The sequence below is a fragment of the Magnolia sinica genome, chromosome 2 (assembly GCF_029962835.1).
Source record: "Magnolia sinica isolate HGM2019 chromosome 2, MsV1, whole genome shotgun sequence".
Taxonomy (NCBI): Eukaryota; Viridiplantae; Streptophyta; class Magnoliopsida; order Magnoliales; family Magnoliaceae; genus Magnolia; species Magnolia sinica.
The window spans coordinates 12545938-12606885 of record NC_080574.1 but is presented as its reverse complement, the minus strand read 5'-3'; the positions used below and the strand labels follow the sequence as shown (position 1 = coordinate 12606885).

General features: G+C 37.5%; 1 protein-coding gene and 1 non-coding gene across 3 annotated transcripts; one reads left to right on the top strand and one right to left on the bottom strand.

Annotated features, from left to right (window-relative positions):
- Positions 1–18435: 18435 nt before the first annotated feature.
- Positions 18436–21063, top strand: LOC131235205 (uncharacterized). 2 transcript variants are annotated; one of them, XM_058232352.1, is made up of 4 exons: positions 18444–19123; positions 19494–19691; positions 20080–20253; positions 20649–21063. In XM_058232352.1, the coding sequence occupies exons 1-4, from the start codon at positions 18533–18535 to the stop codon at positions 20748–20750; spliced, it is 1065 nt and encodes a 354-aa protein (XP_058088335.1). In that variant the 5' UTR covers positions 18444–18532; the 3' UTR covers positions 20751–21063. The 2 variants fall into 2 exon arrangements, with proteins under 2 accessions (XP_058088340.1, XP_058088335.1); XM_058232357.1 differs by lacking the exon at positions 19494–19691 and having other exon boundaries at positions 18436–19123.
- A 10265-nt stretch (positions 21064–31328) lies between these two features.
- LOC131238436 (small nucleolar RNA R71) lies at positions 31329–31435 on the bottom strand. The gene has a single exon (XR_009167845.1). It is a non-coding gene; the product is annotated as a small nucleolar RNA R71 (small nucleolar RNA).
- Positions 31436–60948: the final 29513 nt, after the last annotated feature.

The following is a 60948-nucleotide window of genomic DNA, read 5'->3' as shown; positions in this document are numbered from 1 at the left end:
AAAAGGTGGGTAGAGAAATTCCTACCGTTGAAACCTCCCAAGGGTGGACAGTGATGTTTATATGCCATCCATACCGTTCATAAAGTCATTCCTACTGGAATTAACTGAAAACATAAATATTAACCTGATTTAAAACTTCCATGGCCCCACGAATATTTCAACTATGGAGGTTCAATCCTCACGTTTTCGGACCACTTGAGTATTGAATCCGGATATTTTTGACCTCATATCCTAGAATTATCTCCAAAGACGGATGGACGGGGTGGATTTCTTACAAACATCACGGTGGGCCCCACCTAGGTTCCTAGAGCAGGAACTTGTTGGGAAAGGCTTCCGTGGGAGATCCGCGTCCGGTGAAATGTGAAGGGAAAAATGGACAGACCTGAAGGAAAAAAGTCTAATAGATCCAAATCAAGGCACGAGTATCGCTCTGTTAATGATTTTATTATCCTTATTTTTGGCACGTGGCATATTCGAACTGCACATTATCAAATGGATGGCCCGGATCTTTGATTTACAAGCGATGTGACTTAGGCAGGAAACTACACGTAATTGAACGCCCACCGTTGAAAAGTTTATTGGGTCCCTCGTAATGTATTTTTGTCATCCAGTCCATTGATAAGGTAAGGGATAACACAAATATCTAGCCTCATTCAAAACTTTCGTAGCCTCAAAAGAGTTTTAATAATGGGCGTTCAATCACCACTGTTTCGTGGGGTGAGGTACAAATAAGATGCAGATATGCCTCAAATTGGCCTGAAAAATAGAGAGATAGCGTGGATAAAACGCATACGTTATGACAGAGCCTGAAAAGCTTTTCATCACTGACCATTAAGGAAGTTGTTATGCAACTTGGGCTGTACACGAACTGAGTTAGCTCCGTTAGCCTGCCTGACTCGACTCGAAAAGGCACGATTTGACTCGGTTTGAAACTAAGTTTGAGCCGAGTCGAATTGATTTTTTTAACACAAAAAAATTTCGAACCAAGTTCAAGCTTGCCCGAGCTCAACTCGACCCAACTCGAATCAAACTCGGATCAAACGAGTTTAGTGACTCAGTTATTTTGATATTGATGTTGCTCACCAAGTGTTTGGTGAAATGACTCAACGAAGTGTCGGCTAGTGGCAAGGAAGGTATGTATATGAAACAAATATCATTTTTTTCTTGATTTTGATGATGCCTACAAGGTGTTTAATGATATACCTATAAAACCGCTGCTCCTGTTTTAATACAGTGAAAATTTGAATGTACAGTCCATGTGTTTGTGAAAATGCTGCAGCGAACTCGACTTGATCTTGGCTCGAACTGGCCCGAGCTGTTGACCGAACCAAGCCGAGTTGGCCAGTCAGGCTCGAGGTCCAAGCCGAGTCGAGTTCGAGCTTGGGTTAGCTAGTGGTCGAGCCGAGTCGAACTGTGCCAAGCTCGACTCGGTTCAACTCATGTTCACCTCTATATGCAACCCTATCTGATAAGATGCATCGTATTAGGCATCTGAACCCAAAAATCATGATGTTGCGAAACTTAGGTAGGAGTGGATTAGGTGCAGCCGACCTACACCAACATGGTTGAGCCCTTACTGTCTGGCCCAACCTTGATGTGTATGTGGTATATGCATGTTGTGCACCCATTTTTTCATATCAGTTTAAGGCATGAGACCAAATTTAAATTAGTTTCGGATCTTAGGTATATAACACCACAGGAAATAATGGTGATTGACCATTTAAAACATCCTGAAGGTCACAAAAGTTTTGGATCAAGATGATATTTCTTTTTCCCTTCATCTAGGTTTGTCTGACCTTATCAACATGTTGAATGGCAAATATACATAATGGCAAGCCCCCAAAAGTTTTTAATGGTGGTTTCCTATATGTGGTTCATTGAGATTTGCATACGCTTCACTTTTTTGCCCATGCCCTAAAATAAGCTAGAAAAATGAATGGATGGTGTGAATATACTACATATACATCAAGGTGGGTCCCACGGTCAAATCCTCAACATTTTGGTGAGGCTGGGCACACCTGAACAACTCCCAACTTAGGTAGGCACAGTCTAGGAAATGGTTGAATGAAAATGCCCACCATAGGGAATAGTTCAATGAGCATGCCCACTGTTAATTTCGTGGAGTGCACCCTTCTGATTTGCTCCATCTATTTTGCAAGACATTTTAGGGCATAAGCCCAAAAATGAGGCAATCCGAAGCTCAAGTGGACCACACCACATAAAGCAGTACTAGGGACAATGACACCTATTGTTGAAACCTTATTAGGGCCCACAATGATGTTTATTTTCTATTTGACATATTTATAAGGTGACACAAGCCTGGATGAAGGGAAAACATAAATACAAGCTTGATCCAAAACTTCCATGGCACCTAACAAGTTTTCAATCATTATAAGCGTTCAATCCCCACTACTTTCTATGGTGTGGTCCATTTGAGCTTTGGATTTGCCTCATTTTTTAGCCCACCCTAAAATAATCTCATAAAATAGATGGACGGTGTAGATATGACACATACATCATGGTGGGGTCCATGGAACTTTGTCATGTCATAGCACCACGCGAAGTGGGTGGTTTATGCCATGAGAGTGGATTAGGTGCAGCCCAAGCTCACCTAGACGATGCAACCCTTACCGTGTGGCCCACCTTGATGTATGTATTTTATATATACATGTCCTTCATCCATTTTTCCATGTTGTTTTAGGGGAAAAGCCCAAAAATGAAGTCTAAGGTGGACCATACCATGAGAAACAGTGGTGATTGGCCATTAATTAGCTATAAAAGTTTTGGATCAAACTGATATTTGTTTCTTTCCTATATCAAGGTTTGTGTGACATTATCAACAGGTTGGATGACAAATAAACATTATAGAAACATTATCTTAGGCCTAGGAAGATTTTAATGGTGGGACATTCAATCAACATTGTTTCCTATGACATGGTCCACGTCAGTTTTAGATATGCTTCATTCTTGGGCTCATGCCATAAAATAATCCTTTTAAAAAAGTAGCAGGACATATATGTAGAATACATCCATCAAGGTAAGCCCCCAGCCAAGGGATGCGCCATCTTGAGTGAGGGGGTTGTGCTACTCCGTGCATTACAAGTATGTCTAAGGCTTTCGCCCATTTGCATACCACCAAATAAGTTACTTTTTCTACTTTCAAGAGTAGATAAGTAACTTATCTGAGATAAGTAAATTTGGTATAAAATCAATTATAAATAACTTTTTTTACTTTCTTAATTACACGAGCTTAACTAGTAGAAATCAAGATAAGCTATAGAATGCATAGGTAGCTTATCTTAATTAACTTACTATCCAAACTCCCCCTAAAATGATGACAATGATGATAAGGTGGACTACCTTTATTGTTAAATCAGCTAGCATTGGATGGTTTCAGCGATAAGCATTTCTTTCCTCAATTTCTTGTATCAGGCTCGTTTTTATTTTATTTTTATTGCTTGTCTTAAAATATATAGCTTTCGAAACAGATAGATGGAATGAATTTCTCATAAATATCATGTTGGGCCCCACCTAAGTTCCCACCAGCGCAGCTAATTCCTGCGAACAGCTTAAACCGCGTCCGTGTTGGAGAAAGTGACAACGCTCCTGTACATACCCGTCTATGATCTCATGCACCTAAAGTCATTTGGGCATGTTGGAGAAAGTGACACTGTCCCTGTAAATACCTAATGACCAGGTTCTGCGTCAAACACGGCTAATCATCACCATCGAATGCATGTTTGTGTACGGTTAGATTGTGACGGAAGCGTCGGATTAGGTGGTGACCCCAACACGTGGGACGCATATTTCCTGCCAGAGCCTTTTGCAGGAAGTTCCTGTGGGGCCCACCACGATGGACCACACCACAGGGAATTGTTGAATTGAACGTCTAAAGTCGAAAATATCTTGGGGCCTCGGAAGTTTCGGATAAAGTTTATATATGTGTTTGCCATTCATCCATGTCTGTATGGTCTTATGAACAGGTTGGAATATGGCAAATAAACATCTCTGTGGGGCCTAAAAAAGTTTCAACGGCGGAAATCATTAGCCCCACTGTTTCCTTTGATATGATCCACTATATCTTTGTGTTGGACTTGGATACAGTGTCAAACACAGGGACTCTTAGATACCTGACATGCTAGCATATCTGTACAGTTATATGATAGTGTTGGTAAATACTACATAGGACAATTTTGCTTGATAGATAAAAATAAATCAATATAGAAAAACTATATAGACCGTATAAATAAGAGAAATGCTTAAATGATTTCAAAGCACTTTAAGTTATAGTACTCCTAGTTGCATTGGAAGACATAGCCAGTTCAATCAATTGGACTAGATTGTTCATTAGGTCCAATGCACATTTCATGGGCTAGCATGCAAATGTCATACAAATTTGACACTAATGACCATTTGATGAATGTCCCTTATATCAGCAATTTGATTCATCTTTTTGTTAAAGAGCATCATGAATTGCTTGTAATTCTAAAGAATCACTTTTATTAGGCAATTGCAATTTGCAACCATCCATCCATGGCTTGGAAAGAAGATAGCTATAGAAAATAAGACTATATCAAGGATAGATTGGATCATCTAATCAATGTGATTTTGCATGCGGCCCATGAAATGTGTTCTGAACTTAATGGATAATTCAGATTGATCAGTTGGAGTGTCCAAGTTAACCAATGCAACCAGGACTAGCAATAGAGCATCTCTATAAGTCATGCTTTAAAAAAAAAAAAAAAAAATACATGAAAGAAGAAAAACTAAGGTCTTTTTTGCTGATATTCATGTCGGCACGGCATGTGTCCAAGCCGAATCTGGTGCCACAATTCTTCAAAATGCATTCTACCGGTATAGATCACAGGCCATGCAATAATTACACTCCATTTTGTTATTAAAAAAATTCGCCATGCCCAGATAGATGAGTGTTTTGAACACATCAATCCAGTTATTATGGAAAGTTGAAACGCTTTAAACACAAACTAGTCCTCCCATTCAACATATCATATCTTGAAAAAGAATAAATGAAACCATTACAAAGATTGTAACATCAGTTACATTTCTTGAAGGTAAAGACATGAACAATCCACAGCTTTATTTTTTTTTGATTTTTTTTGAAGCAGTCACAGCCTCATTCAATTCTCCTTGAATATGAGAAAAAAGGAATTCCAATAAATTACCTAATATTTGAATTTCCTAAGGATAATTTTTCAAGCCTCTGTAGGGAAGGACTGACCATTGCCACAAGCTAATCTGAACACAACCAGCATGTGTACAATTTCAACCCAAAAATGGATTGATCCGAATCTTACACAATCCGATCCGACTTGGATCGATTCAGGCCAGTACATGATCGGGTCAGACTGAGTCAGATGAATAGGACTCGGTCCTGCTTCGGTCCGAGTTTGGATTGGGTCATGTAAAATCCAGATCGAGAGAAGTTGGACCAAATCCAAGCTAACTCGGTCCGATGCCCAGCTATAGTTTTATGTTGCGGGGTACATCGGAGCTTTGGATTTAACTCATTTTTTTTTGGATATTTTTCAGAGATGAACTCTCCGAATGGATGGAAGGTGTGGATACAAAACATACATCATGGTGGGCCCATGAACTGGCTGACGTCACTACAGTTAGTAGCCTGGCTATTCAACTGTCCGTACCTAATCCGGGCCCTGTATAATCCCGTGGCGGTAACCAAGGACACGACGTCGCATCTTGGTTAGGTACGTGGACGGCGTCACTTTCCATCACAGAGTGCCACGTACATAGCACTACGTGGACATAACGTGCAAAGATTCACCACATAGTTCTATGCACGTGAATACAGTCACCTCATTGGACGCAGATAGCCTAAGTCGCCTCTTGTCGGATCTTTGTCGGCTTCACGTTCCAATCTAGCGGATCATTTGAAAAAAGCGAGCCACGAAACGAAGCATCTCGAAATCTCTGTGAACCACATGACAGTTGTCGGCTTCACCTTCTAACTCAGCGGATCATTTTAAAAAGCGAGCCAGGAAACGAAGCATCTCCGAATCAGTGGACCACATGACAGGAAAGTACTCGTAACTGAACGCCCACAGTTGAAAATTTTCTAGGTCCCCCCAGTGATGTCTATTTTCCATCCAGTCCATTGATGTGGTTACGGAAAACACAAATATGTAACCTCATTCAAAACTTTCGTAACCTCCAAAAAGTTTCTAACGAAGGGCGTTCAATCATCCCTGTGATCCTGTGGCGTGTTCCATGTAAGATGTAGAGATGCCATACTTTTGTAATCGTGCCCTAAAAGTAGATGGATAGCGTGGGACGCTGATATTTGTTTTTTTTCCCTTAATCCATTTCTATTTGATCTTGTTAACAGGTTGGATGAAAAATAAACATTACTGCGTCCCTCAGAGTGGCTTCAACAGTGGAAACCAATACTTCCACTGTTACATGTGCTATGGTCCAGTTGAGGTGTGGATATACTTCAATTTTGATCTCAAGGCCTAAAATGATCTCTAAAAATGTATGGACGGCTTGGATAAACCACATGAATTCAAGGTGGGCCCAACAGAGTTTACTCAGTACGATAAGAGCGTTCTGAGTAACTCAGTACACAATCTGATTTCGCCCTAAAAGTAGATGGATAGCGTGGGACACGGATGTCCTGCAAATGACTTTAACAGGGAGTTTCAGCAACGTTGGGAACCTAGGTGGGGCTCACCGTGATGTTTGTAAGAGATCCTCTCTGTCCATCTGTTTTGTGAGTTCATTGTAGGACTTGAGCCCAAAATTGATAAGGATCTGCGCTAAAGGAAAAGGTGGGTAACGAAATTCTTACCATTGAAACCTCCCAGGGGTTGACAGTGATGTGTACATGCCCTCCATGCTGTTCATAACATCATTACAGCTAAGATGAACTGAAAACACAAATATTATCCTAATTCAAAACTTCTATGCCCCCCATGAGTATTTTAGCTATGGAAGTTCAATCCTCAAATTTTCGGCCCATTTGAACATTGGATCCGGCTCTTTTTTGTCTCTAAGTCTTAAAATGAGCTCAAAAAACAGATAGACAGTGTGTATTTCTCACAACATCACAGTAGGCCCCACTTAGGTTTCCAGCGCAGGAACTTCCCACAAAAGTCGAATTCCGCGTCCGATATCATGGATAAAACACATGCATATTGACAGAGCCTACAAAGCCCATTAAAGAAAGTTGCTATGCAACATATTCGATAAGATGCATCGTGCTAGGCCTCCCAACTCGAAAATCATGATGTTGGAAAGCTTTGGACCAAATCCAAAAAGGCAGGAGTGGATTAGGTGCGGCCGGCCTACACCAACATGGTGGGGCCCTTACTGTCTGGCCCACCTTGATGTGTATGTGATATATTTATGTTGTGCACCCATTTTTCCATATCAGTTTAAGGCATGAGACCAAAATTGAAGTAGATTAGGGTCTCAGGTGTATAACACTAAAGGAAAAAGTGATGATTGACCATTTAAAACATCTTGAGGGCCATGAAAGTTTTGGATTGAGCTGATATTTCTTTTTCCCTTCATCTAGGTTTGTGCGACCTTATCAACCAGTTGGATGACAAATAAACATAATGTCAAGCCCTTTAGGGCCTGTTTGGCCAGGTGGATTAAGAGGGATTATGAGGGTAAAATCCTAAGATATGCCAAACGAGCCAAACAGACCCGATGAACTTGTCCCGGCATATAGCAAACCCATGGATCTTAAACCAATCCACTGACATCACCATCATTATCTTAAAATTGAACCCATCCCTCCTAATCCCGTTCAATCATGTCTGGGGTGTGTTTGGTTGGACGGATTGAAAGGGATTGAAATGTAAGATCCTGGGATATGCAGGGTGTGCCAGACAGACTCGGTGAACTTGTCCCGGGATATAGCAATCCCATGGATCTTAAACCAATCCACTGATACCACCATCATTACCTTAAAATCCATCCCATCCCTCCTAATCCCATGGGATCCATGCTGCCAAACAGGCCCTAAAAGCTTTTAATGGTGGTTTCCCATGTGCAGTGCATTGAGATTTGCATCTGCTTCATTTTTATTTTTATTTTTATTCTTATTTTTATTTTTATTTTTTGTTTTGCCCATGCCCTAAAATAAGCTAGAAAAATGAACGGATGGTGTGAGTGTACTACATATACATCAAGGTGGGTCTCACGGTCATATCCTCAACATGTTGGTGAGACTGGACACACCCAATCAGCTCTGAACTTAGGTAGGCCCAGCCGAGGAAATGGTTGAATGAAAATGCACACTATAGGGAACAATTCAATGAGCATGCCCACGGTTAGTTTTGTGGAGTGTGACCTTCTAATTTGTTTCATCTATTTTGCAAGACATTTTAGGCCATAAGATAAAAAAATGAAGGGGATTCAAAGCTCAAGTGGACCATACCACATAAAGACAATGACACCCAATTTTGAAACCTTCTTAGGGCCCATCATGAGGTTTATTTTCTATCCAACCTATTTATAAGGTGACACACATGTAGATGACGGGAAAACATAAATATAAACTTGATCCAAAACTTTTGTGGCACTTAAAAAGTTTTCAATGGTAAGCATTCAATCCCCACCACTATCTATGGTGTGGTCCATTTGAACTTTAGATTTGCCTCATTTTTAATTAGCCCAGGCTAAAATGATCTCGCAAAATAGATGGACGATGTAGATATAACACATACATCACGGTGGGCTCTATAGAACTTTGTCACGTCAACGCACCACACAATTTGGGTGGTTTATGCCATGAGAGCGGGCTCACCTAGACGATGCGACCCTTACTATGAGGCCCACCTTGATGTCTGTATTTTATATATCAACGTCGTCCATCCATTTTTCCATTTCATTTTAGGGCAAAAGCCCCAAAATGAAGTATTAGGTGGACCATACCATGGGAAATGATGGTGATTGGCCATTAATTGACTAAAAATGTTTTGGATCAAATTGATATTTGTTTCTTTCTTATATCCAGGTTTGTGTGACCTTATCAACAGGTTGGATGACAAATAAATATTATAGAAACATTATGTTGAGCTTAGGAAGATTTTAATGGTAGGGCATTCAATCACCGTTGTTTCCTCTTACATGGTCCACATGAGTTTTAGATATGCTTCATTCCTGGGCACATGTCATAACATAATAATAAGGAAAAGAAAAAAAAAAAACAAAAACAGTTGGACATACATGTAGAATACATACATCAAGGCAAGCCCCGGGCCAAAGGATGCGCCGTCTTGGGTGAGGGGGTTATGCTACACCATGCATTACAAGTATGTCTAAGGCTTGCAGCCCGTTGGAATAGCACCAAATAAGTTACTTTTTAGTTAATGAGTAGATAACTTATTTGAGATAAGTAAGTTTCATTTAAGATCAATTATAAGTAACTTTTTTACTTAAGGTTACCTAATTGGGCTAGCTTAATAAGTAGTAATCAAGATAAGCTATTGAATACATAGGTAGCTTAATTATCTTAGTTAACTTAGGATCCAAACTCTCCCTTAAATGATGACATGATGGTAGGTTGGACTACCTTAGTGTTAAAGCAGCTAGCATTTTGGGTTTAAGATAAAACAAGGACAACTGTACGTGGTGGACCGAGTGGATCTTATGGATGCCAGTTTCCTGCGCAGTTCCTACCTTGGGAACCCACGGTGGGGCCCACCATGATGTTTGTGAGAAATTCACCCTGTCCATCTATTTTGTGCGCTAGTTTCAGTACACTCAACCAAAAATGAATCAGATCCAAAGCTCAAGTGAGCCATGCGAGAGGAAACAGTGGCAATTGAACAACCACTGTTGAAACATTCTTATAGCCACAAAACAGCCATATGAGGATATAATTTTTTATATTCTCCATTCATCCCAATGAGAATGACCTCATAAACGATTTCAATAACATAAACATCAAGGTGAAGATTTTAATTGGAAGCATTTCTTTCCCTGATTTACCCTTTGGTATGGTCCACTTGGCTCTTGGATCCAACTAGTTTTTTATCACAGGTCCTAAAAGAGCTTGCCAAACAGATGAATGGAATGAATTTCTCATAAATATCATGGTGGCCCGCCTAGGTTCGCACCACCGCAGCAACTTAGGGCCTCTTTGTTAACACGGAATTTTTATACTTGATGCCAAATTTGGAAAATATTCTATGCTTAGTGGTGTTTGTTAACGCATAAGAAGGAAAGCGCTTCACGATTTTAAGTTGAAAATTTTCCATGATGGGAGTCCTTTGTGTTGAAATTTATCCACAATGGGAGTCTAGCTTAATGGGGAATGAAGAATGCGCTCCTTGATTATTATTTTTTAATCCAAAATTATCCCTTGTGTTGTACGCATCCCAACTTTTAACATGGGTACTTCTCTGAGCCCACCATGATGTGTGTGTTTCATCAATTCCATTCATCTATTTTTAAAGATTATTTTAGTGCTTGATACCAAAAATGAGAGGAATATAATTCTTAGGTGGACCACGCCACAGGAAAACAATAGTGATTGGATATCCACCATTAAAATTCTCTTAAGGGCCAATGTACTGTTTATTTGACATCTAATATGTTAATTAGATCATATAGATTGAAATGAATGGAAAAAACAAAGATCAGCTTGATCCAAAACTTTTATGGCCCCCAAAAAGTTTTAACAGTTAACGTTCATTCAACACTGTTTTCCTGTAACGTGGTCCACTTGAGATTGGGATATACCTCATTTTTGGTCTCATACCATAAAATGATCTAGAAACATAGATGAACAGCATGGATGAAACACATACATCATGGTGGGGCCCACATAGCACTGACCACCAGCCATTGGCCGGTGGCAGGGGAGTGGCCAATTTATTTCGGCGGACATGGATTGGATACCGACAGGTTGAGTAGCTAGACTCGCTACTGCAGTGATGTCACCAAGTTATGTGGACCCCATCATGATGTATGTTTTGTATCCATGCCGTCCATCCATTTGAAAATATAATTTTAGATAAATATCAAAAGAATGAGTCAAATCCAAAGCTCCCGTGAACCTCACCATAGAAAACAGTGGGGAGAGTGACGCCCACCATTAAAAACTTAAATAGGCCACAAATTTTTTTTTATTAAGCTGATGTTTGTTTTTTGCCTTCTTTCATGTTTGGGTTAACTTGTGAACTGGTTGGATTTCAAATAAAAATCACGGTGAGCCTTAGGAAGGTTTCGACGGTAGGCATCAATCTCCCCACTGTTTATTGTGGTGGGGTCAACTACATATTTGGATCCGCATCATTATTTATCTCATGCCCTAAAATTAAATCTCCAAATAGCTTGACGGTGTAGATAAAGCACATACATCATAGTGAGGCCCACATACATCATAGTGGGCCCACTTCTATTCAACGTGTCAGTAGCTAATCCGCATCCCCCCATTTTGGGGGGGTCATTTTAGTACGTGTGACTAAAGTTGAAGTTTACAAAATACTTAAGTGTGCCGTACAAGAGGAAATAGTGGGCATTTAGTGAGCGCCATTGAAGCATTTTTGTGGCCATAAAAGTTTTGTATCAAGCTATATTTTAGGTGTTTTCAATTCATCCAATTGGGAATGATCTTATAAACAGTTTGGATATCATATAAACATCAAGGTGGGCCTTATTTAAAGGTTTTGTTGCTACTGGTACTCAATCCTACATGACACATAATGACAATCTTCCCGCTAAGAAGAATTGAGGGCATTATGAATAATGATATTTTAGTTGTTGCATTTGATGTCTTAAATCTAGACAGATATAGAGTCTGTCGATGCCATTGACTGACTGTTCGATGTTACCTTCGATGATATTGAACAATGTTTGATCCATCGAGTATTATTCGATTTCCTCTTTTGGCTGCTGGACATATTGGTGTTGTTTTTCGATGACATCGAGGAGTGTTCGATGACATCGAAGATATGTTCGATGCCATCGAAGCTGGGTCGAGCAATCGAAGATTTCCGCAAAATCCATGTTTAGTCGTTGGACACTTTTGTCATTCTTCAATGACATCGAAAATTTATGCAGATTCATTTACGAAAATGCAGATTTTGCGATTTTTATTTCCTATTCCGCTTATACTTGTTTCTAAAGCTATAAATAGAGTTATATACGGAACTAGAGGTATTTCAGGTATTCTAAGAGGTTCTAAGTGTTTCTATAAGAGTTATAGGGTTTCAAGGGGTGGAAAAATATGAGGTTTGAGGATTGTTTAAGCCGGATAAGTCCTTTATCTTTGTAATTTGTGCTTTCATAGTGAAGTTTTCTGTCACTTTATGTCATAGTTTTTTTCTGTAAGAGTTTTCCACGTTAAAATTTTATGTTCTCTTATGTATGCTTGGCGTTATTGGATTGCTATCTTAGATCCATATCCGTGTGATTCCGCGGACCAAATCCCTACATTAGTTTTCTATTAAATATTTTAGTTTATTTAAATTAAATATAATGATTTTATCTTCATTTAATAAAAAATAATTTCTTTATAATATAAAACATTTTCAAATAGGAGAGGAGAGAGGGGCAAATGTGTCAAATTAACAAAATTTTGACATTTAAGATATTTGTTAACAAACATATTGTTTCAAATTCAAAACTTAATTTTTAGACTTTGGCCATAATTATCAAAGAAGTTTTGTTTTTATTACTTCGGATTTCAGATTCAGGTTCAGATTTCAGGTTCGGTTTTTAGACTTCAGATTTAATAAATGGGGCCTTAATGTGAACGGCTTAGTCCACGTCCTGAATCTTTGCCCGTGAAGTTATTTCCGCGTTGGAGAAAGTGACACCGTCCCTGTACATACCTCGCCTATAATCTTGTGCACCTGAAGTCATTTCGGCACGTTGGAGAAAGTGACACAGTCCCTCCTAATGAGCAGGTTCCGCGTCAAACGCGGCTAATCACAACCATCGAATACATGTTTGTATACGGCTAGAGTGTGACGGAAGCGTCAGATTGGGTGGTGACCCCAACACGTGGGACGCCCATTTCCAGCTGGAGCCTTTAGAAGGATGTTGCTGGGGGCCATCAAGATGTTTGTGTGAAATACACCCAGTCCATTCATTTTAAAACATGCGGTAAAAAAATGATCTGGAAATTTTTAATGGTGGGTGTTCAATCACCACTATTTCTTATGGGGTGATCCACTTGAGCTTTTGCTCTACTCAATTTTTAGGTTCATGCCCTAAAATGATCCGGAAAAGGGGGACAACATGGATAAAAGTTCATACATCATGGTGGGCCCCACAGCACTGGTCATCACCCAATTCGCTTTCGATCGTACAGTGATGCCCATTAACACGAGCCATTGACCGTTAGCTACTTTTGAAGGCCATAGATCAAACAAGCTGATCTGATCCAGGTTATTTATATTGAGGCCATCAACGTCCGCACATGCAAACTGACAGTCCAGCCGAGATCATTTGGCCGTAGTGTATCCTTGTGGGGCCATCATGGATGAAGTGATTCTTCATCTTTAAGCATTATTAAATCAAAATGTTCTCTTTGCTGTCAAAATTTTTCTTTAAAATAACTGTCCCACAATCAAATTACCATATTAAAATGTTTTCTTCTCGCAAAACGTGCTCTTTGTCCATAAATTTTCTTTAAAAAGTACTTTCCCACGGGCAAAAGAAAAAAGCTAGATAAAATGAAGTTTTCTTTACGCGGATTAATTAATTATGACGGTCCATTTAAAAGTTTTAACCACACCTTCCGGCCAAAATTTACATATATTTAGCAAAACTCTGTGGGCCCTACCATAATGTATGTATTTTATCCATACAGTTCATTCACTTTGCCGGATCATTTCAAGTAATGACCTAAAAAATGAGATAGATCCAAAGCTGAAGTGGACCACATCAGAATAAGGAGTGGAGATAATGACACCTATTGGTGCAACCTCATTAGGGCCTACCATGATATTTATTTGTCATCTAACTTATTCATAAGGTCAAACCTATTCATAAGGTCACACATACATGGACGAAAGCACAAATATCAAATATCAGCCTAAAAATTTCAAACCCAGGAAGTTTTCATCCATAAACGTAAACGTTCAATCCTTGCTATGTTTTTGGTGCAGTCCGCTTGAGCCTTAAGCATCCTCATTTTTGTACTCAATCTTCAAAATTATTGGCAAAAATGAATGAACGGCCAGGATAAAACATATATATCATGGTGTTCTACAGTACACCACGCAATCCGAATCCAAGAGTTACCGTCCAAAAGTGAAACCTTGGGGCTTGTTTCGTCCGTTTTATTAAAAAACAAAAAAGTTTATAAAATACTACCTATTTTATAGAATTAGATTGTAGTACTTTCTATTTAAAATACTTTCACTGAACTACCCAATCAAATTAGTAAATTTCATCCAGCTACCTTCTACAGTAGTTAGATTAACTGCTTACTTTTGTAAAAATGATAAAATGCTCTTCCAACCAGGATGCATTTTAAACAAACAATGTTCACAAATCAAGGTTTAGACACCTCTAATTCATCTTTTTGGGAACTTTTTGTTGTTGAGAACTTTGGCTTAAGTACGGTGATTTTCACAATTTAGGGGTTATTTGGCACCATGGATTTGGGGGGATTTGAGGGATTTTAAATCTTTTTATTGTTTGGCAAAAGTAATTGGGAGTTTCAAAACCATGGTAACAGCTTGGATTACACCTAAAATTCTTTCAATAATTGCATGTGTAACATGTGTTACAGTACTATTATTCTATTGGGCACATGGCCCATTAATAATATCAAAAAATAAGTAGATTATCAATTGCATCACTATTAATTACTTTGATATAATGATTAGCACCGTCCAAATATTATTGTAAATCAATAGTTAAAAATTATTAGTTACTCAAACGGACATGATCTTGTGCATGTGGCCCATCCGGGATTTGGAATTTCATCATTTATGGGCAAAGCATATATTTTAGGGGCTTATTGCAGCTATTATGTCAAACATTACATATGTCACTAATTAAATATATTAAAGTTGATTTAGTAATAAAATTCAAACCCATGTGGAATATATCATGCATAATAACTTTTGGATTAAAGTTTATTCCCAATCCAGGGGTTTCAAATCCAAGCTCCCAAACAGGCCCATCTATCCTGATTTGAGTGGATATATGACACATGCACAATTTAACAGTGTTTGTGTATCAACTGTCATACTTGAACAGAGTATTAAACAGCTTTCCAAAAATATCACCGTACTCACGTGTGCCAATCCTCTCTCTCCGAGTTACATGTGTGTGGGTACAGGTGGATGCAACCTCCGTTGAGTAGGCATTTGCCTTGGGACCAGAAATGATGATGATCTATGACTGAAGTACCACCACACGGTTGGAAATAATTGGAATGAGCGCATCGGATGCGGATTTCCTGAGAAAGTCTTCCGTTCAAAACTTAGGTGGGCCCACCGTTATGTTCGTGAGAAATTGACCCTGTTCAACCCTTTTTTGAGCTAATTTTATGACATTATGTAAAAATAAACCGGATCCAATACTCAAGTGGGCTGGAAACATGAGGATTGAACATACACCGTTGAAATATTCGTAGGGCCATATAAGTTTTGAATCAGGCTAATATTTGTGTTTTTAGTTCATCCTAGTATGAATGACGTTATGGACGGTATGGATGGCACGTAAACATCACAGTCGATCCTAGGGAGATTTCAATGGTAGGAATTCCTTTACCCACCTTTTTCCTTTAGTGCAGCCCACTTACGTGTTGGATCCTGCAAAATGTTGGTCTAAAGTTTTAAAGTGAGCTAACAAAACAGATGGACGGGGTGGATTTTTCATAAACATCTTGGTGGCACTACCTAAGTTTCGAGCACACGAACTTAGGCTTTGGCAGGAAATCCGCGTCCGGTTATGAATGAGTGGATCTCATCTTTATCTTTATGTGCCCCAACGTTAAACACGCCTCGTTTGGTGGTTGGTTGATAGCAGGTATACCGATGAGGCCAGTATGGGCGCGGATTAGATACTTACAAGGTTAGTAGCCAAATCGCCCTAAAGTGACGTCACCAAGCTATGTGGACCCCACAATGATGCGTGTGTTGTATCCATACCGCCCAACCATTTGTAGAGACGGTCTTATGGCTTGAGAATAAGAATGAGATAGATCTAAAGTTCAAGTGGACCCATCACAGAAATCATGGGATCAGTCACACCCACCGTTGAAACATTTATATGGCTCACCATGATGTATTTTTTAGATCCAAACTATTCATAAGTTAACATAGACATAGATGAAGTGAAAACTAAAATATAAGCTTGATCGGAAACTTCTGTAGCCCCTAAGAAGTTTTGAACAGTAGATGTCATTGTCCCCATTGTTTTCTATAGTGGGTTACACTTGAACTTTAGATCTATCTCATTCTTTTTCTCATACTACAAAACCACCTCTACAAATGGTTCGGCGGTATGAATACAACACACGCATCATGGTGAGGTCCACTGAGCTTGGTGACGTCACTTCAATAGCAACTTGGTATCTAATCCGCGCCCGGCCAATATGAACGTAGACATCAAATAGGCCCTATACAAATTTTATTTTTATTTTTATTTTTACTTTTTTTTAGCTTGTTAGTTAGGCCCCATACAAAATTAGTAATGCAGGTTCTATGTCAACTGTTTTGCACGAAGTTGCCTACCTGAGTTTGGGATCGTTGTGATTTCTGAGTTGGAAGGTGAATAAGAGATTGCATACCTAATGAACGGGTTGGATCTCATACAAATTCTACCAACATGGCAGTAGTTATACTCTCTATGTTAACCGAGTTACTTACGACTCTCGTCACTCGCTCAAATACTTTTCGGAGCCAGATCCACTTTACACGTTCTCATGTTTAGTCTGAAATACAAATTAATTTAAAAGTAATCCAAACTCTCAACATATATTTGAAAGGGATTTGAAACCTCCAATTACTTCATGGTGTCGAGCAATCAGGGATATGAAATCCTCCAAATTTATGGTACCAAATGACTCCTTATAAAAGGAAAGAAAAAACAAGGAAAACAAAGACGAAGAATTACATTATTTGGGCGATCTTGACCATTTAACTTGTCTATATATATAAATGGAGAGTAAGACCCTAAAAAAAAAAAATAATAATAATAAAATCAAATGGCTCATGTGATTAACCTTTTTGCAAGTGGCTAGACAGCCCAATCAAACAATGTTTTCTAAATGGCCATTTAATTATCATCGCTCAACAAACATTTGGAGCATGTGAGTGGGAACGAGAAGGATGTCATCTCCCAGTTAATCTAATTACCGTTGGAAAAATATAACAAAAGTGGATTAATGAAACCTACTTAATTTAATAAGATAATTTAAAGGAAGGTAAAAAAACATTTTAAAAGGGTACGATTGTTTACATTCCCTATAGATTAAGTACTATTTTATAAGATTCTAAAAAGGAACGAAGTTATGTATTAAAAATGAATTTTAAATCTACCATCATTTTAAACTGGTGGTGACTCATCCTCATCGCACGAGGCATTAATGTACAACAATCCAGTAGATCCATTCAAAATTTGAGACACATTGTGGATTTAGCGTATCTCTGAAATTATATCGATCAAGCAATCCCAACCATCCAATTGAATGGCTACGAAATAGATGATTAAGGGTTAAAAAAACAAGAATGATCCAAGGGCGACTTAGACCGTTCTTGCTCTGGTCATCTTCGATGAACTTGAGATTGTGGAATATTATATGTTAGTGAAACAAGGTGCCTCTTTGAGGTAGATTTTATCTTTACTAATTCAATTAGTGCTGTAGGTTTTTCACACGCTATCTTTAAGAAACAATGTCCAGCGTGTATATATATATATATATATATATATATATATATATGTGTGTGTGTGTGTGTGTGTGTGTGTGTGTGTGAAAAAAAAAAATCAACCCTAAATTCACCAAACCCATTTTCTTTCATTACTTAAAAAAGAATTTAAAAAGAGAAAAAATAAATAAAAATCCATTCACATAAGATACTCCAATCATGTGAAATAAATTTATTGCTGTGCCTGAAAATTCAGAGACAGTTAAAACAAGCCCATTAACACTCAGGAAAAGCAAATCAAGTCCACTAGCAAAATAAATACTACATAAGATGCTCCAACCATGAACAGTGAGCCCAACCCAACGGGCGGTCAGGGTTGACTGATTGAATTGTGCACGTAGACCCTGTGCAACTTGGAGCACTAGATCCTATACTGCCACAGGGGCACTGATTTATTTATAGTAGATATAATATATATACTCTATAAGAAGAAACAAATGTGACACGACGTGAGATAGCCAGGTGCAGGGACACGTTGACGACTTGCCCCGTATACCTTTGATGAGGGTTACAAAAGCTTGGGATAGAGTAGAGAAAAGAACAAGCGTCTGAAAGGAGTGGAGGATCTGTTTGTGCTTTGGAGGGAGAAGTAGTGATTTGTGAGCGCCTTTTGGGTAAGTGAAGGTGTCTTTGTAGTTGAAGGAATGGAGGATTTGGAGTGTTTCCTGATGGAGGGGCCAGACATTTGGCCAGGTTGTCCTGAGTTAGAGAACTCTTTCAGCTCTTCTTTGGATGCTTGGTGGAATGGCCACATCTCTGACTTAGACGGCAATGATTTAAATCTCACCTCTCTCTTGGAGGAAGGTGACTCAGTCCACCACCAGCATTCCTCGTCTATCGGTTCTACACACCAAAATGAAGAACAGCAGCAGCAGCAGCAACGAGAACAAGAAGCAGAACAACAACAGCAGCAGCAACAACAAGAACAAGAAGCAGAACAACAACAAGAAGTTAATAGGTTCCTTGAATCAGATGGCTTTGATTCGGAACTCTTCTCCCTCTTAGAAGACGGATCAACCCTCCGACCATCATCGTCAGTTGGCTCTATAAACCAGATTGAACAACTACAACAACAGTCAAATGATGACGAGGGAGCGGAAGAGGAAGAATCGGATAGTGAAGATAAGAAGGCCAATGCACCCAACAGTAAGAACTTGGTATCAGAGCGAAATAGGAGAAAACGGTTAAACCAGCAACTCTTCAGCCTGAGATCTCTCGTACCAAACATCACAAAGGTAATCATTTACATTCATGTTTATAAATCATCTTATGCGTGCATTCCATTTCAAGTACATCTCAACACATCATCTGTATTGGCACTGATGCCATGAGAAAATATCTAATTGCACCAAGAGATGTAGTAGCCATAAAAGTATCATATGACGTTGAGAAATTGTAGAGGAATTTACAATGTTTATTTTTATTTTTTTCAAAACAACCAAATTAAGATCAACAAAGACATCCTTACATTAGATATGAACACACCACAAACATTACCAAAATGACTGTAATATAAAAAATAAAAATAAAAAAATGTATGTTTTTCATACAAATAATAAATGATACTATATATGATTCTAACTGCTATTGATTTTGTTGTTAAAGATGGACAAGAGATCTATTCTCGTCGATGCTCTAGCTTACCTACAAAGCATTCTGCAACAAATTGAGAGGGAGAAGGAGAATAACAACATCACAGAGGACTCTTCCTGCGACGATGACTCCCTTGTTGTGCAGGAAGAAATCCCACCAATGCAACCTCAAGAATTATTTCCGTGCGATTCTCCTCCAGCTATATCACAGGTTTTGGTTTAAGGTTCTTAGGTTTTTCTTCTTCTTTTTCCATCTCTAACTCGATCAGGTGTGCATTGATAGGATGGTATTAACCATATTACCCAAGAGACCCAGTGAACACGTCGATCAATGCAAACCGACGAACCGATGGGCCACCTTCCTGATGGGCTAATAGTAAAGAACTGCAGATATTGCATGTTTCTAACCCTTCGATCTATAGGCTTACTGGTTTGGGCTGGTTTGGGGCTATTTCTCATCCAAGAAGTGGTCCACTAATCCATGGGTTGAAGGGTTGATAATCACTTAATAATTGGTACCCGACCCAAATTGCATCTTGTGATTATTCTCTTGTTAGTAGTGAAGGTCTGTTAAGTATATGGATATTTGGTTTTTCTAGATTGAAGTGGAGATGTTTGATGAAGAGAGGTTTGTGCTAAAGATCGGCTGCAATAGAGCAATGGGTGCACTGAGTCAAGTGCAGCGGGTGATAGAATCTCTAGGCTTAGAGATCACTTGCAATTCTGTCAACCAGATCGACCGTGATCACATGATCACCACCGCTTTCCTTCGTGTAAGTTGTCTATGACATACACAAACCTCACATGTGTAAACGAGGAATCTTTGTTTGGGATTGTGGAGCCGCTCATTGACCGAAGTGATCATCAGGTGAATCATACATGTGTGTGTGTGTGTGTGTGTGTGTGTGTGTGTGTGTGTGTGTATAACTATTTAAGAGAAATTGACAAATTGTCCAATTTCTACATACATGCATGTATCCCACCTGACACTTATTTCAGCCTGATAGTAAGATCTGGCACCTATCCAAATTGCCTGATGAGCAGCTCTGATCACATACAGACATTCATGACCATTTCCACATGTGAGGTGGGTCCCCTCAGCATTTCTCCATTTATATCTTTCAGTCAGTGAGAATGTTTTTTCTGTATATATGTTGGAACATCACAGGTAAAGAAGAAAGGTGTTGTCACGGAAGAAAAGCTCAAGAATCGTGCGAAAACAATGGCATTGAAATTGGGTCTTCTTCTCCCAAATCCCTCAATTCATTAGATATAAACCATGGCAATGGAATTGCTTCTCCTCCTCCTTCCTGTTGTGAGTAGATTGTAGATTGTAAACAATGGCGATCGAGCAATTCTAGCCGTCCAATCAGGCTTCCATCAGAAGGGCGATTGAATGAAAGGCAGTTTTCATCAAATGAATGATTGAAAACAAAAGGGTCATCAGCTAAAGCTCAACAAGAGAAATATGATGGACTAGATAATCATAGGGGCACTTGTTTCTGCGGACTGGATTAGTGTCCACATATGCCATGCGTATCATGGATGAGCTTCCATAGTTACAAAACTGCAGCGGTTGCACATTTTTTCCTAGCCCTGGTACTGCAATAATCATATTTATATTTATTTGAGAACCATTTCACATTTTCAAACTTTTCTTATTGCCCGTGAATGACATGACCTTAAAAAGAGAAAATGAAATAAATGCCTATAATGAGTGGTCGGTGCTTTCATTTTGCTGAGAGAATCTATTTTGTCCTGCTAACACAAACTGTACACGGGTCCAACCTAGTGGAGCTTTTTTTTTTTCGGAAAAAGATATATAATTTCATTTGCAACCAACAGATATACAACTTACCTGATGATTCAGGAGGGCAACCACGAAAAAAAACCTGGACCTCTCCTATCATATGCTCTACGTATCAACGGTAAGAAAACTCAAAAAAACCCGGACCTCTCCTATCATAAACCTAGTGGAGCTTGGTAAAGCTCAACTCAGCTCGTCCACTAGTTGACTCCATCTCAAACTCGGCTCGGCTCGGTCTTTGAGCCTGATTGGCTATCTTAGTTCGGCTTGCTCAACATCTCGGGATAGTTCGAGCTAAGATCGAGCCAGTGTGGCATTTTCTCATACACATGAAGTGCACCTTTAAATTCTCATGTTATGAAAAACAACAGTAGCAGTTTATAGGTATTTCATCAAACACTTGACAGAAAACATCAAAATTAAGATACAAGAGTATTTGTTTCATATCCATACCTTCCTCACCACTAGCCAACACTTCGTTGAGTCATTTCATCAAACACTTGGTAAGCAACATTAATGCTGAAATAACCGAGTCAGCGAACTGGTTCGATCTGAGTTGGATTCAAGTTGGGGTTGATCCGAGTCAAGTCGAGCTTGGGCAAGCTCAAACTCGGCTCAATATATTTCAAGCTCAAAAAAATCAACTCGACTCGACTCGAACTCAGTTTTGAACTAAGTCGAATCGAGCTTTTTCGAGTTGAGTCAAGCAAGCTAACTCGATTCATGTACAGCTCTAAGTTCGATCAAACCTTCCAGTAATAATTTTGGTCGACCGAAGTTGGATTCTGGTCAACTCAAAATCCTTATGATGTTTCCAGTCGACCAAATGCTAGGTGGGGTTGATCGAATGAAATACGCAAGTTATACATAAGTGTGTGTTTTGTTTTTTATTTCATGCAAAAATCTATATAAATCTTTGTAATACGGAATTAATGTTAATCCGTTTATCGTAGATATAGCTTACATGATTTTTAGGGTTTTAAATAGGAAAATCTAAAGCTTTCTTCTCTATAAGTTGTTCCATTTCTTGTAAATTTTTTATTATTGTGAATTGTTTGTTGCTTGGTACTATGGTTTTTTTCCCACAAGGGTTTTTTCACTTAATATCTTTGTGTTTCTCTGTGATTTCTCGATTTTCATTTCTCTATTCGCATGTTTGATTCATTATATATAAGGTTGCTTCTATTATTAATAGATGGCGGATGCACATAACAAGTGGTATCAGAGCATAGGCTTTAAGTTTGGGTTTTATATTGGATATGAGACAGATTCAAAGGGATCAAATGTAAAGTTCGAGACAGAAGTTTACATATAAAAATAACTTTAAATTATGAAGGTTAAAGATGAAAGTCATTTTATTAAGGAAATAAGATTTTTTTATTATTATTAAAAAGGAAACAGATGTACGGCCTACAACTTCAAGCAGGACCCACATATTAGAATGTAGGCAGTGTCGAGTTCGGGTTTGCTACAGGTTAATGGGTGTGTGGTGCGTGAATGTCCCTCGAACTGTGCTCTGCTTACTCGTTGGCTGTTGGTTGATCATTGACTGGTGAACATGCTCTGCTTGCTGGGGAAGAATACGTCCAGTTGTTGGCCCCTAATCGATCGCTACAACAAAAGGGCCCCTACTCCTGATCAATTGTGTCCCCTCTCCTAGAGAAGTAAACGTTGCTCGTTGGATTGCATTGAAGGGATTCAAATTGTGAGATCTCAGATGATATAGTCTAATCGTGCCTCCTGATTTCACCTTATAAAGATTCCCTCCCCTGTGCAAATCTCCTGATACCTTCTTGCGTTGGCCATCTATTGTTGATGCTTGCATTGAGGTTCTAGATTGCCTCCACTAGAGTATCACAGTAGGTGCACTTTAATGCAATCTACACTCCTACTTTTTAGATTTTAGCGTCCATCGAGACCGCCTTTAGAATTCAGAAAGGGGTGTCACAAGCATGCCTTGCCAAACCAAGATGTCTTGAAACTATGAAGGAAGAGAATTAAGACAACCATATCTGAGAGTGATTAACACAATTCAATTATGCTTGGCTGACGAGGCCCTTTATAATGTTATTAATGAGGCGAATATAATGGGCTTGTGGGCGAGGTTAGAGAGCATGTACATGACGAAGTCGCTCTCCAATCACCTATATATGAAGAGACAATTGTACACTCTTAAGATGATGGAAGGGTCATATCTCTCTGATTGCATCAATGCCTTCAACAAACTCATTTGCAAGCTACCAAGTGTGAAGGCATAGATTGATTAAGAAGATAAGCCTAATTTTGTTGACGTCCCTTCCAGATTCCTATGAGAATTTGATGGATACCTTTTGCAATAGTAGGGATTACTTAGACCTTGATATCGTTACCTTTGTCGTTCAATCGAAGCAATAAAAATGAAATAACGGTGGGGAAGGTACTTATATATCCAAGATCCAAGTCGAAGGGCAACCATAAGTTAAAGTGTTAAAATTGTGGGAGGACGGGATATCTAAAGGACTACATAAATCCTAAAGCCTAGGAAGATGAGAATTCAGATAATTTACAAAATAAGGTCAATTCAGTGGAATTTAGTGAGGAGATGAGTGGCTACAACGTATTGTCTATGTCCAAGGTCAGACACTTGTATAAAGAGTGAATTTTGGATATATGGGCATCGTATCACATGTGTCCTCATTGAAGTTGGTTCACTACGTAGAATGCGTATGATGGTGGCCTGGTTATTATCGGCAAAATCATACCTGTAAGATGACTAGAATTGATTTAGTGTGCATTAGAATGTTTAATAGAGTAGAGCATAATCTGACATATGTGAGGTACATTCCAGACCTGAAGAAAAATTCGATATCTCTAGGAGCTCTTGAGGCACTCGGGTACAAATTTGTTGGGTATGAAGGTGTCCTTAAAGTTTCTAAAGGGGCGCTCACTATTATGAAGGCACAACGAAGCGAAAACCTTTACGAGTTGATTGGGATAATTATATTAAGTGGAGTTACAGCGTCTGTAGAAGCATCCATATCTGCATGTGTGTGGCATGCCCGCCTAGGCCACATGAGTGAGCGTGGCATGAAGGTACTACTCAATCGTGATTTAATTCCTACTTTTAAAAAGTTTAATTTAGATATATGTGAGCATTGCATATATGGTAAATAATTAAATTTACCAATTAAAACTAGAAAACATGTAAGTAACGGACAACTTAACTATGTGCATTCTAATGTATGAGGGTTGCTGCCTATTGTTTCTAGAGGAGTCGTCATTCTTCATAACATTTATTGACGACTTCTCTAAAAAGGTGCAGGTTTATTTCATGAAGAATAAATCCGACGTGTTTGACACTTTCAAGTCATAGAAAGTTATGATTGAAAAATAGTCAAGACGACAATTGAAAGTTTTGAGGACCAATAATGGCAGATAGTTTACTTCAAAAGAATTTAATTTGTTTTATAAAAACAAGGGGATCATGAGGCTTAATATAGTAAGGCATACACCAAAGTAGAATAGTGTGGCGGAGCATCTAAATCAAACTCTTTAGGAAAGAGAGTATTTTAAGTAATGATGGGTTGGGCAATAAGCTATAAGTTGAGGCTATTAACATGGCTTGTTATTTAGTAAATCGATCTCCGTTTATACCGATTGATTAAAAATTTTAGAGGAAGTATGGAGTGGTTATGAAATTGACTACTCAGGGGATGCGGATATTTAGTTGTAATGCTTACTCTCATGTACTATCAGTTGAGAAAGATAAACTAGACCAAAGGGCGAAAAAGTATACTTTTGTCGGCTATAGTAATAGCATGAAATGATACAGCTATATGATCGGATTTCTCGAAAAATTATATTTAGTCATGATATCAAATTCAATGAGGATTCCTTATATTGGGAGGATAAGCATATAAGAAACTGAAAAATTGGTTGTTAATGTGAAAATAGATAAATTTGAAATACCTGAAAAAGTTATGCCACAAAAAGAGGTATAGGAAGAGGTGGTGGCACCACCTGTCAGGAGAAATTCACTAAAAAATCATAGGCTACCGTTGAGATACAGAAATGACTCTGATGTTGCATTTGCCCTCATTACAGATGAGGGGGATCTGTTTACCTTTCAGGAAACATTAGATGACTCAGACGTCGAGAATTGCATGACAGTGATGCATGATCAGATGAATTCTATAGACAATAATAAAACGTGGGAGCTGGTGGAGCTTCATGTTGGGAGAAAATGATTGGGTACAAGTGGATCTTTTGTAAAAAAAACCGGATAGGTATAAAGAGAGACTAGTTATGATGAGCTATGCTAAAAAATAAGGCATTGAATTCGGTGAGATATTTGTGCCAGTTGTGAAGTAGATATCTATTAGATTTGTATTAGTGTTGGTTACCTAATACAATCTAGAATTAGAATTGTTAGATGTGAAAAAAGCTTTTCTACATGAGAAACTAGAAGAGCATATTTACATGAAGGAACCTTAAGAGTTTGAGGTACAAGGAGCAGAGAATAAGGTTTGCAGGTTAAAAATGTCATTGTACAGCCTAAAATAGTCTCCTAGGCAGTGGTATAAAAAGTTTTATTCTTTCATGATGAGCCAATAATTTATCAGAAGTGAGTTCATTCATTGTGTTTACTTCAGATCAACATATTGTATATTGATGATATGCTTATCGTCAGCATAGCATGTTTGAGATGAATATATTGAAGGCTCAATTATCCTAAACATTTGGGCCATCCATTATGTTGTACATTAGATCTAGATCAATCATCATATGGAGCCCACCTTTGATGTTGATCGTCCATTGTGTGAGCCATTCATCATTAAGGGCCCACTATAGGTCATCCATCATGTAGGGCCTTCCATCAATGTTAATTGTCCTTTATGTGGGGCTCCACAATCTCCATTATCCATCACTCATCACATGGAGTCCACATTTGATGTGTCCATAGTGTGGGCCCTACCTTCAAAGTGGATTGTCCATCATGTGGGGCCCACTTTTGATATCCACCATTCATCATGTGCAATGCACCTTCTATGTGAATCATCCATCATGTGGCCCATTTTGGATATGGGTTATCCATAATGCGAGACCTTGGATGTGGACCGTCCATTAGGTGGGGCTCACTTGATGTGGACTGTCCATTATGAGGGGCATGTGGGCCATTCATCATGTGAAGCCCACTTTGTCCATTTTGTGGGCCCACCTTGATGTGGACCATTAATTATGTGGGGCCCCATCTTCATTATGGGTTGTTCGTCATGTGGGCCCACCTTCAATGTCCATCATCCATCATGTGGGTCTCATGTTTGATGTGGACTGTCCATTAAATGGGACCCACTTAATGTGCATGTTGCGTCATGCCACACGGATGCGCTCTGTGGATTGACTCCTAAAAGATATCACGTAGTGCTCTGATCAGGGTCATTCCCTAAAAGACATCACGCGACGCTCTGCCCACGGTCATTTCTTAAAAGATCGTCATAGGTAGTTACTTTCAAGTTAAGTAAAGACAATTATTTTAGCTCATTTCGAAATTATACATTTTTTGTAGTATATGTATTAAATTGAATTCGATTTGCGAATTATAAAGTTCTTTTAATATCGATCTTTGCTCAATATATCGAAACGTGTTATATGGTACTAACGTGTAAATTCCGACTTAGGATGGAAGTAACCCTATGAGCCGCCATCACACTCACCACCAAACAGATTGTTTTGTAGGGTTTAAGTGTAAGGAGCCAGTAGGACGACATGAAGATTTATTTTTATTTTTTAATTGTTGTTATTAAATAAATTTCAATGTATTTGTTATATATTAGGCTGGTGGAAATTGATTTTTTAATGTAATAAAGTTTACTTAAATTTGGATGGTTGAAATAGTAGACAATTCAATTAATGAAAATGAATGATCATTTATTTATTTTTATTTGGTCTCTGATTACATGTGGAATTGAATGGAAATTGAAATTTGTCATATTATATCCTCAAGCTTCCGGATTCGAATTCGGGCTTGGCCAACTTGGGTTCCGAATTTCGGGGTGTGACACTCATGATGACTCATATTGAATGTGGGGCCCCACATTAAGGTGGGCTCACATCAAAGGTGGTCCCCAAATGATATATAAGTTCTCATCAAAGTGTGGCCAATTTTTAAGGAATTACCCAGTATAACATATTTTGCCAATATGAAACAAAAATCTCATAACAACACATTATTAATAAGTTTGGCATACTATCATATGGAAATCAACATCAACAATTTGAAAGAAAAATAAAAATACTATTTAACAATTTAAATAAGTGTATATACTACTAGTAGGAATGAATAACATATATTCTAACACAATTAAAATTAACATTTAAGTCGCATCATGTTAGGAAATGGAAATATATGTCAAACATATAACATTTGTGCAACTATAACGATGAAAGAAAAAAAGAAAGAAACAATACTATATATATGAACGCTCAGCTACGCACCGGTTCGCACGTCATTACGTGCAAACCTTCCTATCAACCGTCAGATAAGGTTGACGGTCTAGATGAAGGTACTCTTAGCACGAGCTTAAAAAAGAGAGTTTCCTTCTCTCGTACACTTCTTCACCCACTCTCCGAAGGATGCGACGAAAGCCTTTTCAGATAAAACTCTTTTGCTGGGAAGCTAGGTGGGTCCCACCAAGATATTAATAATAAATCCTCACCATCCATACATTTTTAAAAATAATTTTATAGTATGAACCCAAAACTGAGGTAGATCAAATTCTCAAGTGTGCCACACAGTGTTGATTGAACTCTCACCATCATAAACTTCCTAGGGCTACCAGAATTTTGGATCAAGCTAATATTTTCTTTTTTTCCATCATCCAGGTCTGCATGACCTAATTTACAGGTTGGATGTCAAATAAATATCACGGTGGGCCCTAAAAAAATATTTAACAGTGAGAATCATTATCACCGCTACTTCCTATGGTGTGGTCCACTTGAGATTTGGATTTGCCTCAGTTTTGGAATAATGCATTGAAATGATAAGGAAAAATGGATGGACGGGGTAGATTTCTCAAAAATATCATGGTTGGCCCCACCTAGATTTCCAATGAACTTTGTAACTTGCGTGCGTAAATAGGGGGTAGATTTGATTTCCCGTGAAAGCCTTTAGCAAGAAGTTCCTGCACAAGGATGTTGGGTGTGGCCCACTACCATGTTTTTGGGAAATATACTCCGTTCATCCGTTTGTCGAGCTCATTTTAGGAAAACCAACCAAAAACGAGGTGGATCCAAAACTAAAGTGGGCCACACGAGAGGGAAAATTGAAAAAAGAAATACCTACCGTTGAAACCTTCCTGGGCTCCGCCTTGATGTTTATATGCCATCAAAACCATTTATAAGGTCATTAACATAGGGATGAATTGAAAATATAGAAAATTTTTTCCGAAAAAAATCTTTTATGATCATAAAAATGTTTCAATGGTTCTCACTGAAACCCTACTATTTCCTCTCGTGTGGCCCAGTCGAGTCTTGGATCCACTTCATTTTTTGTCACTTGTCCTAAAATTAGCTTGCAAAATGGAAGAACGGAATATATTTTCTAAAAAAATAGTGGTGAGTGTTGAGACTCAAATATTGCATAATTTTCCTCATTTATATCTTGGTTTTATGAACATAAATCATCTTAATATCGTATTTTACTCATGTATGTGTTGCAAGGTGAATTTAAGAGCTTGGATTGAAAAATGGTGCTAAAAAGTAAGAATGTGATGCTAAAAAATCATCAAGGCAAGAGATAGATCATAGGAGACCAAGATTTAAGATTTTCCATGTTAAAGATCCAAGAAAACCAAGTGAGGAATGAAGAGAATCGAAGATTTGAAGTGAAGAATCCCGAAATTGTCCTGAAAAAGTGTTTTCTGAAGCTGTGAAGTTTATTTTGAAAAACTACACAGCAGGAAGTCTGTTTTAAACGAACTATGCAGCAAGAAGTCTATTTTAAAAAATATGTATATTTTAGACGATTTCTAGGGTTTTTCAACTTTATACGAAAATTGGAGTTCCTTACTTATAAATAGGGCTTCCTAGGGCATTCCTAAACATTATTCAAGGCATCCCAAAGGAAAATTTAGGATTTTTAAAAAGTTTTTAGTTTTATTAAAGCTTTGTAAGTTGTTTTTTTAGATCTTTTCTATTTGCATTTTTTTTCTGTATTTCTTGTTGCTTTTTATTTCTACAATTTAATTACATTTTTTCTAAGTTCCCTTTAGCCCAAGCTAGAAGGGAAGTACATGGGTTTAATATTTCTTTACGATTATGATGATTGATTGTTTTAATGATGAGAAGAATGGTGTATGCATGTTATCTATTATTTAGGTTTTGTTTTTTTATCCTCTTGTGAGATCCATATGTTTCCATCATAAGAGATCTACATTGATGGATAGGCTTACCCTAAATCACTCAGATTTTCTAGATAGGAGATGTTCTCAACCTGTTATATTTCTTTGATATTCATTATCTTGTAGATATTGAATACTTAAAATCACTGGCGCTTGAGAATATATGTTAATGGTGCAAATCTATCACTTTCTAATCTTTTATATCATTTATTAAAATATTTAAATTGTTTTATTTTTCGATTAGGCTGACCATAGTGCTCAGATCCTAGTTGTGTTATCCAAGTCATCATGATTTTGGAACATTAACCTATGTATGAAACTTTAAAGCTTAGGTGTTATTTTATTTAGTTGAATTACATCCATTAAAAAATCCTAAAATCAAATCATTAGATTAATTTTTATTACTTAGTTTGTTTTGCATTTGATTTTTTTCTTCTCACAATTAATCTCCCTGTGGGATCGACCTTGTATTTACGGGATACTACTTACGAACCTTTGCACTTGGAGTCAAGCAATCAAGTTTTTGGCGCCGTTGCCGGGCAGAGACTGAAATAGATCAGATCTGTGCAAGATAGCTAAGGTAAGTTCTCTTCTAAACTCTCTAAATTTTCTGTAGATTTTTTTTTTCTTTTTCTTTGAAAATAAATTCAGTTAGGTCTTTCAAGCACTGACTATGACATAAGGTTGCCATGCTTGGGATATTATCACTCAAGTGTTATGGTTGTCCTACAGTTGCTGTTTGATCACAAAGATCATCCGCTGAATCTATTTTCCAAATTAGCATAGTTTAATTTCTGCATTAGTTTTACTTTGTTGATTTATTTATTATTATTATTTTTTAAATTGAACCCTCATGGTCGGCCCTGCCGCCTAGGTTGTTGATTTATTTTTGCTTTATGGATTGAACCCTCATGGTCGGCCCTGCCGCCTGGGTTGTTGATTTATTTTGCTTTGTAGATTGAACCCTCATGGTCGGCCTTGCCGCCTGGGTTGTTGGTTAAGTTTTTTTTTTATTTTAAGTATCATACTTGATATTTGAATTAGTGGTATTTTTTATGTGGTGTGGATGGTTTATGTCCCGTTGGAGTAGGGATCAAAACAATCGACCCTCCTCTGAAGGGGGACTAATTCTAAGCCTCGATCATTCACTTAGAAGAGACACTCAACATCATTTGGATTCCATGGCAGACCTAGTTGATAATCCAAATCCAAATCTGCCAAATCCAACTATAAATCAAATAAAGAAAATTAACATAATCCTCCCCTTGAGGATGAAAATGAAGTTCATAGGAATGTGTTAAACCAACCACAGACTTTACGTGAACATTTACACCCTGAGAGATCAACTTTACCATCTTGCATAGTTTTCCCTACTCATACAGGGAACATTAATTTTAAACTAGGTATGATTCAATTAATTCATAAATTTCATGGCTTGGATTCTGAAAGCCCCTACTTGCACCTCAAGGACTTTGAGGAAGTACTTGCAACATTACAAGTAAATAATGGCAATAGGGATGTACTTAAGCTTAAGTTATTCTCATTTTCTCTAAAGGATCCGGTCAAAGCATGGCTCAACTCTCTAAGACCTAATACCATCACTTCATGGCAAGCCTTAAGTAGAGAGTTTTTGAAAAAGTTCTTTTCCGAGCACAAAACAAATGCACTAAAATAAGAAATCATGTCATTCTCCCAAAAGGGGAATAAACTATTTTTTCAAGCTTGGGAGTGCTTCAAAGACATTCTAATTACTTGTCCACATCATGGTTATGAACCATGGCACGTGATTGATGCTTTCCGAAAGGGGCTCACCATGGATACCCGTCAGTTCATAGAGATGATGTGTGGTGGAACCTTTCTTGACAGAGATCGTAATGAAGTTTAGGATTTTCTAGATATGTTAGCAAAGAATACGCAGACATGGGATGTCTCTGCTAAATCAGACCAAACTAGACCCATTCCTAGAGAGAAAGTGGGAATGTATGTCCTAAGAGAAGAAGACGACCTTAATGCAAAATTCGCTGCATTGGCTAGAAAGGTCGAAGCCTTGAAAATTAGGAAGGTTGATATGGTTAAAGCAAATACTTCCTTAGGTAATTTTTGTAGCATTTGTGGTGGTACAGACCATGACACAAAGGATTGTCCAATAATCTCAGTTGTACAAAATATCACGCATGAGCATGATCAAGCAAATGCTATAAATAACTACCAAAGGTCAGTTATGCAACCAATGGAAAACACGTATAATCCAAATTGGCGTAACCATCCTAATCTTAGTTGGAGGAATGGACCACAAATTAATGCACTTAATGCACCTCAAATGCCTCCACAAAACAACTTCTTCGGGGCACCTAACAATGCATTATATGTGCCCCCCAAAGCGATCATCTGTGAAGGATGCATTGACTGCATTCATAAACTCTCAAGCTCAAATGAATCAGTCTTTAATCCAATCAAATCAGGAATTAAAGACAGTTGTGGTTAGGATTGAGACTCAACTAAATGCTAGGAAAAAAGGTACTCTTCCTTCTCAACCTGTACCAAACCCTAGAAATACACATTTCATTGGAGACTCAAATCCAAGTGAGCTACATCATGAACAAGTTAAGGCCATCATTACCTTGAGAAGTGGAAAAGAGGTCGATAACAAGATAATGCAATAGGTAGAAATACCGGAGGATAAGCCACTATCTCAAGAAAATAATGAACCGGCTATAGTTCAAGAGCCGCAATAGCAAAAGGATAAAGAGACTAAGTCATATGAGCTTCCAGTTTCATTCTCATCTAGACTTCGGAATCCGATTGTCTCTATGAAATATCAAGAGGTGTTGGATGTGCTCCAAAAGGTTACTGTTAATATTCCTTTGCTCGATGCCATTAGACAAATTCCATCATATGCTAAATATCTCAAGGACTTGTGCACTGTAAAGAGAAAATTAAATGTGCACAAAAAAGCCTTCCTTACTGAGAAAGTGAGCGCTATCATTTAACAAAGGGTTTTACCAAAATACAAAGACCCGGGAAGTCCCACTATTCCTTGTATTATTGGAAATTTCCAAATTGAGCATGCTTTACTAGATTTTGGTGTAAGTGTCAACTTAGTACCATATTCAGTTTACAAACAAATTGGGTTAAGCGAGCTTAAACCAACCACGATTACACTCCAATTCGCTGATCGCTCTATTAAGGTACCAAAGGGAATTTTAGAGGACGTGCTAGTTCAAGTGGAGAAATTCTACTTCCCCGTGGATTTTATTGTACTAGACACTGAACCATGTATAAATGCTAGCGCTCAAGTTCCCATCATTTTAGGCCACCCATTCCTGGTAACTTCAAATGCAACCATAAATTGCAGGAATGAAATGATGAACTTGTCTTTTGATAACATGACTCTAGAGCTAAATATTTTTCAATCTATGTAAGCAACCCATTGATAATAATGAAATTCATAAGCTGAATTTCATGAACTACTTGATAGAAGAAGAGGAATTGAAACCTAGTCTGATTGAGGAATTGATTTAAGTCATTGGGGACTTGAAAAATTCTGATTTAGAAAAAGTGTTTGCCGAAATTTGTAATGATAATGAGAGCACAACCACCCAAGACATTGGTATGTACTAATGGAGACCGCGCACTCAAATCCTATCTATCGAGGACTCGCAACCTCTGCCATCACCAACCAATATTTCAAAGCTTGATTTAAAACCACTACTAAATGAGCTTAAATATGTATACTTAGGTAAAAATAAAACTTATCCTGTGGTAATCTCTTCATTTTTAGACAAAGATCAAGAGATTAAATTGTTGAATGTTCTAAGGGACTACAAAGGAGCCTTGGGCTGGACCATTTTTGACATCAAGGATATAAGCCCTTCCATATGCACCCATCAGATCCACCTCGATGAAGACACCAAACTAATTAGACAACTTCAAAGGCGTCTCAATATAAACATGATGGAGTTGTAAAAAATGAGGTGATCAAATTATTGGATATGGGAATCATCTATCCAATATTTGATAGTGTTTGGGTGAGTCTAACTCAAGTAGTCCCAAAGAAATCTGGAATAACTATTATACAGAATTCTAATAATGAACTCATACCAACACGTATCACCACTGGTTGACGTGTTTGCATTGACTATAGAAAATTAAACCAGGTCACAAAAAAGGACCATTTTCCTCTACCATTCATTGATCAAGTTTTAGAGAGGGTAGCAGGTCATTCCTTTTATAATTTTCTTGATGGATATACCGGATATAACCAAATAGAGATAGCCTTGGAAGACCAAGAGAAAACCACGTTCACGTTTGCTTTCAAACGGATGCCATTTGGATTGTGTAACGCCCCAACAACTTTCCAATGGTGTATGTTAAGTATTTTTTCAAATATGGTTGGGAAGTTTCTTAAGGTTTTCATGGACGACTTTTCTGTATTTGGGAGTAGTTTTGATAAATGCTTCTATAATTTATCTCTTGTCTTGTCTAGGTGTGAAGAGAAACACCTTGTCTTAAATTGGGAGAAATGTCATTTCATGGTTCAAAAGGAAATTGTTTTGGGCCATGTTATCTCCAAAAATGGAATCGAGCTAGATCGCTCAAAACTCGACATTATAACTAATCTATCTATCCCCCAAATTGTTAGAGATATTAGATCACTTATAGGGCATGCTGGTTTTTATAGAAGATTCATCAAAGACTTTAGTGCCATTACTAGACCCTTGACTAATCTTCTTTAAAAGGATGCTCCATTTAAGTGGACAGATGAGTGTGTAAGTACTTTTAATAAAATTAAATCATCCATTACCACTGCACCTATCATGCGTCTACCAGATTGGACGCTTCCTTTTGAACTAATGTGCGATGCAAGTGATTATGCCATAGGGGCTGTTTTGGGCCAAAGGAAAGATAAATAGCCCTACGTTATTCATTATACGAGTAGAACTTTAAACTCAGCCCAAGTGAACTACTCAACAACTGAAAAAGAGTTACTTACAGTAGTTTTTGCTTTGGATAAGTTTAGGTCCTACTTGTTGGGATCCAAAGTGGTTATTTTCACAGACCACTAAGCTTTGAAATATTTGTTATCTAAGAAGGATGCAAAGCCGAGACTTTTGAGATTGATCCTCCTACTCCAAGAATTTGACTTAGAGATAAAAGATAAGAAAGGAGTAAAAAAAGTAGTGGCCGATCAACTCTCTAAATTGGTGTTAGATGATTCCACTGAGGAGATGAATATTTAGGATGCTTTCCCTGATGAACAATTATTTGCGATCTCCAAATTGCCTTGGTATGCGATATAGTGAATTATCTTGTAACGGGAAAAGTGTCGTATCATTGGAAGTCACAAGATAGGAAGCGTTTTGAAACCGAGGTTAGGAACTTCTTCTAGGATGACTAGTATTTATATAAATATGGGACTGATCAAATTTTTAGACGTTGTGTCCCAGAGGATGAAGTTCAGAGTGTTATTTCCTTTTGTCACATGGAAGCATGTGGTGGCCATTTTTCTTCTAAGAAAATGACTACAAAAATCCTACAGTGTGGTTTTTACTAGCCTACCATGTTTAAAGACACTCATGCTTTCTGTGTTGCTTGTAATAAATGTCAAAAATTGGGAAGAGTGTCCCGGTGCAACATGATACCTTTATTCCCAAGTTTACCATTGGAGATTTTTTATTGTTGGGGTATTGATTTTATGGGCCCATTTCCCTCTTCTTTTGGATTTCTTTATATATTGGTTGGTGTGGACTATATTTCAAAGTGAATTAAGACAGTTCCAAGTAAGACCAATGACAACAATGTGGTCATACGATTCCTTAAGAAAATTTTTTTTGCTAGATTTGGAACTCTAAAGGCCATCATTAGTGATGGCAGGTCTCCTTTGCAATAGGATATTTGACGCTTGGATGAAGAAATATAGCATCAAGCATAAAGTGAGCACCCCATACCACCCACAAACGAGTGGGCAAGCTGAGATTTCTAATCAGGAAATCAAACATATTTTAGAAAAAACTATAAGGCCAGATAGGAAGGATTGGTTCCTCAAACTATCTGACGCTTTATGGGCTTATAAGACTGCTTAGAAGACCCCGATTGGAATGTCTCTATACAAATTGGTATATGGGAAGGCTTACCACTTACATGTGAAATTGGAACATAGATCCTACTGGACAATAAAGAAATTAAACTTTGATATGGACCAAGCAAGTGGATAAAGGAAATTAGAGTTGAATGAATTAAAGGAGCTGAGGAGAGATTCCTGGGGCTGTTGAAGTTGAGAATCCACGTAATGACAATGTATACAAGGTTAATGGTCAGAGATTAAAGCCTTATATGAAAAATTTTCATTTGGGAGAGGAGTCATTCCCTCTTCATGAGCCCGAATATTCAGAATGATGCTCCTAGTCTGATGGAGCATTTGTGTAGGATTTGTATCATATTCAATTTTTTTAGTGTTATATAGCAGGTGAGTTTTACATAGCAGGTACTATCCACCCTTTATTGTTCTCTGCATTACATTATCATTACATTGGAGACAATGTAGATTTTAGGTTGGGGGGTGTGGATAGTCATCCATGTGAAGGTTTTTTTTTAGGTTTCAGTTTATTTTATTATTATTTTTATTATTTTTAGGTTTCAGTTAGGTTTAAGTTTATTTTTTTAGGCTTATGGGGAAATTTTTTCAACATTTTCAAAATAATATATACAAGAATGTGAATATGATATTATGCAAATTCCAAAGGCAAAGTTAATACTTAGTCTAGGTCAATAGTAGTCAAAATTCTGATAACTAAAAATTATAAACTTGAGCTCAATTATCTAATCACTAGTTTAAAATGAGTTGTAATTTGATGTACTGAATTCACAATACACCCTAACTAACTAAGTGAGGAATATGATATGTGAACTAGAATAACAAATTTTGATTCAAACAAGGTTGAATGAACTAGTACCATTAATATATGCTTAAAAGAGAGAATATTGAAAAAAAAAAATGATGGAAAAAGAAAATTTTATTATAGAGCATGAATGCAATGACCATAACAATCGTGTTAGTAATTCGGAGTAAGGATACCTAAGTATCTATTACTGTTACCATTACAAGTATGAAGTAAACACGGTGGGAATCTTCATTTAAGGGTGGTCTATAATAATGAGGATATGATATTAAAAGAAGAAATAGCATAAAGAAAATGAGATAACTAGAGTTTTCATATTCTTGAAATGATTGAAAGGAGTCAGGATAGAGAACATGCATATTTCTCAAAGTTAGACTAGTATCATGGAGCACCTAAGGATATTGGATCATAACTATTCTAAATTTTGATTAGGTCTCTGAATTCAAGGATGTAATGAATTAGAAGATTGAGATTCTAACTAACTTCAGACTCAGGGTAAGTATTGTTTTACTTTGAAATTCATATGATGAATGAAGGCACAATTATATAAATTTCTGAGTGTTGAACTATTTTTCATGTTTTCAATGTTTGTGGGTAACATTTCTGAAAACTCTCACGAGACTATAACTCGTCCACTAGGGAAAACCTAGGGGTTTAAAGCCTTGTTGCATATCCTAAATGCAATCGAGATTACCTACGAAAGTGGTGTAATTAGAATTTTTTTCATTTTAATTTTATTTTTAAAATTAATTTTTATTCTTATTTTTATTTTTCTTCTCTTATTTTGCTCAAGACTAGCAAAATGCTGGTTGGGGTGTGTTAAGACTCAAATATTGCATAATTTTTTCCATTTATATCTTGGTTTTATGAACATAAATCATTTTAATATCTTATTTTACTCATGTATATGTTACAAGGTGAATTTAAGAGCTTTGATTGAAAAATGGTGCTAAAAAGTAAGAATTTGATGCTCAAAAATCACCAAGGCAAGGGATAGATCATAAGAGACCAAGATTGAAGAATTCTCATGTTAAAGATCTAAGAAAACTAAGTGAGGAATGAAGAGAATCGAAGATTTGAAGTGAAGAATCCTGAAATCGTCTTAAAAAAGTGTATTCTGAAGCTGTGAAGTTTATTTTGAAAAATTACGCAGCAGGAAGTCTGTTTTAAATGAACTATGCAACAAGAAATCTATTTTGAAAAAATACGTATATTTTAGACGGTTTCTAGGGTTTTTCAACTTTATACAAAAATTGGAGTTCCCTACTTATAAATAGGGCTTCCTAAGGTATTCCTAAACATTATTCAAGACATCCTAAAGCAAAATTTAGGGTTTTTAAAGAGTTTTTAGTTTTATTAAAGCTTTGTAAGTTGTTTTTTTTAAATCTTTTCTATTTGCATTTTTTTCTTTATTTCTTGTTGCTTTTTATTTCTGCAATTTAATTATGTTTTTCTAAGTTCCCTCTAGCCCAAGATAGAAGGGAAGCACATGGGTTTAATATTTCATTAAGATTATGATGATTGATTGTTTTAATGATGAGAAGAATGGTATATGCATGTTATTTATTATTTAGGTTTTGTTTTTTATCCTCTTGTGAGATCCATATGTTTCCATCATATGAGATCTACATTGATGGATAGGCTTACCCTTGATCAATTAGATTTCCTAGATAGGAGATGTTCTCAACTTGTTATATTTCTTTGATATTCATTATCCTATAGATATTGAATACTTAAAATCACTGGCGCCTGAGAATATATGTCAATGGTGCAAATCCATCATTTTTTAATATTTTATATCATTTATTAAAATATTTAAACTGTTTTATTTTACGATTAGGCTGACATAGTGCTCAGATCCTAGTTGTGTTATCCAAGTCATCATGATTTTGGAACATTAACATATGTGTGAAACTTTGAAGCTTGGGTGTTATTTTATTCAGTTAAATTACATCCATTCAAAAATTCAAAAATCAAATCATCAGATTAATTTTTATTACTTAGTTTATTTTGCATTTGATTTTTTTATCCTCACAATTCATCTCCCTGTGGGATCGACCCTGTATTCACAGGATACTGCTTACAAACCTCTACACTTGGAGGCAAGCAATTAGTGAGCCCCCCCCCCCAGCATCCTTGCCCAGGAACTTCATGCCAAAGGCTTTCGTAGGATATCCGCGTCACCACAGAGGTTGACGCGGATTGGATATTGGCGTAGGGTGAGTAGCTAGAGATGACTGGAGTGACGTCACCAAGTTCTGTGTGCCCCACATGATGTATGTGTTGTATCCCCACCATCCATACAGTTGGAGAGATCATTTTAGGATATGGTCCAAAGAATGAGGTAGACCCAAGGCTAGGGTGGGCCCCACATGAAATTACGCTTAATGTGTCTTACCCCGCCCTTACCTAGCTCCGAAGCAGGAGCTTTGAGTGGCCACCGTAAAGTTTGGGTTTTATCCACACCATTCATCCATTTTTCAGCATCATTGTATAGCATAGAACCGAAATTTAGACAGATACAAGGCTCAAGTTAACCACACCATAGGAAGCAGCGGTGATAATAATTCTCACCGTTGAAAATTTTCTAGGGCCCACCGTGATTTATATTTGCATCCAACCTATTCATAAATTTACATAGATCTAGATGAAGAGAAAACACAAATATCAGCTCCATCCAAAACTTCTTTGGCCCCCATGAATTTTTCAACAGTAAGGGTTTAATCCTCACTGTGTAGCCCACATCTATCTTGGATCTGCCACATTTTTGAGCTAATTGCTTAAAATGATGAAAAAAATGGATGGATGGTGTGGATAAGACCGTAGAAAACATTACGGTGGCCACTCAAAGCTACCTCCTATTCTAGAGACGGGCAAAGGTAGGATGTGATATGCGTCCACTGACTCCCTGACGAAGTGAACGTCACCAAGTTTTGTGGGCCACACCATGATGTATGTTTTGTATCTACACCGCCCATCCATTTGGGGAGATCATATTAGGGCATGATCCAAAGAATGAGTCAGATCCAAAGATCTAGTGGACACCACCACAAAAAATAACAGAGAGAGTGACACCCGCCATTAAAAAGTTCGAGGGCCACAAAAGCTCTCGATCAAGCTAATATTTGTGTTTTCCCTTCTTTCATATCTGCGTTAACACATGAACAGATTGGATCTCAAATAAAAATTATGGTGGACCTTTTGAAGGTTTCAATGGTGGGCGTCACACTCACCACTGTTTTCTATGGTGGGGTCCATCCCAGCCTTGGATCTACCTCATTCTTTGGACCATATCCTAAAATGATCTCTCCAAATGTATGGACAGTAGGGATACAACACATACATCATGTGGGGCACACAGAACTTGGCACTCCGGTCGTCTCTAGCTACTTAACCTATGCCATTATCCAATCCTCATCAATTAACCTCTACGGTGACGCGGATTTCCTGCGAAAGCCTTTGGCATGAAGTTCCTGGGCAAGGATGTTGGGTGGGGCCCAACACCATGTTTTTAGAAAATATATTCCGTTCATCCATTTTGCGAGCTAATTTTAGGACAAGCAACAAAAAATGAGGTGGATCCAAGACTCAACTGGGCCACATGAGAGGAAATAGTAAGGTTTCAGTGAGAACCGTTGAAACATTTTTATGATCATAAAAGTTTTTTTTTCAAGATAAATTTTCTATATTTTCACTTCATTCCTGTGTTATTGACCTTATAAATGGTTTTGATGGCATATAAACATCAAGGCGAAGCCCAGGAAGGTTTCAACGGTAGGTATTTCTTTCTCCAATTTTCACTCTCGTGTGGCCCACTTTAGTTTTGGATCCACCTCATTTTTGGTCGATTTTCCTAAAATGAGCTCAACAAACGGATGAATGGAGTATATTTTCCAAAAACATGGTGGTGGGCCCCACTCAGCATCCTTGCGCAAGAACTTCCTGCGAAAGGCTTTTACAGGAAATCAAATCTGCCCCCTAATTTGCAAAGTTCGTTGAAAATCTAGGTGGGGCCAACCATGATGTTTTTGAGAAATCTACCCCGTCCATCCATTTTTCCTTATCATTTCAGGGCATTATCCCAAAACTGAGGCAGATCCAAATCTCAGGTGGACCACACCACAGGAAGCAACGGTGATACTGATTCTCATTGTTAAATATTTTCTAGGGCCCACTATGATATTTATTTGACATCCAACCTGTGGATTAGGTCATGCAGACCTGGATGATGGAAAAAAACTAAATATCAGCTTAATCTAAAATTTTGGTAGCCCCAGGAAGTTTTTAATGGTGAGAGTTCAATCAACAGTGTGTGGCCTACTTGAGAATTTGATTTACCTCAGTTTTGGGTTCATACTATATAATTATTTTTAAAAATGTATGGACGGCATGGATTTATCATTAACATCTTAGTAGGACCCACCTAACATCCTAGTGAAAGAATTTTATGTGAAAAGGCTTTCGCTGCATCCTTCGGAGAGTAGGTGAAGAGGCGTATGAGAGAAGGAAACTCGTTTTTTTAAGCTTGCGCTAAGAGCACCTTCATCAAGAATGTCTACCTTATCCAACGGTTGATAGGTAGGTTCGCATGTAATGATGTGCGAACCGGTGCATAGCTGAGCGTTCCTCTATGTGTGTGTGTGCGTGTGTGTGTGTGTGTGTGTATGTGTGTGTGTGTGTGTGTGTGTGTGGAGATCATGATTAGGGAGAGATCACTTACCTAATGAGTGACCTGCGTCCAGATAACTATTACATAGTGCAATGGGTGACGATCTTGTCGAGGAAGATGATACATCCTCTAGTGGTGACTAGTTGATTGATAGTTTTCTGGTGATTTCGCGTCTTCGTGATGGTGGAGTTCGACGTAAAGAAGTCTTAGAGAGATACGAGATTGAAAATTTAATGAAGATTCGCCCACAGTTTCGAAGGTTCATGGCTTTGTGGTTGAAGCGGTATGTGTGCACAACGCACATCGCTGATTATTATCATTATTATCAACATTATTTTTTCTACCAGATTGATAGTCTGGATAAGAAACAACGGCTAGGATGGAGTATCAGCTTGAGGTTAGTTTTTCAAAGAAAACAAGAATGAGAAAATTTTGAACAAGTCGCACTGGCGTTGCGGACATGAAGGTCTCTAATGTGGGTTAAATGTAGGATTCTGGTGGGGTCCACCATGATCTAACATGAAAATCCAATCCATTAATCATTTTCCTCAGGTCAATTTTGATTATGGGGCCAAAAATGGGATGTATAAAGTGATTAAGTGGGTCGTGCTAATGGAGTTTGAGTAAGAGCTCTTAGCAACTAGGGTTTTGTAGAGATGCAAATCTAGTGATTGGTTTAGATTGGCAGTGAGATCCACTATAAAGAAGGGTTTAAGTTGATAGGTATGCATATATGGATAGTTTTCTCATCTTTTAAAATTATAAGTGTACCACAAAAATATGTATTGACTTGTGGACTTTTAAAACTTGTTAAATCATGTTCCAAATGTAAGAAGTACTCCAGTAAATTTGTCTAGAGAAATGTGAGAATCATCATAATGATTTTTGTTTGATTTTTTTGTGTCCCAATTGGCATATTTAGATATGATGTATGGTTAGATAATAAAATATAGGTAAAATAATCAAACAATTAATATTCTAATCCGATATACACGTTAATATACGATTACTTTTATACTTATACATGTGCAAGATGGGTTTTTAGTTGATTGGATAGGTGGATCATAGGATAGACGGCTTAAATGATTAAACTACAATCCTGAAAAATGGATGGATGAGTCAGTGACTGCTTATCCTATAAAGTGTATGATTGATTGGATTTAGTGTATATTTTACGGTTAGATTTGAACTATTTAATGAATGAATGGTTGATCTTAGGTGTATGAGTAAAAAAAGTGCATGTATACATATACCTAGACATATACTAAAATCATATAATTATCAATCAACGATACATTCTAAATAAATTACATACAATCATCAATCAACGATACATTCTAAATAAATTACATACAATCATCAATCAACGATACATTCTAAATAAATCATATACAACTATTAATCAACAATACATTCTAAATAAATCAATCACACGTATTACAACTTGCATACTTTATATATGCATAAATGTATAAATAAATGAAAGGATTATATATGAATATTTAGATGGATGCAAGACATATATGCAAATGCATGCATGTGTACCAAAATCTTAGGTCATTACATTCTACTTCCCTTATAAGAATTTTTTCTTTAAAATTCAAACATACTCGACGTATGGACGGGAGATGATACTCTTCCTGATTAATGGTGTGTTTAAATGTCTACTAAGTTCCATATGTTGTAGAGTTTAAATGGGTGCAAGAGTGTGTAAATCACTATATGAATTAGGGTTATTACATGGTGGGGTCCATAGAACTTTGTCACATCAAAACACCACATGAGGTGAGTGATTTATGTAATGAGAGTGGATTTGGTGCAACCAGACAATCCGACCCTTACTGTGGGCCCACCTTGATGTATGTATTTTATATATCGTCATCCATTCTTTTTTCGATATCATTTTAGGGCAAAAACCTAAAAATGAAGTCTAAGGTGGACCATACCATGAGAAACGATGTTGATTAACCATTAATTAGCTACAAAAGTTTTGGATCAAACTGATATTTTCTTCTGTATATCCAGGTTTGTGTGACCTTATTAACATGTTGGATGACTAATAAACATTATAGAAACATTATGTTGGGCCTAGGAAGATTTTAATGGTAGGGCATTCAATCACCATTGTTTCTTATTGTAAGACCCTATCCATTTCATACATTTTCTATGCATATGTGTACGATGATCGATGCCCTTGGCCAAATCTAGACTAATTGTGCATATTGCACACCTGACTGACTGGAACCCCAAGACCTCGAAACCCTCGCCATATTGATCGCCCCGTCACTACGGTCACGTAGGTAGCACCCATGCATCCATGCAACACTCCGTTAGTGAGATACGCTGCAAAGAATCATTGGTGTATCATGTGCGCATGGTGTCGTACGTTCCATTTCACACTTGTGTGCAACAAATGCTATCCACACATGTGTGAGAGAATCTTTACCCATGTGTGTGATGTCACCCACCCATACCACCCCTCTCTCATATGTACTCCAAAGTTAACTCTTCTTCATAACACACCTTATGCATGACCTCATCATACCATGACATCTCATGTCCCTTAAATGCACTATTAAACTCTAATCATGCATTACTTACCATAATCCTTGCCTAAGCTAACCATAATCACATTAATCTAACATAACCACATTTCCAGCCATTTCTCTACGAATACTTCTCCATTCCTTAACATTTTCATCATTTTTTATAATGAGAGAGAGAGTGTGTGTGTCACGCCCCGAAATCCGGGTACAGAGTGTGCACCCTCAGACCCGAGTTTCAGTTCGTAACTCGTACACAAAGTGTACTAATTTAATTCATTGATCAGTTTAATCAAAGATGATAATTATATTCAATATAAGGTCCATCATAATCTCAATCACACATGCATAATGATTAGCACCAATCAACTAAACATATATAAATCTTGACGACTCTTAAAATAAAATAAACCTTAAAATCATTCATTTATTATACCATTATAATATAATGATATTTATTCCATGCTAACATTATTACAAAGAAATAAATCTAAATAATTGCTTAAAGTCTCGAAATAAATGTCAGTATGCATTATTCGTTAATTAAACTGTGCTAACAAAATAAAACATATAATTAAAAATTTTCTAATGTCGCCACTTCATCCTTGGATAGGTATGGCCATGTTTCAGGCAGGTCGTGTTCAGGTATAGTAGATCCTTCCAGTTCTTGCGTCACATCATCTGCTAATGGCTCCTCTGTACGGTTTTTCCATCGATAAAAATGTAAGTTGGCCAGGCTTAGTGATATAACCCAGCATAGTTCATAATCATAACAATTAAAATAATACATAAATACATGTACAATGATATGAATGTAAAATGATATATGAATGCATCAGATGGGATGATCGTCCATCTTCTTGGGTTGGAGGTCGTCAACCCGCATCCACTCGTTGGGTAGGCTTCCACCTTTCGGTAGGCTTGGGCATAGCCCGCATCTGGTAACGCTCTACCAGGATCGACATTTCTTCCAGGGAGGGCCCCTAGGATCGACCATGCATTATGCAATGCAATGAATGAAGGATGATATGTAAATGCATATTTTTCATATTTGGCATAGTTGTCTTGATTAAAATATTCACATATAAATTTATCGTACAATTATCATATCAAAATATTCAAACCAGTACATCAATCAAACAATCACAATGATTTATTTTAATTTTAATGAATTATGAGACAAGTTGGGTTACTCACCTGAGTCTGGTAGTGTAGAATCCACAGGGTAATTATGTTGGTTTGAATTCAGAAATCCTATCGGTTATATCAACAACATTATTATTCATATGTTTTTATTACATGGTGGGGCCCAGCTCCGATTAACATCCTAGGTGGCCAGATCCAAAATAATCAAATAATTAAAATTTCTATTCTATTTTTTTCTACTTTTTAAGATTATAAAATTGAATGATAATTACTTGATCGGGGTGGTCCATCGGATGGTCAGATCATTCAGATTCTTGAGGTATTATCATGTTTTGCCTCTACACATTAGATGGATGGTGTGGATCTAACCACACATACACCGATGGCCCATCTCGACCTTCTACGCCAAGTGATACCAACACTTGCGCAAAAATCTAAGATTATTTTATTAGACACTTTTAGATCTGACTAATGTGGCCTATCTGAATGTTAGATTGATCTAAAAATTATGGCCCTTATATATTTTGGCCTTAAGGATCATATGATCCGTACAGATCTATCTTAGCACAATCAGATTCCATCCATTTAATTTATTCCTAAAATATTACTAATTAGACCAAAATTATAAAAATATCACTTTATTAAAATTGCCTATACACACCTATACAATGGATGGCGTGGATCACCTATACAATGATGGTGTGGATGATCCACGCCATCCATTGTATAGATCAAGAAGAAATTAATAACATAATAAAAAGTTAAAAAGATCTAACGATTAAAACTTACCTGATCGAGCCTTCTTAGAATTTCCTCTTCCTTTTACTTTAGGGCTTCCTATCTCCTTTTTTTTAATGCAGAAACCTTCCGTATCCCTTTTTAAAAAAAATTCTCATAAATAGGATGAGCGCATCCTCCCTTATCTTGAATTTGAATTTTTTTATGATATTTAATAAAAAATTTATTATTACTACTTCAAGAATCGATCCCTAAACCTCTCTCTCAATTAAGAATTTCGCTACCAACTCAACTATTGACTTGTTTTTATTTTTTATTTAAAAATAAAATCTTTAAATATTTAATTTAGTTTTTTTATAATGTACCAAAATTTATGGTTGTTATATTCTACCCACCTTAAAATAAAATCTCGTCCTCGAGATTTAGAAACTAACATTTCAATTTTATTTTTATTTTTTTTTTATTCTTGTTGTTTTTAGTGGCATTGGTCACACTTATATTATTGATGGTTTTATACACCGGATTGGTCTTTTAGTTTTTGTAATAGTGAATTTATAAATATGTAAAATTTTGTCAAAAACTATGGTTTATAGAAGATTCAAAAATTCATACAGTGAAGGTTGTCTAGAAATAAACATTTTTTTCCAGTTAAAAATAAAATTTAGTTTTTAAAAAAAATTTAAAATTTTATTTTCTTAATTATTTTCTTTTAAACTCGATTTATTAATCTACGATGTAGCCTTTAAATCACTTTAATTGGACTCGTACTTAATTAGTTATGGGTTTCTCAAATCAGGTGATTTTCATTATTTAACAAAATATAAGGAGCAAATTTTTTTCTTTTAAATGTTATGGGGTCTTAAGTTGGGTTTTTAAGTTTCAAATATCATAACAATCAATGATCTTATGTATTGCATCACTCAAAATAACCAACGGAATATTTTAAATTTGGACTCACAGACACAATGTTATTTACAGAATTTTAACATTTGAATCAAAAGTCAAAATGATTTGAAATTTGAAAAATATGTCATTAACTATAAGATCAAAAAAGAAAAAAAATTTAAATTAAAATTATTACTTTTACTAGGGTTTTTATCACTGCTAAGGGTGAAAAATCCTGTTGTCCAACAGTCGTTTCTACTATTTACAGCTTAGTGCTTAAATGTTTATAATTTCTTTACAATTCGAATCATCATAAAATTTTATGGAGTTGTCTAGGGGTATTTATATGACTAAAATATATATATATATATATATATATATATATATATATATATATATATATATATATATATATATATATATATATTCAGGAATTATTTTGAACGATAATTTTATCTGGTTTGATCAGGGATACTAAATTGGTCTAGATTTTCACTCTATAATGTTGAAATTTATTAGAAAATTAGAAATAATTTAACCATACCTTGAAATTTAGGGAAGACATTATCCTATATTTGAAAAAAATTCTAGTGAGTTTGATATTTATTTATTTATTTATTTATTTTCTTTTTTTTTAATATTTTTTTTTTCACCAAATATGGACTTATGATCCTATAAGAAGGAATTTTTAAAATTTAGCAGAGATTATTTTTTAAAAAATATTTAATATATTTTTTTCTTTAAATGAAGTACTTCAAATAAAAAAATATTTATTTAACCAAAGGTAATTATCAAAATGAAAAATTCTATTAATTTAAATCTATAGAAAGTCAGTATGGACAAATTGATTTTCGGTTTGATGACTGTTGTTTATATTATATTTTATTATACTATAAAATTTAGATTAGGTTAAAAATTTATATGAAAATCTTATTATAAGTTTACTGTCTCTGTAAAATCTTAGCTAAAAATTCCAATTGTAAAAATTTTTAGAATTCCTGCAGTCAATCATGTCCAGAATTTGATAGTTTATGACCAACCCGTACTAATTCACTGGATCAGTATATTTATTATAAGATTCAAATTTTATTATTATTTTTATCTTAATATAGAGTTGTCTATCTTCGATCAGGCTTTTAAATCGCCTCAATCAGAGTAGTACTTTTATAGTTATAAATTTTACAAGTTGGATAATTCTTGTTGCCCATTGCTATCCAGCAGAATTTTGTGAATTAAAATATCTTTAAAATTTATTTTCGTTATATTAATCTATCTTAATCTAAATTATATTCAAATAAGAGTATGAAGAATCTAAATTCTTATTTTTACATTTAACAAAAATTAATAGGAATTTAGTTTTGAGTTTCTAAGTTCATCAATCCATACATCAATCAAGAGGGATATCTTAATGAAATGTTTCTAATTTCAAGGGTATAAAATTTATGAAATTTAATGGGGTACATAACCTACAGGTCACTCTAAGTTTTAGAAAAGATCTCGCTCTGATACCATTCTGTCACACCCCGAAATTCGGGTATAGAGTGTGCACCCTCGGACCCGAGTTTCAGTTCGTAACTCGTACACAAAGTGTACTAATTTAATTCATTAATCAGTTTAATCAGAGATGATAATTATATTCAATATAAGGTCCATCATAATCTCAATCATACATTCATAATGATTAGCACCAATCAACTAAACATATATAAATCTTGACGACTCTTAAAATAAAATAAACCTTAAAATCATTCATTTATTATACTATTATAATATAATGATATTTATTCCATGCTAACATTATTACAAAGAAATAAATCTAAATAATTGCTTAAAGTCTCGAAATAAATGTCAGTATGCATTATTCGTTAATTAAACTGTGCTAACAAAATAAAATATATAATTAAAAATTTTCTAATGTCGCCACTTCATCTTTGGATAGGTATGGCCATGTTTCAGGCAGGTCGTGTTCAGGTACAGTAGATCCTTCCAGTTCTTGCGTCACATCATCTGCTAATGGCTCCTCTGTACGGTTTTTCAATCAATAAAAATATAAGCTGGCCAGGCTTAGTGATATAACCCAGCATGGTTCATAATCATAACAATTAAAATAATACATAAATACATGTACAATGATATGAATGTAAAATGATATATAAATACATCAGATGAGATGATCGTCTATCTTCTTGGGTTGGAGGTCGTCAACCCGCATCCACCCGTTGGGTAGGCTTCCACCTTTCGGTAGGCTTGGGCATAGTCCGCATCTGGTAACGCTTTACCAGGATCGACATTTCTTCCAGGGAGGACCCCTAGGATCGACCATGCATTATGCAATGCAATGAATGAAGGATGATATGTAAATGCATATTTTTCATATTTGGCATAGTTGTCTTGATTAAAATATTCACATATAAATTTATCGTACAATTATCATATCAAAATATTCAAACCAATACATCAATCAAACAATCACAATGATTTATTTTAATTTTAATGAATTATGAGACAAGTTGGGTTACTCACCTGAGTCTGGTATTGTAGAATTCATAGGGTAATTATGTTGGTTTGAATTCAGAAATCCTATCGGTTATATCAACAACATTATTATTCATATGTTTTTATTACATGATGGGGCCCACATCTGATTAACATCCTAGGTGGTCAGATCCAAAATAATCAAATAATTAAAATTTCTATTCTATTTTTTTCTACTTTTTAAGATTATAAAATTGAATGATAATTACTTGATCGGGGTGGTCCATTGGATGGTCAGATCATTCAGATTTTTGAGGTATTATCATGTTTTGCCTCTACACATTAGATGGATGGTGTGGATTTAACCACACATACACCGATGGCCCATCTCGACCTTCTACGCTAAGTGATACCAACACTTGCGCAAAAATCTAAGATTATTTTATTATACACTTTTAGATCTGACTAATGTGGCCTATCTGAATGTTAGATTGATCTAAAAATTATGACCCTTGTATATTTTGGCCTTAAGGATCATATGATCCGTACAGATCTATCTTAGCACAATCAGATTCTATCCATTTAATTTATTTCTAAAATATTACTAATTAGACCAAAATCATAAAAATATCACTTTATTAAAATTGCCTATACACACCTATACAATGATGGTGTGGATGATCCACGCCATCCATTGTATAGATCAAGAAGAAATTAATAACATAATAAAAAGTTAAAAAGATCTAACGATTAAAACTTACCTGATCGAGCCTTCTTAGAATTTCCTTTTCCGTATTCCTTTTTAAAGAAAATTCTCATAAATAGGATGAGCACATCCTCCCTTATCTTGAATTTGAATTTTTTTATGATATTTAATAAAAAATTTATTATTACTACTTCAAGAATCGATCCCTAAACCTCTCTCTCAATTAAGAATTTCGCTACCAACTCAACTATTGACTTGTTTTTATTTTTTATTTAAAAATATAATCTTTAAATATTTAATTTAGTTTTTTTTTAATGTACCAAAATTTATGGTTGTGAGAGAGAGAGAGAGAGAGAGAGAGAGAGAGAGAGAGGGTGTGTGTGTGTGTGTGTGTGTGTGTAAGGGAGGGTGGGACGGAGGGGAAGGTGATCTTGGTGGGGCTACCATCAACTCCATCAATCCATCTCAACCATCTATCTTGATGATTAAGGTGAGTACACCCCCTTATCTTTCCTTCTCTTTGTTTCCTTGTCCTCTTTCTTATAGTGTAATTATTATATCTACTAATGTGGGCCCCACATTGAGGATTACATGTTACCTGGACTGTTCATATTGTCCAATGGATTAGATGGGACGAAAACACTAGAATAAGTTTGATTTTGAGATTGTGTGGGCCCCACTAACCGTGGGCCCCACCATGATGTTTATTGGTCATCCAACCTGTTAACGGTCTCAGAAGGGTCTGAACGAATGGGATACATAAATATTAGCTTGTTCACAAATGAAGGTCCGTGTAATGTTTATAAATAATCCCATCTGTCTAAGACATGGATCCCATTGGGGTGTATAGGCCCACAGCGTCACACACACTATCGTACGCGCGCGCGCGCACACATATGTATAGAGGGTTGCCACTGTCAGCAGACTCCGGAGCAGCAACATCCCCGTTGCTTTTGAGAAAAAAAGGTATGGGCCATAGGAGACAGTTCAAAATGCATATGAAAGATCCACACCATCCATTCACTCTAATAGCTCATTATATGATATGAGTCCAAAAATCAGAGTAATATAAGACTTAAGTGGGCAATACTAAGTGGAATAAGGGTGTCTACCATTGAAACTCTTTTTAGACATAATGTGATGTTTGTTTCCCATCGTAATTGACTTTTTGTTCAGGATTCATTGAGTACAAGGGTTCGGCCAACACAATGGATGGACTGGATCTCTCGAGTGGCCCACCTTAATGAGAAAAATAAAAATAAATAAATAAGGAAGAAGGAACCCAGCGTCCAAGGCAGAAAGCCCCACCTATGGAGACGAAGCCAGCGTCCAGAGGCGGAATGCCATCGTGGGGACGAGCGGGGGTCCCACTCGTGAGACCCACGATGCTCTATCTATTTCATCTACACCATCCATCCATTTGGTCCGCTCATTTCAGACAATGAGTCCAGATCTGAGGGGAATCCAGCTCTCAGACGGGCCACGCCACATAGAAACAGTGTGAATTAAACACTTACGGTTGAAAGTTTCTTGTGGGTCACTTTATATATCTGTCTTATCTAGACCGTCCATCGGATTTTTCAGATCATTACAGGGAATAAATCTCCAACGTAGAGGCCGGTGTAAGGCCGAGATGGCCCATTTGTTGCATGTTGTTCCACAGCGGGACCAAAAAGGGTCCCCTCCCCTCTTTGTATCTCACACACGGACATCATTACACACCACAAAATATATATAACCCAACTGTTAAACCCACCCTCATTTTGGGTCGAGGCTACACCGTGCAGCTCTAACTGGACAGGTGGGCTCCTCCATAATATATATGTTCTATCTTAACTGTTCATTCATTTCTCCATACCAATTTAGGGTGGATCCCAAGATCTGAAGGGCGATCAAAAATGTAGATGCGCCTGACATTAGACAGCATTAGGAACCGTTCAAACCTTGCTAGTTCTACCCAGGTCGAGGTAGGTATACCCTTATGTAAAATGACATATTATATATAAGACCTTAATAATGATTACAAGAGAAAGGGAGTCAGGTTCCCAGCACCGGAGACCCAATGGGATTGTGGGATCCATCATTCTTGTACGAGAAGACCCACACTGATGTATGCTTTGTTCTGTCGTCCATTCTTTTCAGCTCATTTATGGTGTAGGAAATTGGACCAGGCCTACATGTGGACCCTACTTATGTGTTCACAAGAGCAATGGAGTGGTGGACCCACAAGCCATAAGGCCCACCTTGAGTGTATGCCCTGTGGAACCATTAGTGGTAGTCTTACATGGGCCAATGAATGAACTCCTTTAGCAAATGTTTATGACTCCATATGACATGTGTACCGTTATATGAACTTTGATGTATATATGATGTACTATGTAAGTAGGTGTTTTACAACCCTTGATCTTGTGAAGTGTGAGGCTCACTTTTGGCCCGTTGCTAGTTGATTTCCTAGGCCCAGTATGTCGCCCACTGAGTTATATGTGTCTAATACCTAGCTATTGTCCATTGGATAGTGGGTCTTACCTATTCATGTGTGTTGTTGTTATGCTTGTGGCCACCATCATGTGATCATGTGACAGGTGGATAATCCTAAATAGTATAAAATTTTCATTGTAGGTGCGGACCTAAGTCATATGACCATGTGATGGATACTAATGGCCACCAAGCCATGTGTTCTTGTAATTTTGAGTGGCCTACTTGCCTATGGAGGATTGTGAGGTTGTAGGGCCACTTAAACTTTATGAACTTGTGATTTCTTTGTGACCTTTCACTTACGTGAATTTGAGAGTTTTGTGACCATTAAACTCATGTGATCATTTATGTGGATGTAGCCACTCAATCATGCCAAATTCTGGTGTGCATATGGCTACTCGATCATCTATAATTGCGATCTATGTGTGTCCACTTAAACATGTACGATTGTATGTATGTGTGGCCCAAACCACATGATCGTGTGATGCCTCAACGACCACTAAATTATGTGAAATTATGCTGCATGTGTGGTTCATAATCCCTATGAAATTGAGTGGTATGTGCAATCTACACTACGGAATCGCGTGATGTGTGATCGGCCATTAATCATGCATGATTGAGTTGCGGCCCTTAATTAAGTAAATTGTATGTTGTACCATTAACCCCTGACCTTATAAAATTATGTAGAATGTGCAGCCCACCCATCAAGTGACCATGTGGTACAGGAATAACCCCAAAACAATGGAAATTGTGTTGATTGTGTGAGTTGATATCATGAGGTTGTATGATGTGTGGTTGACCGTTTACCACGTGGAATCCTGATTGACGTGTGGCCGTGAGTCATAGATTTGTGTTTAGGTTTTGGAACATTTTCGATTATAATTTGTGTGAGAACAATGCTTGTGTGAGGCTGTGATGGAGTGGATGGGTATGATCAATGCAATGTAGTGAGTTGGGGCTGACCCCTTGATCATGAGGTCATGTAGCGTAAGTATGGCCACCTAATCATGTATAAAGATGGTGTATATGTGGCCATCTAACTGTACGATTGTGAAATATGCACAAGGCCACCTAATGGTATAAAATCAAGTGGCATTGATGGCCATCCAATGACACAACTATGTGCTCATGGACATAGGCAGGGTTACCTAAACTATGAATAACAGGTTGTATGTGGAGATATACTTAGTCATGTGAATTGTAATATATGACTAGATTATGCAATCTTGAAAATACCAAGGCCCTCAATTCGGTATCACGTGACACAAATACAATCCTTACATTGAGCTCATTAGTAAAGCAAAAGTAAGGGCCACTAAATTATATGTGATGCGATTAAATGTGACCCTTGGCCCCTTCATCATGCGATGTTGAACTGGGTTATTAGCTTTATGGAGTGTAGGGCGCTTATCATCGGCTAAGACTTAGTGTAATGCAGTGTAGCCTTGTATCGATGTGTCAGACTATCATTGTTCAACTATGCTTAAATGTTTTGAAATATGGATGCTAGATCTAACTTGTTAACGATATGAGATTGCTTTGTGGTCCCTAATGATGTATTCATTATGGCATTTGAATGGTTGGCTTGCCAGCCTTAAGGGTCATCTTAAGCAAATGCCTTATGGGTCCATTAGTGTCAATCATATCGGGCCTATGTTTGGGACTCATGGTAAGTGCATGAGACTCCTTGTGATATGTGTGCGCCAAGTTGCATTTGGACCTTGTGAATGAATTATGATTGAAGTCTTGAATGGACTAATAGTGGAGATCAAATTGATCACCCAAAAAGCCAAAAAGTTGGGATGTAGCGACACACTAATCGGCCTATCCAAGTGTGGCAATGAACTGGACCTTAGTCCACTTGAAATGATAGCTAGACATGTTGAGGTGTTGGATTGAAATCGAACTATACATGTGGTGATGGCACATGTGCAATGATTGTGTGATGTGGTACATGTAGCGATGCTGATGTGTGTCTGTGGTTAGATGCGATGATTGTATTTATATGGTAATGCTAATTTATGTTTACATGCTTGGATGGTGATCAATTGGACGTAAGGACTAAGTGGACCACTATATGTATTACCTCAAGTCATAGATAGTGCACCTAGCATGGTATAGTGGCGTGACACTTATGCACCCACTTGCTATGGAACTGATGAGGTGGACCACTTAACTCTTAACCATGAATGAATATGGTGGTGATACGACCTAACTTTCGAATAGCTATGAATCTTTACACGCGAATTTGAGACATGTTATGGTATGTGTGCATCACTTGCATGTGTTTGATATACAACTTGTTCTGGAGCCACTGTATGAGGTTTCGGGCCATGCGATTGGTGCCGAGTGATGAATTGATCCTAATTATGCTATTATGTGGTTGGTGCACACTTATGACGTAGAAGATGTGAACACTCGCATAGCCCTGTGATCATGAGGGAGAGTGTACATCGGACCACTGTTCTGCTACATTGATACCATGATCAATTTTTATTGGTCTTATGATATTTGTGCATATTGCATGCATACATGTTCATGTATCATGGATGAGGAGTGCATGGTGTGCATGGTGTGATCGTGTGGAGATCATATACATGTGGTAGAGGATGTTGGTGCATGGTGCATATGATGGAGTATGTGCAGATGTTATATGGTCTGAGAGACCGCGGGCTTAGTCCCTGGGTTGAAGTCCCTAAAGTGAATATATCGGGCTTAGTCGCAGGGTTGAAGTCTCTAAAGCTCACTTGATACTACATTGTAATTTATGTTTATGCCGATGCTAATATTACACGTATATCCTTTCCACGATGAGCGTGGATTGCGGATCGGATGTGGTTGACAAAGGAGTCCGAATGGTATTAGGACTGCCTTGTATGCATATATATGGCTTACATGCATAGCATTGCTTGAGTGCAATTATACTGCATAACGTGTTTGTCAATTATCATTGCATTTTGCATAACATCCTTGTATGATGGATTAAACACCACACCAACAACGTGGTTATACTGATGAGACCACCACGGCGGCATCGTGGTTGGTATTTTTGAACACCGAAAATTTGGATTTCTTTATACTGAGTCCCAAACCCCTAAGTGAAACTCCCTAAAGCTCGAGTAGTACCATCGAGCCTCATCGTTAAGACCGAGGGAATATCATGGGTCACTTGGTGCCGAAGACCATAGTAGGCCTGACTCCCACTGATGCGATTGGGTGAGAAGAGGTTCGGCTACTCCTAGCTGAAGAGTTAGAGTGAATATGGTTGGGTTTGACTAGCCCCTGAAATGAGTCTGCTACCGGCATGCCGGGTGGGTATTGGCATGGCTGTAGGCCCTCCACTAACAAGGCGAGCATGCGAGGCCTCTATTCAACAAGTTTCGGACTTGCTCTAAATATCAAGCCCCGATAATTCCCAATGATGATAATTATATTATGATGTGGACTTTTAGAGGAGGACTTGCATGTCTGCATACACTCAACATACTTTTGCATATCATCTGTTGCGTTGAATCCTGTCCTCTTGGCTTTATGTAGCATTACATGGTCAATATACTTTAGTTTATGTACCCTGATATTTTGATTATTATTGCATGCTTATACACTATGCACACACGAGTGTGCTCACTAGGCTATTTGCCTAAGCCTCCCATTTCTCATTTTTTTAGGGCAAGAGTAGCTTGGAGGACATAGCTTTTTGGAAAGCGTTGTACTTGTAGCCATCTGGATTTATAATAAAAACTGTTGCTTGGTATTGTGATCATGGATCATCATGCTTAGGTATTATTAAAAAAGAAAAAATCACTCCACAAAAAAAAGGTCAAAAATCTTCCTTGTAGTGTGCCAAATTCGGGACTTGGTGTTTGGGAGCCGAATGCCGAATTCGGGACACTACGGAAGCTGTCTGGATTTGGGGCGTGACACAAGGTGGCATCAGTGCATAAGATTTGGGATCACTTATTAGCAAAGTGAGTATTTGGAAAACATAAAAGAACTTAAACCAGTCTCCCACTGTGATTGATCGAAAACCTAGATGCTATCAGTACCCCTGATTTGTATGAATCTAGAGACATGAATAATAGGATTCCTGATTTGAGAACTTAGTCAAAACAGGGTTCCCTACTAGAGAACCTAGAGACTGTACTTAGCACCTGGGCATGAGGCAGATAGCAGCAAGCGATACCCTCAAGTGTTTGATGGGTGATTGTATGATATATGGATATAAATATGAGTGTTTAGTTTTCATGTTATGAGTCGGATAATGTAATTACAACAGGAAATTTCGAGGTCGAAATTTTTGTTAGAGGGGTAGATTGTAAGAACCCGTCCATTCCATACCTTTTCTTTGCATATGTGCACAATGATCAACGCCCTTGGGCAAACTTGGACTAGCTGTGCATAGTGCACACCTGACTAACCGAAACCCCAAGACTTCGAAACCCTCGCCATATCGACCGCCCCGTCACTGCAGTCGCGTAAGTACCACCCATGCATTCGTGCGATGCTTCGTTAGTGAGATACGCTATGAAGAATCATTGGTGTATCATGTGCGCATGAGGCCGTACATTCTATTCCACACATGTGTGTAACACATGCTATCCACACATGCATCATGCCGCACATGGGTGAGAGAATCTCTACCCATGTATGTGATGTTACCCTCCCATACTACCCCTCTTTCATGTGTATCCCAAAGTCAACTCTTCTCCATACCACATCCTATGCATGACCTCATCATACCATGACATCTCATGTCCCTTTAATGCACCATTGAGCCCTAATCATGCATTACTTACCATAATCCTCACCTAAGCTAACAATAATCACATTAATCTAACCCATCCACATTCTTAGCCATTTCCCCACAAATACTTCTCCATTCCTTAACATTTTCATCATTTTCTACGATGAGAGAGAGAGAGAGAGACAGTGTGTGTGTGTGTGCGCGCGCGCGCGAGGGAGGGAAAGGTGATCTTGGTGGGCTACCATCAACTCCATCAATCCATCTCAACCATCTATCTTAATGATCAAGGTGAGTACACCCCCACGTCCTTCCTTCTCTTTGTTTCCTTGTCCTCTTTCTTATAGTGTAATTGTGATATCTACTAATGTGGACCCCACATTGAGGATTACATGCTATGTGGACCGTTCATACTGTCCAATGGATTGGATGGGACGAAAGCACTAAAATTAGCTTGATTTGGAGATTGTGTGAGCCCCACTAACTATGGGCCCCACCATGATGTTTATTGGTCATCCAACCTGTTAATGGTCTCAGAAGGGTCTAATACATAAATATTAGCTTGTTCACGAATGAGGCTCCACTGTAATGTTTATATACAATCCCAACCGTCCAAGTCATGGGTCCCATTGGGGTGTATAGGCCCACAGCGTCACACACACTATCATATGTGCGCGCGCGCGCAAACATATATATATATATATATATATATATATATATATATATATATATATATATATATATATATATATAAAAGGGTTGCCACTGTCAACAGACACTGAAGCAGCAACATCCCTGTTACTTTTGAGAAAAAAAGTTATGGGCCATAGCAGGACATTTCAAGATCCATATGAAAGATCCACATCATCCATTCACTCTAACAGCTCATTCTACGGTATGAGTCCAAATATCATATTAATATAAGACTTAAGTGGGCCATACCAGGTGGAATAAGGGTGTATACCAATATTGAAACTCTTTTTGGACACAATGTGATGTTTGTTTCCCATTGTAACCCACTTTTTTTTTTTTTCAGGATTCATTGAGTACAATCATCCGGCCAACACAATGGATGGAGTGGATCTTTCAAGTGGCCCACCTTAATGAGAAAATTTAAAAAATAATAAATAAATAAATAAGGAAGAAGGAACGCCAGCATCCAAGGCAGAAGGCACATCTTTGGAGAGGACGCCAGCGTCCAGAGGCGGAATGCCTCGGTGGGGACGAGCAGGGGTCCCACTCGTGAGACCTACCATGCTGTATCTGTTTCATTCACACCATCCATCCATTTGGTCTGCTCATTTCAGACAATGAGCCCAGATATGAGGAGAATCCAGCTCTCAGGCGGACCACGCCACATAGAAACGGTGCGAATTAAACACTTACGGTTGAAGGCTTCTTGTGGGTCACTTCATATATCTGTGTCATCTAGACCGTCCATCAGATTTTTCAGATAATTCCAGGGAATAAATCTCCAACGTCGAGGCAGGTCTAAGGCCCAGATGGCCCATTTGTTGCATGTTGCTCCACAGCTGGACCAAAAGGGTCCCCTCCCCTCTTTTTATCTCACACGCGGACACTATTACACACCACACAATATATATAACCCAACTGTTAAACCCACCCTCATTTTGGGTTGAGGCTACACCGTCCAGCTCTAACTGGACAGGTGGCCTCCACCATAATATATATGTTCTATCCTAACCATTCATTCATTTCTCCATACCAATTGAGGGTGGATCCCAAGATCTGGAGGCCCATCAAAAATGTAGATGGGCCTCACATTAGACAGCATTAGGAACCATTCAAACCTTCCTAGTTCTACCAGGTCAAGGTAGGCATACCCTTATGTAAAATAACATATTATATATAAGAACTTAATAATGATAACAAGAGAAAGGGAGTCAGGTTCCCAGTACTGGAGACCCAATGTGATTGTGGGATCCATCCACCATTCTTGTACGAGAAGACCCACACTGATGTGAGCTTTGTTCTGCTGTCCATTCTTTTCAGCTCATCTGTGGTGTAGGAAATTGGACCAGGCCTACTTGTGGACCCTATTAATGTGTTGACAAGGGCATTGGAGTGGTGGGCCCACAAGCCATAAGGCCCACCTTGAGTGTATGCCTTGTGGAACCATTAATGTTTGTCTTACATAGGCCAATGAATGAACTCCTTTAGCAAATGTTTATGACTCCATATGACATGTGTACGGTCATATGAACTTTGATGTGTGATGTACTATGTAATTAGGTGTTTTACAACCCTTGATCTTGTGAAGTGTGAGGCTCACTTTTGGCCTGGTTGCTAGTTGATTTCCTAGGCCCAGTATGTGGCCCACTAAGATATATGTGTCTAATCCCTATTGTCCATTGGATAGTGGGTCTTACCTATTCATGTGTGTTGTTGTTATGCTTGTGGCCACCATCATGCAATCATGTGACAGGTGGATAATCCTAAATACGATTGTGAAATATGCACAAGGCCACCTAACTGTATGAAATCAAGTGGCATTGATGGCCATCCAATGACACCACTATGTGCTCATGGACATGGGCAAGGTCACCTAAACTATGAATAATCAGGTTGTATGTGGAGATATTCTTAGCCATGTGAATTATAATATATGACTAGATTATGCAATCTTGAAAATACCATGGCCCACAATTTGGTATCATGTGATGCAAATACAATCCTTACATTGAGCTCATTAGTAAAGCAAAAATAAAGGCCACTAAACTATATGTGATGCAATTAAATGTGGCCCTTGGCCCCTTCATCATGTGATGTTGAACTGGGTTATTAGCTATATGGAGTGTGGGACGGTTATCGCCTAAGACTTAGTGTAATGTAGTGTAGCCTTGTATCGGCGTGTCGGACTATGATTGTTCAACTATGCCTAAATGTTTTGAAATATGGACGCTAAACCTAACTTGTTAATGATATGAGATTGCTTTGTGGTCCCTAATGATGTATTCATTATAGCATTAGAATGGTTGGCTTGCCAGCCGTAAGGGTCATCTTAAGCATATGCCTTATGGGTCCATTAGTGCCAATCATATCGGGCCTATGTTTGGGTTCATGGTAAGTGTAGGAGACTCCTTGTGATATGTGTGTGCCAAGTTGCATTTGGACCTCATGAATGAATTAATATTGAAGTCTTGAATAGACTGATAGTGGAGATCAAATGGATCACCCGAAAAGCCAAAAAGTTAGGATGTAGTGACACACTAATCGGCCCATCCAAGTGTGGCAATGAACTGGGCCTTAGTCCACTTGAAATGTAGCTAGACATGTTGAGGTGTTGGATTGAAATCGAACTATATATGTGGTGATGGCACATGTGTGGTGATTGTGTGATGTGGTACATGTGGCGATGCTTATGTATGTATGTGATTAAATGCAATGAATGTATTTGTATGGTAATGCTAATTTATGTTTACATGCTTTGATGGTGATCAATTGGACGTAAGGACTAAGTGGACCACCGTATGTATTACCTTAAGTCATAGATAGTGCACCTAGCGTTGTATAGTGGCGTGACACTTATGTACCCACTTCCTATTGAACCGATAAGGTGGACCACTTAACTCTTAACCGTGAATGAATATATTGGTGATATGACCTAGCTTTCGAATAGTTATGGATCTTTACATGCGGATTCGAGACATGTTATGGTATGTGTGCATCACTTGCATGTGTTTGATATACAACTTGTTCTGGTGCCACTGTATGGGGTTCGGCCATGCGATTGGTGTCGAGTGATGAATTGATCCTAATTGTGCTATTATGTGGTTGGTGCACACTTGTGACGTGGAAGATGTGGACACTCACATAGCCCTGTGATCATGAGGTTGAGTGCACATCAGACCACTGTTTTGTCACATTGGTACCGTGATCATTTTGTACTGGTCTTATGATATTTGTGCATATTGCATGCATTATGGATGAGGAGTGCATGGTGTGCATGGTGTGATCATGTGGAGATCATATGCATGTGGTAGAA

What these genes read in the sequence shown, in the direction of transcription:
- LOC131235205 (XM_058232352.1), top strand. Translation starts at nt 18,533, where the DNA reads ATGGAGGATTTGGAGTGTTTCCTGATGGAGGGGCCAGACATTTGGCCA. An exon ending in TCGTACCAAACATCACAAAG is followed by an intron (nt 19,124 to 19,493) that starts GTAATCATTTAC and finishes TTGTTGTTAAAG; the next exon opens with ATGGACAAGAGATCTATTCT. An exon ending in TCACCACCGCTTTCCTTCGT is followed by an intron (nt 20,254 to 20,648) that starts GTAAGTTGTCTA and finishes GGAACATCACAG; the next exon opens with GTAAAGAAGAAAGGTGTTGT.